General features: G+C 46.8%; 3 protein-coding genes across 3 annotated transcripts; all 3 read left to right on the top strand.

Moving 5' to 3' along the window:
• The first annotated feature begins 13,328 nt into the window (after positions 1-13,328).
• Positions 13,329-17,954, top strand: LOC143695528 (maestro heat-like repeat family member 5). Its single transcript, XM_077188500.1, has 5 exons — positions 13,329-13,495; positions 14,475-14,630; positions 15,515-15,616; positions 15,993-16,095; positions 17,950-17,954. The coding sequence occupies exons 1-5, from the start codon at positions 13,349-13,351 to the stop codon at positions 17,952-17,954; spliced, it is 513 nt and encodes a 170-aa protein (XP_077044615.1). The 5' UTR covers positions 13,329-13,348.
• Positions 17,955-36,170: 18,216 nt separating this feature from the next.
• On the top strand, positions 36,171-46,956 carry LOC129128161 (uncharacterized). The gene is made up of 6 exons (XM_054645286.2): positions 36,171-36,311; positions 40,378-40,531; positions 41,850-42,158; positions 43,466-43,609; positions 44,362-44,484; positions 45,589-46,956. Exons 2-6 carry the CDS (start codon positions 40,468-40,470, stop codon positions 45,639-45,641), a joined length of 693 nt encoding a protein of 230 aa, XP_054501261.2. The 5' UTR covers positions 36,171-36,311; positions 40,378-40,467; the 3' UTR covers positions 45,642-46,956.
• A 2,978-nt stretch (positions 46,957-49,934) lies between these two features.
• On the top strand, positions 49,935-57,125 carry CD7 (CD7 molecule). Its single transcript, XM_077188501.1, has 6 exons — positions 49,935-50,027; positions 50,391-50,394; positions 51,164-51,490; positions 52,971-53,312; positions 55,098-55,204; positions 56,227-57,125. The coding sequence occupies exons 1-6, from the start codon at positions 49,935-49,937 to the stop codon at positions 56,335-56,337; spliced, it is 984 nt and encodes a 327-aa protein (XP_077044616.1). The 3' UTR covers positions 56,338-57,125.
• Positions 57,126-70,043: the final 12,918 nt, after the last annotated feature.

The raw sequence follows: 70,043 nt of genomic DNA on the forward strand, positions 1-70,043 counted from the left end.
AGTTGTAACGTGAGGAAGTGATTTTGATCTCTAGTGACTAATGTGCTGAATAATTTTTATCTTTTTCCTTGTACATGACTCAGTACAGACATGGTGGTGCTCTGCTATAAAGAATTGCAAACACAGGTGGTTCCCCTGCATTTCAGGGTACTGGTATGATTAATATTAGAAAGGCTTGGCTTGGAAGGGACATTAAAGCCCATCCAGTTCCATGGGCAGGGACACCTTCCACTATCCAGAGTGCTCCAAGCCCTGTCCAACCTGGCCTTGGACACTGCCAGGGGTGGGACAGCCACAGCTTTTGGGGCTCATTTCCTCAGAGATGACCACAGCCCTGGTCATCCTGATGGTCCTTGGCATTCCCTCCTGGTGGCATTTACCTTGTCCTGCCTTGGCACAGGAAAGAACAAACTCTCCTTTCACTGCCCTTCTCGTGTGCTGTGCCCAGCAGAGCAGCTCTTTGCAGGCATGAGAGCTGCCTCCTTGGCCAGCTCCTCAAGAATTCTCCGTGATTGGAAGTGCTGTGTTTGGGAATCAGCAGCGTGGATTTCTCCTCTCCTTCCTGGCTCAGAGCAGTTAAAGGATGAGAACTCTAAATCTGATTCTGCCATGACTTTCTTTAGCGACCCAGGGCAAAAACATTATTTACACTCATCTGATGGCAGCCTGTGTGCAGCCAGCAGGAATTTGGGCTTGAGTTGCCCATGGGAGGACACCTCCTGAGGGAGAAGTCTTCTTGAGGCTGGTGGTCTTTGTGCTGAGCTGACAAATGCTGATGGGATGTCTTTAGTGAGGTTGTACTGCTTCTCCAGGAGCCAAGCTGTGCTCTGCAGGGACCTCACTGAAGGGTTTAACACACTCCTCTCATAACGGGGTCAGGAGCTGCAACAGACCCATTGTCCTGATTGTGCTCATGAGAGGGAGCACAGGCTGCAATAAATGCTGGGGGAGGCTGGGAAGGCCAAGAAACCTCTGTGAATCTCCCAGCTAGGATCCTCCCAGCTGAGCCCAGCTCCTGCAAAGTGGAGATGCTCCCCATGAGCTCTGGAAAGGCTCTGCTGTCCCAGAAAGGCAGTGCTGCCACAGAATGAGTGGCATCTTCCCTGGCTGAGCCAGGCTGATGCTCCATGGAGACAACCATTCCTTTTGTGTTAAATCCCTGCTAGGAGTCTGGGTTTTCTACCTGTGGCTGCCAAAATGTTGAGGGGAACAGGGGAAGTGAGGGAAATGTCTCAAGCTTTCAAAGCCCAAAGCAGCACATACTGAATCCCATTCAGCTCTGCTGGGAAGTGTTTACCAGGAAAACCTTTAGAAAGCACAAGAAGGCAACAAAACAATTGCACAAACACAGACTGTTTTCTTTCCAGCAATAATCTAATCATCAAAAAGGGAACTTTCAGTTCTGTGACTCCTCAGGCTTGGGAAGAGCAGATAAAGCCAAAGCTGGTTAGAGCAGCACAACTCATGTTTCCTCCAAGAGCTGCTTCTCATTTCACCTCCTGTTTTCCCTGGAAAGCAAGGAGACTCTTGTTTCTTTTGGACATAATAGGTCTGGGGGATGCCAAAACATTTTCATTTTTCAGTTTTCTATCCCACTTAAATGTGGAAGCAGCACTGTTGCATGGTGGGAGATGCTTCACCATCACAGTTGGTGACTGAAGCATGTGGGGCTGAATGTGCTTTGGCAAAATTTTTGGCTGAGCTGCTGGAGCAGGAGAGAGCTGTGGAGCTGGAGGGGTATTTGGTTTCAGTCCATATCACCCTGTCTTGGTTTGGACAGACAGGTGTCTGCTAAGGAAGTCAGGAACCTCCCCTGAAATGGAAAATGTAAACCTCCTCCCTCCAAATTGCTATAAATTTGAAATTAAGGGGCTCTCAGGCAAAAATATGGGAGCACAAAATAACAGTTCTTTATTAGGGAAGAAAATAAAAGGATAAAATAATCAATGCAGTGAACCAAACCAACAGTGCCAGAGTCAGAACCCAGCCTGACACCCTGTGGGTCAGGGTGCTGGCAGCAGAACCATTGGAATTGTGGCTCAGCCCTCCTGCAGTGTCAGGGGTGGCTCTGCTGGAGCAGGGATCCTGCAGAAAGGTGCAGTCTCTGCCTCTGAAGATCCAGGGCAAGAGGCAGCTGCTGTTCCTCTGGGGAATGCAGTGGAGAAGCTGTGCTGGTGTTCCAGAATCTCAGATTATATCCAGGTAGGAATGCTTGGCTCCTCCCTCTGGGCTCACATCTCCCAATGGGATGCTGTAGTTCTTATCAGCCATGCAGGGACATTCCATAGCTGTTATCAGCAGGTGTCTGCCCTGAGAGAGGAGTGGGTGTGGAAGAGATAAGGAAAACTGTCCAGTTAACAGAAGAGCTGCCACACAGATGGCAAATAGATACAATTTGCTTGGCCATCCAGGACACACCCCAGTGCACAAACTGTCATGGGTTGTGCTCTCACAGGTGTTGATGTGCTCCTCCTGAACCAAAAGCCTGCTGGTTTAAGGACAATCCCTCAAAACTCTCCCAGAGGCAGGCTGGCTGTGTTATAGCACCCTGGTATCTAGAAGTGGTTCTGGGGTTTAAGCTGCAGCCTCTCTCCCCCACCTGGCCTGTCCTGCTGGCATCCCTGAGGTCCCTGGATGGGGACATAGGACATAAGAGGCACAAGGCAAACTCTGGAGGAGCTGAAGGGCTTTGGGCTGTCCTTTGCAGGATGTCTGAGATGGAGGTGGGCCCCATGAGCCAGATGTCCCTCTGCCCTTGCTGGAGAGCAGAGCCCATGGAGACCCAAAGGTGATGGTTCTGGTGGTCAGCAGAGGTAGCAATTCCTCCCTGGAGCCCATTGATTTGGGAGTATGCTCCTATTTTAAAATTGCTTTTTTCCTGTGGAAATATCCCCCCTGCCTCTCACGCTGCCAAAGGAGTGATTGTATTACATGAACCTCTGCTGTGGAGCGAGGAAATGTTTGAGTTGATCTTCTGACACTCAGTGCACAAAGTGGAAGAGCAGCTTTAGCTGGGTGAGTGCTCTGTGTCAGCCCCTCACAGCAATGCTAGATACACCTGCTGCAGAAGATGTTTAAACAAACATCAGTGGCTCTGCAAGAAACCTGACACAGCCCTGCCACTGAGGTTTGGCTATATCAACACCAGGATGAAAAGGAAAGTTAAACAAACAACAAAAAAAGGATGTAGCTGAAATTCCTTCCTAGATGGGCTGCAGCCCAGTTAGCTGGAGCTTTGTGGAAAATGAGCTGAGCAGCAGAAGGCCATGGGAGGAAGTGCTGTGGTTTTAGGATCATGTTGCAGGAAGTCTTTAAGCAGATGAAGCTGCTTTGATGGTGCCTTTCCAGGGAAGAGCTGTTCTACCTCCTCCATCAGAGCTTGCAACCTCTATCCCTTCTTCATGCTGAGTTGCTGGCTTTTTTTTAGTCCCTTTTTCTCCCCCCACTGTCCTGTACACACAGGGGTGAAAGAATGGCTGGGCTTTATTCAGCTGCTCTCTGCTGGTCCTGAGAAACATGAAAAGATTCATTATACCACAAGGATCCTGGAGACCACAAACTATTTGATGAGTAGTTAAAAAACAAACTGTCAAGCAAAACTTCCGTTTTCCTTCCTTCCCCTTCTTTTTAGTGAGACTGCCTATGCCTGTAAGAAGAACTTCTGACCCTTCCAAAATTCAAAATGGCTTTTCAAGACCTGTATTTTCATGAGCAGGGGATATTTTTCAGAATGTGTGTGAATATTTCACCTTGACTCCTCAGCAGTTACTGGTGGCCACCTGCCAAGTTCCATTCCTCTGTTTCACCCACCTGCCAACATCTCCTCCCTGGGTGTTTCACACTCCAGGCAAGGAGAGCAGCCAGCACAGGAACTCTCAGGAGTTTAACATCTCTAATGTGCTACAGCACTCAACATGCTGCCCAGGTTTTTAATTACATCATGGTGATTAGCAGTCCAGAAAATCACTTGAAGCCAATTAAATCATGCTCACCTAACTGAAGGCTGCTGCAGGCTCTGGGGGCTGCTTCAGAGCAGCCACAGTTGATTGGGTTTTAAACAGCACCTCTCCCCCTCCCTGTAAATTATTTATCTACTTCATTATTCTACAACTCCACCAGTAATTGTTTTTTATGGGTTTAGTAAAGCTGCTATCATTAATGGTAGCAGTAAAATTTTCTCCTCTATGTAACCCCCATGTCTGGGTTGAGACCCTAAAGGGAGCTGTGGCTTTTCTGAGCCCTGAATCACTGCCTGTGATTTTAATGTTCTCATTCAGAGGTACCACAGGTTCTGCTGCCCAGAGTAAATCAGCCCTGCAGCCCAATCTGGCCTTGGAATGGAGCAGCAGCTGATGATGCACATGAGGCCACCACTATTAAACATCCAAACCTCTCCGGGAGCAGGCAATGGGATTGAGAAGGGCTGAGAGCAAAAGGTGCTTTTCTCCTCCAAGTTTTTTTTTAATATGTAAATACTTTTCCATGAAAAAGGTCCCTCCAGGGGCAGATGTCCCTGTCCCTGACCAAGGGGGCTGAGAGCAGCTGTAATGGCCAAGGGGGGCCTTTGCTCCCACCCTGCAGCTGCCCCATGAACTGCTGCTCCTGCAGCCTTGGGGCCCCCCAGCCCAGAGCAGCCAGAGAACCCTCCTGGGAGAGCCACCTGGAGCTGTGGCTTGTGCCAGGGCCTGCCTTTATTCTGCCACACATACAAGTGGTAGAGAAAATCAAGGTGAGGGGACCCCCCATGTTCTGGGGGGGATCTGCCCATCCCTTATGGGTCCCTGTCGGAACCCAGGAAATTCCTTTGGCTGCCCTGGAGGACTCGAGACCCTGCCCAGGGAGCTCAGAGACCCTGGCACAGAGCCCAAGACCCCTGTGCCTTTGATTTTGACCCATGGAAAAATTACCAACCTTTATATGAAGAATTACAAGTCAAGAGAGTTTAAGTAGAATAACAGTTAGTTTGTCACAGGGTGAAAAATAGATTTTTGGGGTTTTTAGAATGGGGGTCCAGGGGGCAAGATGGAGGGAACTGGGTGTGTCCAGCCTTTCTCCTTCTTCTTCTTGGCCTCCATCTTCTGCTGTGATGTTGGCACTTACAGATTGGTTTAGAGTAGAAGCTCACTGTCTAACATAGGTGATAGGTATTGGGAAGTTATGGTAAATATTGTACACGTAGTTTTTAGTATAAAAAGATAACACCACCCTGAGGGCGGGCACTGTGCCTCTGTCTGACCTGCTGAATGGACCTCAGCAGGCCAGAGAAAGAATTTTATAGATAAGAAACAATAAACAACATTGAGAACAAGAACCGAAGAACCCTGACTCCTTCTTCGACTGCTGGGCTGGGAAAGGGAGACTTTCTAACACATCTTGGGGTCACTGTGAGCAGCAGAAGTCCCTCATGGGTCCCCTGCACGAGGCCTTGGGGGCTGCTCCCAGCACCAGTGCCCAGCTGACCCTCCTCTGTCCTTGCAGCTTGGTGGAGAATGTGCTGGAGGGCAAAAACAAAAGCCTCCTGTCTGCCTGTTCCTCAAGTGTCCTCTTGCTCCCCTCAGAAAGGGAAATGCCATACCACAGCACTTCCCTCTACATCAAGGTAAGTGCTGGCTGAGCCCCAGGGGCCTCCAGCCTGAGGACCCTTGGAGCTTTATCCTGGTGCTTGCCTCCTCCCCATCCCTCCTGCAGAGAGGCTGGGCTCTGCAGGACCCTGAAAGGAAAGGGATGTTTTGTATTCCTGCCCTCATAGGGGTGTTGCATTTTGCCATTTGTACTTTTGCTAATTTGCTGTCCCGTCCTTAATCTCTTTTTCTGAATTTGGGATGAAACAAGTCTTTCAACTATTATATAGTGGTTAAGAAAATGAGCTGGTCTCCACAGATTCATCTGTTGTTATAAAGCCACAGCTTTGCTCCAGAGGACACATTCTGCTGATAAACAACTGCCTGTGGCACCCCAGGCTAGGCTGAGCAGGTCTCAGCTGCTGTCACCTCTGCACTGGCTGGGATTTTTATTTGTGAAGGCAACTCAGAGTGTCTGAACACGGGGCTCTGGGATGCACTGCAGGGCACCAGGGATGTCCTGAGGGTAAAGTGGGGTCTGGAAGCCCCCTGAGAGCACCCAGTGCCCAGGGCTATGCCAGGCCTGTGCCCTGGGGGACTGTTGCAGACAACTTTCATGAAAAATCCTTTCCTTAAGATTTTTCCTCCTGAGAGGCCTCAGGAACAAAATGTAAACAGTGGTTATCTGCTGCTGTGGAATGCAACAGGTGCATCTGGGATTGGTCTCATAGAGATGTTTCTAATTAATGGCCAATGACAGTCAGCTGGCTCGGACTCTCTGTCCGAGACAGAAGCTTTTGTTATCATTCTTGGCTATTCTATTCTTAGCCAGCCTTCTGATGAAACCTTTTCTTCTATTCTTTTAGTATAGTTTTAATGTAATATATATGATAAAATAATAAATCAAGCCTTCTGAAACATGGAGTCAGATCTTTGTCTCTTCCCTCATCCATGAACCCCTGTGAACACCATCACAGGGGACATCCTGCCCTGGGGAGTCACTGGGTCCCATTGCTGGGGACATCTCCCCTGATGTCACCAAGCCCTGGGAGCCAGAGCTGGCAGCAGGTGCTGTGTCACAGTGGGGCCCTTTGTGACGGCGCCCTGCAGCAGGCGTGGTGAGCACGGCTGCCGCCCACAGCGCAGGGTGACAGGCAGGAGCCTGGACCTGACACGGAGCCCCCGAGTGCAGCCCATGTCTTGCCGCAGCACCCCTGGCAGCCCTGTGGGGCTGAAGTGTTCTGCCAAGGCTTCCCAAGACACCACCCCAACACCTGGCCCAGGATCCCCCGTACTGCCTGTCCCACAGGATGGAGAAGAGCCCTCCTGCCACCCCCACGGAGGCCTGGGAGGGGGACAGTTCTTCCCAGGGGAGCAACTCCTCACGAGCAGTGTCCTTCTACGACACAACCACGATGCAGCCTCTGCAGCTTGGTGAGTGAGGGGTCCTGTGGGGCTGGGCAGGCCTGGGGGCCACCAGCACACCAGGAGCATGTTTTCCTGGCATGATGGCAGCAGCAGTCCTGGAGGACAGGCAGGATGTCACCTGAAGGCCAGGGTGGCGTGGGGCTGGATGCCAGCCCCAGCACAGCCTCTCCCAAGGATAATACAGAGCAGAGGGGCTCCAGGGTGTGGGCAGTGAGAAGCAGGGGCACTCTGGACCTTCCCTGCCCATATCCCAGTGTGTGCTCCACAGCCCAGGGCACTGAAACCTTCCCAGCTGCTCTGCCCATCACCTCCAGCCACCAGCTGCTCTGGAAAAAGGCTGTACCAGGGGTGTGAGCACAGGGCTGGCTGCAGGGTAGGTGTCCTTGGCTCTCTCCTGTGCCCAGAGCCCCTGCAGCCCCCCTCTGACCGTGTTCACAGGGGTCTGAGGATGAGGGAAGAGACGAGGATCTGACTCCATGTTTCAGAAGGCTTGATTTATTATTTTATGATGTATATTATATTAAAACTATACTAAAAGAATAGGAGAAAGGATTTCATCAGAAGGCTGGCTAAGAATAGAAAAAGAAGGAATGATAACAAAGGCTTGCGTCTCAGACAGACAGTCCAAGCCAGCTGGACTGTGATTGGCCATTAATTAGAAACAACCACATGAGCCCAATCCCAGATGCACCTGTTGCATTCCACAGCAGCAGATAATTATTATTTACATTTTGTTCCTGAGGCCTCTCAGCTTCTCAGGAGGAAAAATCTTAAGGAAAGAATTTTTCATAAAAGTTGTCTGTGACACCCCCCTGCTCTTCCCCTCTGGCAGATGCCAGCTGGTTGCCCATATATGAAGAATCAGAGGATGCAGTGGATTTCATCCTGGCCTTTGTCAGCAGCCTTGACAAGGTAACAGAGGCCAGCTGGACACTGGCTGTGCTGGCAGGGGCTTTGCTGGGCTGTGCAGTGCTGCTGGCTGGGCAGAGCTGCCTTTCTCTCAGGGCACTGCACTCCCAGGGCTCCAGCCCCACTCCCTGTCTGTGCCTCTGCCAGGACACCCACAAGTTCACTTTTCTGAAGAGCACCTATGTGGTGTGCAAAACTGCCTTGAAACGGGGCTTGACCAAGGGCCTGGATTTATTCTGCCAAACGTGTGAAGTGGTAGAGAATATCAAGGTAGAACCATCTGGTGTTTTGGGGGTGGGCACAAGCACCCCTGGCACTGGCACCCTGTGTGGACAGTGCTTGGGTGGGTCAGGATTGGGTGCTGCCAGGTCCCATCCTGGTTGTGCCCTGCAGGACCTCCTGGAAAAGGAGCCAAGGGACCGTCTGTCCTCCAAGATCCGCTACCTGGCCATGATTACCATCGAAGAATTAAGGTCAGCCCCCTGCCCAGAGCTCTGAGACCACCTGCACAAGGCCTTGGGGGCTGCTCCCAGCATCAGTGCCCAGCTGACCCTCCTCTGTCCTTGCAGCTTGGTGGAGAATGTGCTGGAGGGCAAAACCAAAAGCCTCCTGTCTGCATGTTTCTCAAGTGTCCTCTTGCTCCCCTCAGAAAGGGAAATGCCATACCACAGCACTTCCCTCTACATCAAGGTAAGTGCTGGCTGAGCCCCAGGAGCCTCCAGTCCCTCTGGGCTGCTCCCTGCTCACCCTGTGCTGCCCCATGAGCAGAGATCTGAGGCAGGCTGAGGTCTTGCTGTTGGTTTCCCACCCTGGTGGCTCTGTCCCCTTCCCATGGGCCTGGCTGCTCGGTCCCCAGCAGTTTGTGCATCCCTGTGTCTCTGCTGGGCAGTTCAGGTGTGCTCCTCAGGCACTGAGAGCTCAGATCAGTCTCCTGGGTGTGGGGGAAGAAGAGCAGCATGACAGGCACTGCTCTCTGTTGTGTCTGCAGACCCTGAAAGCCATGGACACAATGCTGAGGACAATGGTGCTCAGCTTTCCTGCTTCCAGTGTCAGCAAGGAGCTGCAGGACATCTTTGAGGTGTGGCACAAGCAGAGTGGGGGTCCCAGGGCTGTTCCTCACCCAGGGAGGGAGGAGCAGCCCAGTCCAGTGCTGAGCAGGCAGAGCACGGTGTGGGGAGGACGTTCAGCTCCCCTGAGGGAGCAGGGGCTGGCACCAGGCTCCTCTGAAGCACAGTGGCTGCAGAAGGTGCCACCTGCCTGGCAAAAAGTTGTTCTGGGACCTTTGTCCAGGCTTGTGAGGGACCTCAACACTGCAGGCTTTGTGGGAGGCCAGAGGAAGCCGTGAGGGATGGTACAAGTGTGGCCCAGGAGCAGAGCTGTGCTTGCTCTGGTGCTCACCAGCGGCTCCTCTCGCCCCAGATGCTGCTGGAGTACACCAGATCTGAGAGGGAAGCTGTGAGGGAGAGGGCTGTGGGGAGGATTGCTGTCCTGAGCAATGTGCTGTCCAACTATTCCACTCTGAAGGTAGGAACCATGCGCCCTGCAGCCAGCCCATGCCCCCCTCCCTGCCACTCTCCATGCCAGGGCTGCTGCCCAGCTGGTTGCTCCAAGAGATGGGGCCATGGAGCCCTGCAAAGCCCAGATTCACCAGGAATCCAGCCGTGGGCACACTCTTGGGTTCAGGTTCAGCACCAACCTCCTTCTCTTAGCCTTTCTTCTCATGCCTCCCTCATGCAGCTCTCTGTCAACTTTGGAAGAGACAGTTCTGGACCTGTGTGCCCTGGGGACATCTCATTCCCAGCCATGGGAAGGCTGGTGGGACGTCTCATTCTCTTCCGATATGGCGGGAAACAAGCAAGCTATCCAGCTTTCCACGCTCTCTTTTCCCTCGCTGAATTCCTCTGTAAGTAAAAAAGCAAGAGCAGCTCTGGCTTCATCCCTGTGCACACAGACCTCTCCTGACAGATCTGCTTCCTGACCTCCTCTGCCCCTCCCAGGTGCTTCCCATGGCATCACTTTGCTGCAGAACCTGAGTGCTCACCTCAGGTCCAGGATCTGTTTGTCATTGCTCTCATTCCTCCCCTTCCTTTCAGGACCTTGAACCCTGCTGGCTTGTGGCCCCCACAGCCAAAGCCCAATTGACTCCCAGGTCCTAAAGCCCACTTTTCCCCATTAGAGAAGAGCAAATCCACCACCCTGGCTTGTGCCTCTTGCCTAAGCAAGAAGCCATTCCTGATGCCCCCAGATATCCTGACTGATTCTGTCCTGCTGTCTTGCAAGCAGATCTCAGGGTGGTTTGATGGCCTTGCTGGCAAAGCAGCTCTCTCTCACTGACTCTTCTGTGTTCTCCCTGCTGTTTAGACAAGTCAAGGCCAAGGGATGGGTCAGATGAATTCTTGTGGGAAGCTATGACCACCTCCTCACTGTGTTACCTGAGCATTAGAGACTGTACCCAGGTAATGATTGGACCACCCCCTCACTGTGTTACCTGAGCATTAGAGATTGTACCCAGGTAATGATGGGACCACCTCCTCACTGTGTTACCTGAGCATTAGAGACTGTACCCAGGTAATGATGGGACCACCTCCTCACTGTGTTACCTGAGCATTAGAGACTGTACCCAGGTAATGGTGGGACCATCTCCTCACTGTGTTACCTGAGCATTAGAGATTGTACCCAGGTAATGATCCCCCTCCTGCTGGGACCATCCCCTCACTGTGTTACCTGAGCATTAGAGATTGTACCCAGGTAATGATGGGACCACCCCCTCACTGTGTTACCTGAGCATTAGAGACTGTACCCAGGTAATGATGGGACCACCTCCTCACTGTGTTACCTGAGCATTAGAGACTGTACCCAGGTAATGGTGGGACCATCTCCTCACTGTGTTACCTGAGCATTAGAGATTGTACCCAGGTAATGATGGGACCACCTCCTCACTGTGTTACCTGAGCATTAGAGACTGTACCCAGGTAATGGTGGGACCATCTCCTCACTGTTACCTGAGCATTAGAGATTGTACCCAGGTAATGATGGGACCACCTCCTCACTGTGTTACCTGAGCATTAGAGACTGTACCCAGGTAATGGTGGGACCATCTCCTCACTGTGTTACCTGAGCATTAGAGATTGTACCCAGGTAATGGTGGGACCATCTCCTCACTGTGTTACCTGAGCATTAGAGACTGTACCCAGGTAATGATCCCCCTCCTGGCTGGGACCATCTCCTCACTGTATTACCTGAGCATTAGAGATTGTACCCAGCCAGGTAAAACCCCTCCTGGCTGGGACTCTTGTCCGTGGCATCAGCAGGGCACTTGTGTGAGCAAAGGGACCCAGAATCAGTGGGCTGGTGGGGCCTCACTGCCCTGGCAAGAGGGTTCCTGCCATCCCTGAGCAGGGACAACACATGGGCTGCACTCTCCTGTCCTGGCAGCAGCTCCAGCCCCAGCAGGATCTCCAGCAAGCCCCTAATTCTCATGAGCCCTCCTCCCTGATGTGGAGGGCCCTGTCTCCTCACTCTGTCCCACCAAGGGACTGCAGGCACTGCTGCCAGCTTTCCTGGGGGTTCTGCTGCCAGCACTGCCAAGAACCTCTCTGCCCAGCCAAGCAGCACCATCAGGGCACTCAGTGGCACTTGTCTTCCTTCCTTCCTTCCTGCCATAGGCCTTTGGAAGATACCTCCACTCCAGTGAGAGGACAGATGTCATCCTCGAGGCCATCGAGGCCATGAGAGATGCCAGCATCCTTGACAAGGACGTGCCCAGCAGCATGCTGGATGTGGTCATGGAAGACAGGGACTTCTGGCTGACAGATGTGAGTGCCCTGGCGCTGGATTGCTCTGATCTTCAGCCCTGTCAGGCCTTGTTCCTCCCTCCACCCCTTCCTCACAAACCCAGGTGACTTCGGCACCTGAAGCCATCCAAAGGCGGCAGAGAGGAATAGGAAGGGCAGCTGAGGACATGGCTGCACTCCATGGCAGTGCCATCCTCACCTGTATCCTTTCCAGGTGCCCAAGATAGTGAAGTGCATTTTTGAGAACCTGCTATACATCACCACAGAGGCAGGCTGTGTGAAAGTGGAGGCACTGTTTCTCCTGATGACCAACCGGTACCCCTCAGCCGTGGTCATCAGCCTGTGTGAGATGGCTCTTCAAGGAGACAGGTACTGGCCCTGACAATCTGAGGGGCTTGTTCCACGTGGGGACAGGGACCCCGAGACTCTGTGGCTGCCAGGCCCAAGGAATGCTGCAGGATATCCCACAGAGCCAGGCTGTCCATCCCACAAACCTTCCTGGCTCTCTCACAGCAGCCAAAGCCAGCCAAGCCACTCCAGAGCCAGCTTGGTGCTCCCATCCCCACAGGGAACTCCCCCTCAGCCCTGTCCTGCCTCCTGCAGGGCCCCCCCAGCACAGAATCTGCTCTGTGGGGCTGGTCCTGGCCATGAGACCGTGGCTGAGACAGGCCCTGGCTTCCAGCACTTTGCAGGAGCTGTGTGACACTCTGTCCTCCAAGCCTGACATTCTGGACAAGTTCCTAGGAGAGTTTGCTACCTTGCACCGGAACCAGTGGTGCAACCCTACCAGAGAAGGCACCTGCGCCTCTCACAGAGCTGTGAGTTACCAGAAAAGGCCCCAGCCCTTTCTGTGAGCCCTCTGCCAGCACCTCATGGCTGTGTTTGCTCCTCCAGCCATCCTTGGGGCAGGTTGACTTGGAGGAGTTGGGTGAGGAGCCCAATATCTGGAGCAATCAGGGGCATCCTGATGTGATGACGGCGTTCCTGATGCTGGAAGTCCTCCTTGGGCTGTCAGAGAGAATTGAGATGGTGAGCAGGGGCAGCCAGGGCCTGGGGTTGAGTGCAAGGCAGTGGCTTGGCCTGGGGTGGGAGTCAGGATGTGGAAAGACTGCTCCAAAAACCCTCCTGCCATGGTGGGGCCTGGGCTGAGTGCTCCAAAAACCCTCCCTGCCATGGTGAGGCCTGGGCTGAGTGCTCCAAAAACCCTCCCTGCCATGGTGAGGCCTGGGCTGAGTGCTCCAAAAACCCTCCCTGCCATGGTGAGGCCTGGGCTGAGTGCTCCAAAAACCCTCCTGCCATGGTGGAGCTTGGGTTAGGAGTCAAGATATGGGCTGAGTGCTCCAAAAACCCTCCCTGCCATGGTGAGGTCTGGGTTAGGAGTCAGGATGTGGGCTGAGTGCTCCAAAAACCCTCCCTGCCATGGTGAGGCCTGGGCTGAGTGCTCCAAAAACCCTCCCTGCCATGGTGGGGCCTGGGCTGAGTGCTCCAAAAACCCTCCCTGCCATGGTGAGGCCTGGGCTGAGTGCTCCAAAAACCCTCCCTGCCATGGTGGGGCCTGGGGTGGCTGCCCTGGGAGGTGTCCAGACACAGCCTTTTCACAAAATGGAAACTCTCTTCTTCCTAAAGGGAAAAAAAATTGAAGCCTTCCTGCCAAGCATGATGAAGATACTGGAAGTTGGCAGTGAAGATGAGAAGCTGAAGATCATTGAGGTCTTTCGAAATGTCCTGGGGCAGCTGAAGAAGTCAAAGGCCAGCTCCATCGCTGTGGCACTGGTGGGGAGGATCCTGCCCCTCTTTGACTCGGTGAGGCTGACATGGGAGCCTGAGCCCCAGAGATGGGCACTGCCCCTCATGAAAGCAGCACTTGGAGCAGGCTCAGCCCTTCAGGAATGGATCCTGGGCTTTGCAGCCCAATGCTGCTTGTGCCTGCTCTGGAATGTGACAATGTGGCATGGCCCTCACCACAGGAAAGGGCAGGGAGCCCTGCTTCAAGGGTTACCTTTCCTCCCTTGTGCAAACCCAGGGCACAGGCAATATTTCTCTGTCTGCTCTGGGGTGCCCTGACCCCCAGGGGAGCACTGACTTTGACCCTCATTCATGGAGAAAGTTTCCTAAACTCCAGAATAGACTGAAATCCACAAAAGTGTGAAATAGATTATAGAGAGTAGTGTAGGTGTATCTCTTGGTGAAAAATTGAGGTTTTGGGATTTTTAGTGTGTTGTGGATGGCAGCAAGATGGAGGGCACAGGGTGTCATCCTGGGTTTCTTCTTCATGCTTCTTCTTCCTTCTTCTTCTTCATGGGTTTGGGTGGTATTTTGTAATTGGGCAGAAAAGTCTTCTGAAATGTCTGGTACATGAACTCTTCAGCCCTGCTCCTCCTCTTCATTATCTGCAGGGAGCACCAGGGATGTCTCCAGGCTTGTCACAGTTGGCTGGAGCAGTCTCTCCTGCCAGCACCCCTCACTGCTGAGGTTGCATTTTGCAATTGGGCAGAAAAGTCGAAAAGTCTGCATTGGGGGCTCTGTGAGATCAGTTATTGGGTTGAAAGGAAAATAATCCAGGTGTCAGTTCTTAATTGGATAGTTTAGTCTTAAAAGACCTTGTACCAAGAGATTGTTGGCCATTTTGTGCCTTCTGATGAAAAGCTGCTGAACTCACAGTAATGAGACTGTTTCAGTGATAAGAAACAATGAACACTTGAGTTTGAACATGAATTACTCGAGTGCCTTCAATCCAGACCCAGAAAAACCGATGACTGGAACCCACCCTCCCTCCTGACAGGAGAGCGGGCAGCTGCGAGAGCTCTCCCTGTGGCTCCTCAGGGACCTGCTGAGGTCCGTGGCCAGGAGGGATGAGAAGAAGATGAGGAGGCAGGTGCAGAGGGCCCTGATCCCGCTGCTCTTCCGTGTGAGTGACCAGGTCCCCAGCGTGGCCAAGGTAGGGATTTGAAGGCTGATGTGATATGGGGGGGCTGACACCTCCCAGGGTATTGCATTTGTGGGGTGCCCCATGGCAGGAATGATGAATCTGACTCCACGTTCTCAGAAGGCTAATTTCTTATTTTATGATACTATATTATATTAAAGAATACTATGCTACACTATACTAAAGAATACAGAAAGGATACTTACAAAAGGCTAAAAAGATAATAATGAAAACTTGTGACTCTTTCCAGAGTCCTGACACAGCTTAGCACTGATTGGCCAAAGAGTGAAAATAACTCACAGCAGAATCCAATGAAACAATCACCTGTGGGTAAACAATCTCCAAACACATTCCACATGAGCACAACACAGGAGAAGCAAATGAGATAAAATTGTTTTCCTTAGAGGCTTCTCAGCTTCCCAGGAGAAAAATCCTGGGCCAAGGGATTTTTCCAGAAAATATGAATGTGACACCAGGGGTTCTGGGCACTGGGGCAGGGGCTGCTGGCTTTGGGCAGGGCTCCCCCAGTGCAGCCCCTGGGAAGGGTCTCTGTGGAACCAGCACAAGCAGGGGTGGACAAGGTGGTGGCTCTGCCATTCTCATCACCTGTCCTGCCTGCTCCTGCAGCTTGGCAGCAGCCTGTGGCCACTGAGGCAGCACCCAAGGCCTGCACATGTGTGCTCCAGAAACCCAGAGGCTTCTCAGCTTTCCCACAAGTGTCAGGGGCCAGGGCTCCAAGCCTCAGTCAGTCACCCAGGGCTGGCCCCAAGAGACTCCAAGACATTCAGGCTAGGACAAGTCCCAGCTTCCTAAGGGTGGGATGACTGCAGGAATAAAGCCAAGAGGTCTCTTTCCCCTGGCCCTGGTGCCACCTCTGAGCTAATGCTGTTCTGCAGGCTTCCAGGGAAGCCCTTTTTGCTGCTGCAGAGCTTCTCAAATGGAAGCAGCTGAAGCACCTGCTGCAGAAAGAGCGGATGTGGGAGCTTGGAGAATGCTTGGTAAGGACAAGCCCCAGGGCCCAGGCTGGGTGAGAGCTGTCCCTGCCCTGTGTCTGTCCCCATGAGGGCCCAGGCTGGGTGAGAGCTGTCCCTGCCCTGTGTCTGTCCCCATGAGGGCCCAGGCTGGGTGAGAGCTGTCCCTGCCCTGTGTCTGTCCCCATGAGGGCACAGGGGAGCAGAGGCTGTTCTGAATGCTGCTTGCAGGTCTGGGCAAGACCTGGAGGACCTTGTTCCTCTAGAACAGAGCCCCAGAGCTCCTCTCCAGGCTCCTCTCCCCTCGGGAGGGCTCAGCAATGGGGTGCTGGCAGGAGGGACTGCTCCAGCCAGCTGGGGGGCTCTGTGACAAACCTGGAGACATCCCTGGTGCTCCCTGCAGATAATGAAGAGGAGGAGCAGGGCTGAAGAGTTCATGTACCAGAGCCTGCCCTACCTGAGGGACCCTCAGTCCTCCGTGCGCCTGGCGGCCGTCAGGTTCATTGGTGAGTCACAGCCCTGGCCCCTTTTGGGCCAGCCTGGCCACCTCCCTGCCCTGCCCTGGCAGCAGCCCTGTGGGACCACAACCACCCTGTGCAGAGCCTCAGCCTCCCTCTGCCCCCTGCCACCAGCTGGGCTTGGTGGCCACCTTGCCCTCTCCTTTTCTGGTGGCCCCTGGGTCATCCCTGTGGAGTGGGAGGGTGGCAGGGCTGGGGGTCACCCTGCTGGGAGCACCCTGGGAGCAGGGAGTGACAGAGCTCTGTGCCCAGGGTGTGCCACGAGGCACATGAGGGACCAGGACATGGAGTTCCAGGCTCACATCCTCACTGGTGAGTGGCACGTGGGGAATCCGGGGGGGCTCTGCAGACACACGGCTTCATCTTGGCTCTGTCTGTTTGGGTCACAGCCCTTCAGCCCTTGGAGAGAGACAGGGACATCTCAATCAGCTCCCTGGCAGCCCACACAGGCTTGATCCTGAGAGCTCCAAGGGTGCAGAGAAGATCGTGGGTCATTCTACACATGCTGTGCTGCTGGTGTCGGTGAGCTCAGCAGAGCTGCAGCTGTCTGTGCATTAATAAAGCTGGAGAAACACATCCATGCTATCCTTCAGATGTGTAGTGCTGAGCTGACTGTGTCCTCCTTGGCCTGTCCCACAGGCAGTGGGATGCTTCCTCCTCACACCCCTGCCATCCCCAAATGCCCCACTTGGCCCCAAATTGCAGGCACAAGGCCCCAAATGCAATTTCAAATTGCATCCCTGGTAGCCCAAAATGTTCGTGTGGACCTTGAATTGTACCTGCAGAGCCCCACAGCATCCTTGGCAGACTGAATTGTACCTGCAGAGCCCCACAGCATCCTTGGCAGGCTGAATTGTACCTGCAGAGCCCCACATCACCCTTGGCAGAGTGAATTGTACCTGCAGAGCCCCACAGCATCCCTGGCAGAGTGAATTGTACCTGCAGAGCCCCACAGCATCCTTGGCAGACTGAATTGTGCCTGCAGAGCCCCACAGTACCCTCGGCAGACTGAATTGTACCTGCAGAGCCCCACAGCATCCTTGACAGACTGAATTGTGCCTGCAGAGCCCCACAGTGCCCTTGGCAGAGTGAATTGTACCTGCAGAGCTCCACATCACCCTTGGCAGACTGAATTATACCTGCAGAGCCCCACAGCATCCTTGGCAGACTGAATTGTACCTGCAGAGCCCCACAGAACCCTTGGCAGACTGAATTGTACCTGCAGAGCCCCACAGCATCCTTGGCAGAGTGAATTGAACCTGCAGAGCCCCACAGCATCCTTGGCAGACTGAATTGTACCTGCAGAGCCCCACAGCATCCTTGGCAGACTCCAAATTCCGTTCCATGTATTTCAAAAAGCCCCACTGAGTGCTGGGGGGCAGCTGTGGGGCCCCAAATGGTCTCTGGCAGCCCCACCAGGTGTGGAATCATGAGGGAATGCTCAGCAGGTGCCAGAGCTCCCTGGGGAGTGCCAGGGGCTCGAAGCTGGAAAGGAGTGAAGCTCTCTGTTTTAAATGTGGCATGTCTTTGTTTTCCACCAAGAGAAGCCTCACCCACACACTCTGGGGAAAGCCTCCAGCTCCCACCACACACCCCGAACAACGAGCAGGTGATGCCATCCCCAGGCACTGGGGGAAACAGCAGAGGGTTTTTGGAGAGCCAGAAGGAATGGGCAGGGGGCAGCTGGGGGAGGAAGCAGCGTGCCCCTGCCCTGGTTTGTTCAGAGGGGCAGAACGTGTGCAGGATGTGGGGTTCGGGGTCTTTTCACCAGTGCTGCTCTTACCAAAACCCTCTGAAACTGTCGGGATTGATTCCCTCTAACCCTGTCTTTGGGTGTTACAGAGTAAGGCGTTGCTTCATTTTTGGCCAGCAGGGGTGGCTGGCAAGTTCTGGCCTCTGCACTGATGCAAATACAGATTTTTTTTACACTGATTTATACATTTTTAGCAAACAAACAAATAATGTTCATTGGTTCTAACCCACATAATTCACTTAATTAATTTGTATTTTATCCTTTCCTGGTTACTGATGTCTCACTCTTCATGCCACTTTTTGCAACACATTTTTTCATCCTTTTATGCTCTTTTCCTTGGCTGGGGAGACTCCAACTTTCCAGGCCTTCATCTCCTCTGTATCTTTTGTTGATTGTTTTCCCTTGCTGTGCCTCAGCTGTCCTGTAAGTTGTAGAGTTGTCATGCTTTGTAACTCAATATTAAATCTGACTTTAGCTCATACCCTTGCCAGTGATTTTTTTAAGTGATCTCAAATCTCTCTTTCATAGCACCCAGGTGAGGGGCAGCACCGTGGGGCAGCTGCTTGGGGGTGTCAGGGGACCCCTCTGCTCCCGGCTGACAGCCCAAGGGACCCCCCTGGCAGGTCCCCAGCCCCGAGATCCTGCTCTGTCCCTGGTGTCCCTCTCCTGCAGAGCAGGATGGCCATCAAGTGGCTGGTGCTGGGACTGGCACAGGAGCTTTGTATCCCGGGCTGCTCCAGGAGAGCATGCAAAATCCCATATAAATATAAATATAAATATAAATATAAATATAAATATAAATATAAATATAAATATAAATATAAATATAAATATAAATATCAGGAGGTGTATCTATAGAAGTATTATATATAATGTATAAAATATAAAAACATATATAATATTACATTATTATATATGATCTCATTATTTATATTATATATTATTAGATATAAATATTGTATACAATAATATTATATATTTTAATATATACATATATATTGTATATATATTATATATATGTATATATTATATGTGTGTATATATATATATTATATGTGTGTGTGTATATATATATATATTTATTTATTTATTTAGGGGAAAAAAACCCAAATATTTGCTTGATATTATTAGTTTCTTTCAGTGTCCTTTTGTCACTGTCACATTTTCTGAAAAATCCCTTCGCCAGGATTTCTTCTCCTGGGAAGCTGAGAAGCCTCAGAGAAAAAGGAAAACAATAATTATCTGATTTGCTTCTCCTGTGTTTTCCTGCTTTGGAATGTGGCTTGGACATTGTTTACCAACTGGTTATTGTTTGATTGGTTTCATGTGAATTGTTTTAACTTCATGACCAATCACAGCCAGCTGTGTCAGTGCTCTGGCAAGAGTCATGGGTTTTTCATTATTATCTTGTTAAGCCTTCTGTAAGTGTCCTTTCTCTATTCTTAAGTATAGTTTTAATATAATATAATATAATATAATATAATATAATATAATATAATATAATATAATATAATATAATATAATATAATATAATATATTATAATATAATATAATATAATATAATATAATATAATATAATATAATATAATATAATATCCTTCTAAGAACATGGAGTCAGATTCATAATTTCCTTTTTGCCACAGGGGCCCCTGAAAATACCACACCCTGTCCCATATCTTTCTGCTGGGATCTGTGCCCTGTTTGGGCATTGGCCTGACCAGTGAAACTTGTCATTCTCCTCTGTTTGCCTGCAAAAGTGTTTTTCATTTTAATGGCACTTTAAAGTTGAGCCTTGTCCACCATGCCCTGCAACAAGAACAGAATGACTTGTGTAAAGCTCTTATGCTGGACAGGTTTATTCTCCTCAATATTTTCACCAGAACAATTCAATAAATTTATTTTTTTTAAGCATTACCGTTTTCTCAGGCCAACCAAAAGCAGAACAGGAAGGAAGCTTCAAGAAGAGCTTAGGGCTGTTCCTAAGACAATCATGCTTCCAACAGCAGCCCACAAACACATCTGTCAGTGGCTTTGGAGCATATGCTGGGCTGCTACATGGAGCAGGCTGATGGCTGGCTGCCCCAGGGAAGGAGTATGCTGTGAGTATGCTGTTTACACAGGGTAGTAACATTACCTACAAACCTTGTTTCCACCTTCAAGTGCAGGATTTGTTAGTTTTGTGATGCTGCAGGTTGCAGGGATGGAAGGCACAAGTTGCTGGCTGGAGTTTGATTGCATTTGGGCACAGGGGAGATGCACAGAGCCTGGTGTAACCCTCTGGGCTGTGAAACATCTCAGTGAGTGCAGAGGGGAATGCAAGGCTGGGAGGGGGGAAAAGGCTGCAAACCAGCAGCTGGAGGAAGGAAATCCATTTATGGCATGACTTGGGAACACAGCTTCTCTCTGTTCCCTCCTGGAGGAGGAGGGAGAGCCCAGGGTCTGCTCTGTGCTCCGTGTGGGATGCTGTGGTACTCACATGCCCTCTGAACAGAGAGAAGCAGTGAGAGAAGCAGAGAAAACAATTCTTACCTCTGCTTGCTGCTCCTGTTCTGCACATGTGGAATGAGTTGGAAGATTATTTACCTGAATTTGGTAATTGGATTCTGCTAAGGATTGTTTTGTTTCCTTGGCCAGTCACAAAAAACTGTGTCCTGACTCTCAGAAGACAGTCACAAGTTTTCCTTAGTATTCTTTGTAATATAATTATAATATAATATAGTATAATAAAGTATAAAATTATATACTATATCGTTATATTATAATATAGTATAATAAAATAATTAATTAGCCTTCTGATATCATGGAGTTCTGTGCATCATTCTTCAAAGCAAAACTGCATACTGTAGGTTTTATTCTAGTTCTGTCTACAGCAGAAATATTAGATATTGTTTGTATCCAGTTTTCCAAAGTGATGGAAGTGTATACACCATTCTTTCCAATGGTAACTTTTTGAAGAAATAGGGATTTCAGCCCTATTTCTACATGTCTGGGTGGTTGCTGAACATCCAGATGCTTCAAGCGAGCAGATTGAAGAGCTACTCGAATCACAGTGGAACTTGGTCACTGAAAAACAGAAAGCTCACTGTGACACAAAGTTTGCCATAGTGACCTCTCCCAAATCTGAAGGAGACTCTGGTAAATGTAAAACTGTGCTAGGGTACTCTAAATAAATTTGATATACATAGTGGTGTTAAACTAAGCACATATTTGAGACCCTGTAGGGAAAACAGCTTTCACTTGTGACAGTGTTCACAGGGGTCTGAGGGTGAGGGCAGAGATGAGGATGACTCTATGTTTCAGAAGGCTTGATTTATTATTTTATCATATATATTACATTAAAACTATACTAAAAGAATAGAAGAAAAGGTTTCATCAGAAGGCTAGCTAAGAATAGAATAAGAAAGAATGATAACCAAGGCTTGTGTCTCAGACAAGAGAGTCTGAGCCAGCTGGGCTGTGATTGGCCACTAATTAGAAACAACCACATGAGACCAATCACAGATGCACCTGTTGCATTCCACAGCAGCAGATAATTATTATTTACATTTTGTTCCTGAGGCCTCTCAGCTTCTCAGGAGGAAAAATCCTAAAGAAAGGGTTTTCCATAAAAGATGTCTGTGACATTCACTGTTTTCAAGTTTTAATTCTTGGTGTTTGCACCAATAGCAAAGGGATGCCAATGGTTACAATGAATGCAACCCATGAGGTCAACATTTCTTGCTCATTGTGCTGAAAACTGTTATATGTAAACCTTCTGCTGTTTAGACATTGCTGATTTCTCATTCTTCTTCTGCCCATAAGCAGCTGCCATTGCATCCACTGCTTGTTAGAAATGGTGAGCATTGCAGCATCGAGAGGATGCTGGGCACTAAAGAGGCACAGAAGCACTGCAGGGACAGGGGTGAGGCTGGGAGGTGGGAGATGAGCTCAGGGACAGCCTTCAGGTGGGTTTGTAGCAGACAGCTGCTACTGCATTAGTCTGCACTGTATTAGTCCAATTAATGCCTCAAATTAGTACGTGCACTTACTGGAAATGCAGCACAGCATGCAAGCTGCAGAAGTGCAAGGGCAGTACATGTTTGTGTTGGGCAGTGCATGATTTGAGCCAGAAAAAGCCTTAATGGACATTTTCTGTGATTTCTTTTGTATTGACACTTCTTATCTGCTGAGTATTAGCCTCTCTCCCTGAGGAAATTGTGGTTTCCCTGGGGCTCACAGTCTCTGGCTCTGGAAGGATTGGTTCCTCATTTGAGGTCTCTGGCTCTGGAAGGATTGGTTCCTCATTTGAGGTTCAGAGAACAATTATCCCTTTCTACTGCTTTTGGTTTGTTTTAAGTAAGTTGTAGTGATTTAAGGGTTGCTAGATATAGAAAGAAAAGAGTGACCAAAGTAATTTTTGATTTGCACAGTTCTATTTATAATGTGATCCTGTGCTAGGACTGGGACTCTACACAGAGAGCAGTAGGAGCTTTCTCCCAAACCCTGCATGCAAACACCATTTCACCAAAATCCTTTTCATATTTTGGACCCTTTTGAAAAAAGGAAAAAAGGAATTGATCCCTTGCAAGCATATTTGTGGAAAAGGAATAAAAAACCCATCTTGTGTCCAGGTGTTTTCATCTATAAATGGTCTTACAGCTCACCTAGCCCTGCTTCCAAACATTCCTACAGCTGGAAGTGTGAGAAAATTTTCAGTGTCTGGATTTGTGTAAATGAAAGCACAAGCAGAGTGAGAGTGGTCTTCTGCCCTTCTGGAGTGAGGTAGAAAGGGGTCATGGAGAGCTGCAAAAGAGGAAAGGACAGCTCTACCTGGGAATAAGTTTCTGAGAATAAGCTGCTTTGGATCTGAGGTGGAAGTGGCTGCTGTATGTGGTTCCCAGTATGGTGTATATCTTAAATATTTCACATTGTAAATCCATGATCTGCAGGTTGGAGAACCAGCCTGGCACAATCTCCTGAGTTTTCCAGCTCTGTGTTTCTCTGACAGCAATACTGGTGCTGCTGGAATAAATGCTTTGTGGCTTGGGAGATGCTGCCTGACCTTGGGAAGGAGCTGGAGCAGCCCTGATGGCTTGGGTGAGGAAAAAGGGAGTGGGAGGGTTTGAAAGTGGTGATGGCTGAAGTCCAAAGGCACAGCTTTGCTCCTGCTCTGCCTGAATCAGGTTCTTGAATGTTATGATCCTTAGGCTCTGGGCTGTCTCTACAAAGAACAGAAATGGTCCTGTCTGGGGACTTGGTCAGCAGCTCTGATGTCTCAGGGCTCGGAGGTTTTATTTGAGTCCTTCAGCTAACTTGTTTCTCATCTTTGGAAATGTTGCTGCTTCTGTTTCCATTAAAGAAACTAGTGACAGAAGGGCACTTAGTTCCTGGGAAGGAAAACAGAAGTTTTGCTTTTCCTTTCTCTAAACCATTCAATTTACAGACTATCTCTGTGGGAATGTCAGGACTTGTACAGACACCCTAGGCTCTTGATTAAAGTTGATGGGTTTTTTTATGAGTTATATTATCTTACTCTGCAGGAAACAGACATTTGTCTATTTAATTTTGTTCTAGAAAAAAAGAAATAAGTGAGAAAACAGAAACAGCAGAATGTGGGTCCTGTTTTTCTCTGCTAGATGGATTTACCTGCTTTGCTTTTCCTTTCCCTGTTGCCACCTCATGTTATCAATCAGCAGGACAAATCTGACAGGGGTCTCACACTTGGTGAGTCAATTATTCCTGTGGGCAGGGTGAGGGTGCCCAGAAGCTGCAGACAACCACAGGCATTCTGCTGGTCCTGCAGGAGAGTCTGCTCCACACTGGTGACAATGACACCTTCTGGTGCCAGTCTGGGCTCAGGAGAAGCATTGTTTCCTGCCAGGATGAGAAACACAGACCCCCCAGGCTGTGATGCTTGGACTCTGAAGGAATTGTAGTGCTGCAGATGGTTCTCATTTACTAAGATGTTGAAATATGTGGATTTATTCTCTTCCAGCCCCTGGGAATATACATGTCCTGGGCCCCTGTCCCAGGCTGTGTGACCCATAAATGATCTCTGTGAGGTGGCAGAGCACCAGGCATGCATTTGGCAGGCAGGGGGTGCCCAGCAGCTCTGCCAAGGCCACCCCAGGGAGCTTCATGCCCTGTCTGTGCCAGCTGTGACACAGGGCCCAGCCATGCCAGTGGACACATGCCCAGACACAGAGCTGTGCTCCAAGTTTGCTCCAGTTTATTGTTTTCTAGGTGAAAAGAGAGCACATTTTAATCCTTAAAAAACCCCAAACCAAATCCCACACTAATGGAGAGTGATGCTTTGCCCTCCAGGCTTCTCCAGGCTTGCAGGAAAGCAGCTGTCAGAGAGCAGCACCAAAAAATAACCTGCAAGTGGGAACAAACACAGAGTTCTCAAAGGATCTCCTGTGTACCTGCTGCTGAGGGTGTGCCACCCTAAAGTGACTCTAAATTGGACAGAGATGGATTTGATGGGTGTAAGATGGATAAGAAAGTGGGTTTCCTATTTCATTGCTAGAACAACAATCATCTTCCTCAGCAGGGACCAGAGTTCTCCCAGGTGAAGCTATGTGCCTGAAAACAGGCATTGAACATTTTGGAGTTGATGGGGTTTTTTTGGCTGCTCGATTTTTTTTCTCCCCTAGCCTGGGGAAATTTTAAATTTTAAATTAAATTTTAATAATTTTAAAAAATTTATCATTTTGAAAGGATTTTTAAAAATTATTATTTTTGAAATAACAATGGAAATCTTTCAGCAAAAGAAAACAACGATATTTCTTGATTGCAATGGCCAGTTTGAGCTGCTGCAGAACAGTTCTGTGGCCACCTACAGTCACATGTAACTCGCTCAAGAGCCAGGCTGGTGGCTGAGACTTGAGTGCTTTTCATGCTGGGAGCTTTAATTCTCTGCACCTCTGTCCAGTTTGTGGTGCTCACCTCTGGATTGGTTCTCAGCAATTGTAAAGGGACAATTTCCTGATCAGCTGAGGCAGTGCTTGGTGCCACTGTCCACCCCTCCAGGTCTTCACAAGCTTGGTGACCTTTACAAGGGACAGTAGGTCAGAGAATGGTGAGAAAAAGTGGTATTATTCCTGGGTGGAGTAGGGGAGTATTTAGCATGGAAAAGGAAGAGAATGTCTTGTTATGAAATTATTTCCTAGATCTTTCTTTCCTTGGAGAATCTGTGTAAAAGCAGATCTTGTTTGGGAATGAGTGCTGCAAATCAGAGTTGTGCAAATGGAAGGGATGGTGTAAAGAAACCCTGAGGAGAACTGAGCATGGTCTGATAGAAAAACTCATCACCTTTCTGGGAATTAATCTAAAGGAATTAATCTAAAGGAACTGAGCATAATCTGATAGAAAAACTCATCACCTTTCTGGGAATTAATCTAAAGGAATTGTGGGGTGTGAGGTCCTGATGCAGCTCCTGACTGAATGTCTCTTGCCAGTGTTTTGCTGCAGTTTTGTGTCACAAGTTTTGATGATTTGGACTTGCACCAGTGTTGTGTTGAAATCAATATACTCTGCATGTGATTTGGATGTTTCACAAATATTTTTAATTGAGCAATTATTTTTACATGTGTTTATGGATGGAGAAGTCCAAATACAGTGCCTCCTGGCTAACCCCATTCTGTTCCATCCATAATCCCTTAGAAACTCAGAGCTGTTTGGATTCAGCACCTGCTGCCTCACCTGTTTCATCCCCTTTCCCCCCTGCTCTTCTGAGCAGAAAAAGGAACCAAGTTAAAACTCCAGTCCCAGCTGTGCTTATTTCAGAGGCAAAGATCATCTTGATATGACACTTGTGGAGGGCAAACCAGCTCTGCTGGCCTGGGCTGGATCCCAACATCCCATCTCTAAGGGTGACAGTGACCTGCTTGCAGCTGGTGCTCCCTTGGGATGGACCTGCTGAGCAGGAAGGTGCTGGGGACTCCCTGAGCTGGAGCTCACACCAGAGCCAAAGTGCTGAAGAGCCCTGGTTGCTGCACCTTCTTCCCATGGATCTGTCTAAGCCCAGATGTGCTGAGAGTTTCTGCACCTTGTCCTGCAGCAAAGGGCCCTTCTCTCAATCATTTTAAGCACAGACTACAATGATGGCTTTTGTGAACTCCACTTTCTTGTCCTGCAAGGTCAGGGGAGGTGACATTCCTTGTTTCTCAGGGTCATTTACATCTTCATGGCCACCTCTTGCACATCTTTGTTGTCTCCTGTTGTCCCTTGCTCCTGCAGCCCATATTTCCCATATTGCCCATTTCCTGCATTTGTGTATTTTTCAGATCTAGTTTATATTACTGGAATATGACTAATTGGATGTGGATATGCTGTGGTTTCAATTGTTCTGATCTGAGTTTCCTTCCTAACACTTTTTTATGTTTTCACTTTGATAGGGCAAGAGGAAATGGCCTCAAGCTGTACCAAGGCGCATTTAATTTGGACATCTGGAAGAATTTAATCATTGAAACCACTGTCATTAGGAGATGGTGGAGTCCCATCCCTGGAGGTGTCCAAGGAATTGCTCTGGGCTCAGAGACAAGGTGGGCACTGGGCACAGGTTGGACTGAATGATCCAGCTCTTTTCCAACTGAAATGATTTGGGGATTCCATGATAACTGCACTGAACTGATTTTGGCACATGTGCCATAATCTTGATGTCTCTGTCTTGAAGAGCTGATTGTGAGTTCACTGCTCTGGTGGTCAGACACTGAGCTGATTGACCACACTTCTGCTCTCCAGTTCCCTTAAAGCAAAACTCCCTCCCTGCTTGTGCCTTCACATTTGGATAATGAACTTACTGCCATGTTAATAGAAGGAAAAGCCCCAATAAAGATTGCTGTATTTCTATGTCTATTTCTAAAGGAGAATGAAAACATGAAAGGCTTCATTTGTCCCCCAATTTGGTTTGCACAGTCCCTGCTAGATAAGCATTCTTGGGGAATAAAAAGCTGTGAGTTACCAGGGTTGTAGCCCGAAGTCATGTTTCTCTCTGAAACAGATGTTTTCTATATTGTACAACTCACAAGGCTTCAACTGCAAAATGTTATCAGTAATGAGAAATATCTGTGGTGCATCAATAAATGAGTATTCTGTGGGACTGGCCTGTGGCCTGCCAGCATCTGGCTGTGCCTCATGGGACAAAAACACCACTAGAGAAGACTGAAAGTCAGTGTTGGAGGAAATGGTCCTCAGAGAGCACCAGTTACATCAAAAATAGAGTTGGAAAATGTAATAAAACTGTGCCAAAGGGAAGAGTCAGACTTTGGTATGAAAGAGTTAGTTTAGAACAACTAGAATTTATTTGGATAAATAATTTCAAGTCATCTTTGTGTTGGGTGGGAAAAAGAAGCTTTTCTCAGATAAGGAAGTCCTTGCTTGCAAACCAAAAAAACCCCACTGATGTTGCAGAAATGATGTTGCCATCTGCAAGATCCTGGTACACCACGAGTTGAAATTGCTCCATAGCTGGAATGGAGACCCCAACAGCAGCGTGGGCCAGGTGGGAGGACCAGGGATGAGCACAGCAGAGAGGGAAACACAGAGCTGCAAAGGGAATTTCCTCTTGGTTTTATTGCCTTGCCTCAAGCAGTAAAACCACTCTGCAGAGTGTCTGTAGGGGACCTGCACTGCAGAAAACTCACAAAATCTCTGCATTGTTCCCCACCTGATTCCCATCTGCAACAGCCACCAAAAGCCTTGGGCTGCAGTGAGGTTAACACCTTCTATCTCATCAGTGTGCAGGAAATATAATAAAGTCACAGGCCTTCTCCTTTTGGAGAAGGAAAAAGGGCTCAAAATCTCCAGATTCCTGGTCCAGTGCAATCTGTACAGTAGGGGAGCACAAGGCAGGCCCAGTGGTGTCAAGGTGTCAGATGTCAATAGCATTAAAACCCATGTATGTTTAACCTTTGGGAGACACACATGAAAAGTGAAACACTGGTTCTTCCTTTCCAGCTGAAGCATCATCTCAGGCCAGTATGAAAGCCCCTGTGTCAAAGAGCTCTCATGTGAGATAGGAAGTAGATGTGAATTCCCTGATCTCTCGTGCCAGGACTGAAATAATCTCCTCTGAGAACAACATCTACATCATGAGTCCACCTTGCTATAAATGGCTGAATTAAGGGCAGAAGAGTTACATGCAAAGCCTGAATCATACAAGGAAGTATACTGAAGGAGGAAACGTCACTGCTATTTTTTTTTCCCTCTACCCTGACCATCTGTGTGTATTCTTCTCTGGTTTTGCACAGGGCAGTAGACTGCAGCATTTGAAAAATCTGTTTCAGTCTCATGAGATCTTGCAAACTTCTTCTCTCCTGTCTGTGATGTTGTGATTGCCTTCTACTGCTCCTGCTTAATTTTGCAGACTTTAATTCCCACTGGCAGGTTTGCTTGGTGCTGCTGAGCAGCATGCTTGGCTTTTTGCTGGCCTGCAGCAGGACACCTGCAAGGGAGTAGGGGTGGAAAAACTCCTGGGTTTTGTGTTGGGAGAAATGGTTTAACAACTTATTTCACACTCAGCTCCTGGGGGGAGTGGCTTTGGCCTCTGAGCTCTTGCTGGCAGGTCTGTGGTGCTGGGACTAAGACTGAATATCAGGGACAGCAGGATTAAAACTCTGAATGGGCTTTGGAGCTGGTTTTCCTGGTTTGCTGTTTGAGCAGTGCTCCCTCCCCTCAGTGATCAATCTGCTCCCTAGATTGTACCAGATGTGTCTGGGAAAGATGTCTCCTACCATGTTTTTGTTGCCTTTTGGATTTTGTTATTCTATGGGCAACCCCTGGATTTAAATTCCTCAGAGGGCATATGAGGTGCCCTGAGATACCAAGGAAAACATCAGGTAAGTCATTAATTGTCTTTTGATTTTTCAGCTGTGCTCTTTGCTTTAGGGCAATAACACAACTGCTTGTGTCTGCATCAGTGAACGTGCTCTGCAATTCCTTTGGTTCCCTTTTGAGACAGGAATGCCCAAATCCATAGAATCTGCATCCTACAGATGGAGACATGAATGTGAACAAGTTGCTTGGCTTCTAGAAAGAAGGTGGCTGAGGAGGCAGTGAAGTGCCTGTCAGGCACACTGACCTAGGAGCAGGCTGGAGCACTTAGCAACTATGCTGGTGGCAGCTTTCCCCTCTGAATCCCAAAGCTGGTTTTGCTTTAGCAGAGGATAAACTGGAATGCAGGAAGAGCAGGATGCTCCAGATCCCACTGGGAGCTGGGATGTGCTGCTGGGTGACCTTGGCTTTTAGGCTTCCAGGCCTCTTGGGTGTTGCAGACTCAGAAAAAGGACACACAACCAGAGGTAAATATACAAATTTCCCAGTCCACCAACCTTCAGTGTCCAATAAATGGTCCCAAGGGAACTTGTAGCTGGTTGTTTCCAGGGTCTGGACTGGCTGAAGGGAATAAGACTAAAATAAGTGGCCTGGGAGCCAGCAGAGCTGTTGCTGTTCCTCTTCTGAGTCACGTTCTTTGCCTAATGAAAGACAAATGGGAAGAGTTTGACATCTTAAAGCTGATTTTGCTCTACTTGAGTATTTCCCCTTGCAAAAGGAAGACCCCATCCTGCTGCTGCAGGCAGCTGTGTGTTTGCTTGGCCTCTGGAAGGGCAGGGATGTGCAGAAAAGCAGTGATTTTCAGCTGGCAGAGGCTGAGTGAATCCCTTTGTGCTGGGGTTGAAAGGACTGAAGCACTGTTTCCTCAGACCTGTGAATCTTTCAGTGAGATCCAGTCCCCTACAGGAGCCAGATGATGGGGTTCTAAAAACAAATCTAAAGTTGGGGTATCAGTCATTGAGAGCTGCCCCACCCTGTCTCACACTGGAGAGCTGAAAGGATTTGCTCATTGCTGTTTCTCCCACTCAGCTGCTCGTAACTCACTTCAAGCTGGAAGTGCTTTTGCTTATGGTCCCAAATATGCAACCCCAACTTTCCCAGAGATTGAAAAATTATCTCTAGGCCATTTTTGTGTGAGACATCACTACATCAGCAGTTTTTATGAGCTGGGGCAGGTCATGGCAGCAAGACACTTACTTGTATTTGGATTTTTCCTGTATTAGCTGGCTGGGTTCAGCTTTGTTATGGCTGCATTTATCACACTCACTCAGGGGACAGTGGTAAAGCAAAGAGAACAAATACTCTGCACTAAACCTTGGCTATGCAGCTCAGAATACAACAAATAGGTGAAGGAGGATGAGGCTGGTGGCAAATATTCCTCAGTAGAGACTTTTCCAAGGAGTGCTCAAATGAGGCTATTGACTGTCACAGGCTCTAAGAAAAACTAGAGAGATTGAATTTTCCTCTTGTCAGAGCGAGCAGACTCATAGAAGTAGGAACAATTGCTGTCATTTCCAACAACAATTTGTTTGGAAATAAAATCACAGAACTGAGTGGGCAAGGTGTGTTGGAAAGGGGTGAGTCAGGATGGCCAAGACACAGCTCCTGGTGCTGGGCACGAGGAGAGAGCTGTGTCCTCACAATCAGATGATGTGGCAATAACCCAGGCTGTAAATCTCCCCTGCAGCCATAAACTCAAAGATAAACTTGTGCTTATGTTGCAACAGAAAGCAAACACTGAGAAGGAAAACAACTGAAGTGCTTGATGAGGAAGACAAAATTAATTGGGTTTTTTTCCTGGATCTCCTTGGCCATGAAGGAGTCAGAGACCCCCCCAGTGGTGCCATTTATCAGCAGCCTTGTGCCACCTCTGCCTGGCAGGGTGTCAGTCCTGGCCTTGTCCTTGTGATTTCCAACGAGCCCATGGGTAGGCTGCCTCTCTGTCTGTGTGTCTGTCCGTGAGTCTGTCTGACTGCACTGCAGGATCTCTGCTTTGGGCTCCAGCATAAACCCTTGTGGACTTGCTGGCTGTAGGGCAAATCTGCAAGTAGGAGTAGATTATCCCAAAGGGCATTAAGCCCCCTCTACACATCCCTGTGTCTTAGGACAAGCTGGCCAGGGAAATATCAAATTTCTTTAAGATTATTTTGAAGGAAGCTGCTTGTCTCCTTTTACAGGATGCTCAGAGGACTCTTTTTAAAGATCACATACACAGAATTCACAGAATCACTGGGCTGGAAAAGACCTTCAAGATAATTGAGTCCAACCCAGCCCCAACACCTCAACCAAACCCTGGCACCCAGTGCCACATCCAGGCTTTGTTAAACACACCCAGGGATGGGGACTCCACCACCTCCCCGGGCACTTTATCACCCTTTCTGTAAAAAAATTTTCCTAATATGGAGCCCTTGGTGCAGCTTAAGACTGTAGATGATTAGTTAATGCATGACAAGGCATGCCATTGTGTTGTTATAAAGAAGTCAGAGTGCTGGCAGCTGAAAAATTTAATAGAGCACCAGTTTTTCAGCTGAGGAGGTGTTTTACAGCCCACTGTAGATCTCAGTATGCTACTGGGGTTTAGGAGATGTTAAACCACAGCTTTTTTAAGGGTTAGAGGAAAGGCCAGGGAAATGATCCATTAAAACTTATAAATTTATGTCACCACTGAAGAACATTTATAAGAACATCAAGCTGCTACCTTAAAGGAAACTTAGAGAAGGGTTAGACATTTGTCTGTCAGTCAGAAATCCTGGGTACCACATCTGCCACACAGTGGGGATCCCTGGCAGGGGAGGCTGGGGGAGGATGCAGTGTGCTCTGCCTATCCATGAGATGCTGCAGAGAATTTCAGACTTTCTGTGCTGACAGACTCTGACCCCCAAGAGAACACTGCATTGAACTGAGGCTGTGGAGAAGCTTCCAAAATGGAATGATAGAACTGGGATTGTGGATGTGTAGAAATGTGTGATATCAGCTCAGAGGTGGGGAAAAGCTCCTGTGTGAGCAGCTTTGATGGGGCTCATCTCCCAGGCAAGCAGACACATTTCTGTGCCCTGCCATGGAATCATGGCATGGTGGGGATGGAAGGGACCTTTGAAGGCCATCTAGTCCAACTCTCTGCACCAAACAGGCTGCTCTTCATCTAGATGGTCTCCAGCATTGCTCAGTGATCTGTACAGCCCATCCAGGGGTCACATCTGTGCCCTGTGGCCTCACAGGCAGAAAGGTTGGGCTGCTGGAACCCTGGTCAGTGAGAATTTCAGACTTTCTGTGCTGCCAGGCACTGACCCCCAGGAGAACACTGCATTGACCTGAGGCTGTGGAGAAGCTTCCAAAATGGAATGACAGAACTGGGATTGTGGGTGTGGAGTTTGAATAGAAGTGTGTGATACCACAGGGTGGAAAACTTTGAGTTTAAGATTTTAGAATATAGTAGTACATATAAAACAAAGATGAAGGTTTTAGGGCAGAGGCTGGTCCTTCATCTTCTCCTTCTTCTCCATAGGTTTGGGTAATTAGATTAAAAAGTCCTCATTGCAGGACATGAGGAATTAGTTATTGGGTTAAAAGTAAAAATAATCGAGGTGTCATTTCTTAATTGGACAGTTTATCCTTTAAAGGCCTTGTAGAGAGATAGATATGGCTCATTTTTAGTTTGTTAGAGTGAAGTGCTGTAGAACTCATGGTCTGTGAGACTGTGACATAGATAACAACTAATAAACATCTGAGTCCAAACAAGAAATTCCATCCTGGCAGAAAGAGGAAAAAATTCAAGAGCTACTCTATAAAGTTTATAATTATCCAGTATCCATTTGCAGAAGGCAGTTTCCTCCACTTGTCCTTGGGTTGTGCTTGGCTGCTTTTTGATCTGAAGGGAGAGGGGATGGGGTAGAAAGTAGAAAAGCCTGAGCCAAAACCTTCAGGGATGTTAGAAAGGAGGCAGCACCTGGAGTAAAGCTCAGGGAAGGTGGGGGGAAGTCAATGTGAGAATGTACTGGGGAGTGATGTTAATTCACCTCTGAAGGTGAATATTGCCTGGGGTCTCAACCAATCTGTTTTTGATGCCCTGAGCCTGGCACATGAGTGTAATGGCAGCCAAATGTCCTGATGTTGGCTGGAGCTTCTCTCCTTCTCTCAGAGGCTCTCTGAGGCCAAATTGCTGCTCTGGTGATGCAGAAACCTCAGGGAACTGCACTGGTGCATCTGAGAAAACCATGCCTGACAACAGCTGCCTTGTGTGAGCAGCTATTGGGTGGCACACAGGTACTTGACTGGGGAATTATTTGATCAGTTGAATGATAAAAATCACTTTCGTGATCCTGCCTTCATTGCCATAATGGCCCTAGTTATATTTCAACCACAAATTACTCCATGCACATGATTAGCAAGGCAATCCCTTGCAAACGTGATAGTGGAGGTTCTGAAGGTAAGTGAGATTTGGAAAGCAAATACTACATAACCTGTTTGCTTTGTCTCATGGGCTCAAACACCTGGTATTTCAGGAGAACAGAAATTCCCTTATGTCCTCTTTAGCTGTAGGGTAACGAAGATTTGTTAAGGTCACCACGGGGGTTTTTTCCAGGGATGATCAAAGAAAATGTGGATCCCAGCCTGGATTTAATTTACAGCTTTCTCTTTGATGATCCTTCTTCTCTTTTATTAAAGGAACAGTTGTAACAGCTGGCTTTGGTATTATGTAGTAAGTAAACAATTTATTCTGATAAGTTGTTTTAGTTTCCTATCACAGAAGGCTTTGAATCTTGTTTGGAACTGTGATGGGACTGCTTTGTCCAAAACACTCTTGGTTCACAGAATCACAGAATAGTCAGAGTTGGAAGGGTCTCTTAAGAGCCCATTTGGGATCAAACCCAAAATCTTGGCATTATTGTCACCTGCTCTGACAACTCAGGTTGTGTCTCTGCAAAACCAGAGGGATTTTGGATCTTTGCTTCTGTGCATTCTGATCTCTGGGATGCTGCTGGCTACTGACTGTGCCATAGCAATCAAAAGCAGCTCCTTTGGGCATGCACAGTGGGTGCCCAAATGCTTGGAAAAGGGGGCTGCTTCTCCTAAAAAGGCATCAAAGCATTTTGAGGTCAGGGGGTCACAACAGCAGATGCAATTCTGGTTTGGCACTCTTGGAAGAGTTTCTAGTAACTGCTTGCCTTTTAGAGGAAGCTAATTTCCAGCTTTTGCTGAGACTTTGGAGCATTGCCACAGCCCCTGTGTATTTCTTGCAAAACAATTGTTGGTTGCATTCTATACAATAATTTTCCAAACTCTGGTATCGGAGTTTGGAAAAACAAAAATAATACTCAGCTATGGAAGGAAGGAAGAGAGGTGCTTTATTCACACTTGCTGTGTCTCCAGACTTTCATATCTTCTGGTTCATTTGTCATGTTTGAGTTTCTGGTAAAATTCTGGTTAAAGTTAACACTGGTATTCTGGGCTGATAATTCTGGATTCAGCTAGAAGGGATTTTGTGCTGTCAGGATGGATCAAAATATAAAATTCTTTGGCCATAGGATAAAGTTCTTGTTGGGGATTCTCTCTTTTGGAAATTGAAATGAAGCCTTGTTCAGGAGTGGAGTTTGTGGGATTATTGCAATATAAATACAATTTAATTAACAAGAAGGCAAAGCTCCTTACTGAAGACATGAATTATTAATATTTTTTTCTATTTATCACACAGTTTATAGTCAAAGGATGCAGTGCAAACTCCATACAATGTAAAACTTCTCCAAAAAGCTTTTGGGTACACATGATCTTTGCCTGTTCCTGATAATTCTAAATTAGGCAGCATATATCACCCCTGAATTTCTGCCCTATGCTTGCAGAAAGCAGATGGTTGAGGGACTTGGTATCACTCAGAGGGAACAGTGAAAATGGAAAAATCACATTATGGCCAGAGGAACTCATAGAGCCAGAGGAAGTCAATGTTGTATCTCTGAGGAAGAGGTGAATCTGAAACAATTCCTGTTTCAGATTACCAAATCCTGCTCTTGGAAACCAACCCTTTCTGTGAAAATGAATCAAGACAAAAGAAAAATGAAAGTTTTGAGTCATATTCCCAGAATATTGCTCTCTTCAGTGGTGCCAGCTTGCACTAGAGCAGCTGCTATTTAGCTTGGCTGGGTTTGAATGAAGGCTTCAGTCCTTTTAGCATTTCCTCAAACCAAGCAATCTTCTGGGAGCCTCAAAACCCCCCAAATTGTGGGTTAACTGCTACATTTCATAACTGCAGCTCGTTTCCTCGTGGTAATGCACATCTCATGTTACAACACACTATGGCAGGCCTGGCTGAGCAGCCCAGCCCAGCCTGTGGCACCCAGGGAGACTCTGGGGCAGGGGTTGTTTTAGGGTGAGGATTTGGTGCCAGGGGGCACTGGGGGCTGGTGTCAGTTTGTCTGTCACGCTCCAAACAGACACACTGGACATTGTGTTTGTTTGGAGTGTGACCCTGCTGTGAAATCACTGCCAGACTGTGCTGGGCGCCAGGGCAGGGGAAAATACTGCAGCCCTGGGGTTAGTGCAAGAGTGACCACATCACCTTGTGGGGGTCACTCCTGGGTAATGATTACCCACCTCAGGAGCTACCTTTGCCAATATTCCATTTCTCTAGAGATTTAGAAACCTCATCTGTATGCTGGTGTTCCTTCTGGGCCAGGGCAGGGTAACAAGGGCACAGGTAATAGGGAAACCAAGGGATTTGTTGTGGGTTTTGTTGTTGGCTTGTTTGGTTTTGGCTGTGTTTGTTGTAGTGGTAGTTTGGATTTCTCTTCGAGGAAATGCTCCAGTTTAATGTCCTGAACCTGAAACATGAAAGTAAAATGATAGATAGATTTGAATGATAGACAAAATGTCCCACTTTTGGAGCATTTTTTAACACACAGCTGCTGCCCTGAGCTGGAACTGTGAGAGCAAAGCCCAAATTCACTGGAGGGGCAGTGTGGGTGTGCAGCACAGTGGTTAAATGGAAGGCTGATCAGTTCTGTATGATGTCTGCTAAATAAACCCCTGAAACTGAGTTTCCCTAAGGGTCAGCCTCCACATCTTCCACTACAAGGGCACGGGTGCTGCAGTGCTCAGCACAAACCAAGCACGTGAATCCTTGCAGAAACTCTCCTTTTCTGAGGAATAAATTTTACAAGCAAAAACTCCTTGTTTGGACTTTCTGGGTGGTACATCATGAGATAAAAATAGGGACAAAGTGCAAGGGGAGTGTCATGAAAGAGTGAACTGTGGCCTGGAGAGAAAGCATTGGTATTATTAGATTCAGCTAAGTTCCTGCAGATATAGCAATTCCTGAAAATTCCACCCGTTCCTGCACATTCCAGCAATTCCTAGAAGTTCCATCAAGCCCTGCACTCACAGCAGTGTGGACTTACACCTGGTTTGCATTGCTCTGTGATTCTGCTAACTGCATTTCGGAACCGAAAGTGAAAATGCAGTTTATTGCAATGTGAGTTGTATTTAAAGGTGGGAGGAGCCAGGAGAGTGGCTTTTTCTTGGGATCCTGTTGACTTCTGCTTTCCTCTGGAAAAGGAGCTGAATGAATTGAGATCTGGAAAGGCTGCACAGGCACTGGGAGAGGGGAAGAGGATGAAGGCTCCCTTGGACACAAACATCTTCTGAGGTACTGTCTTCTCCTTTAGAGGGTCCTGTCTTCCACCCTATTCTCTTACAAATTCTTGCTTTCTTGTTTTGAAGTAGACATTCAGAAACAGGCACTGAAATGTCTGTGGCAGGAGGGAAATTCTCAGTGTGCTGCACATTTTCTGCATAGGGAAGAACATGTGTTGCTGGTGATCTTTTTGACTAAATAATACCACAGCTGTAACCCAGATTGGCAACTTCCAGAGAGCTCTGTGTGAACTCACACTGATTGTGGGAATGCAGAAACCCAACAGCTTCCTCTTGGTGCATTTATATAAAAGTGTGAGTGACCTCAGAAATATTAACAACATTTTCCCATTCATGTAATTTCTGAATAGTTTTTCCCATGTCCATTAACCTTCTTTTTTTTCCTCATAGCTCCTTAGCATTAGTCTTGCTAATATCTTCTCTTCCAAAAGTTCCATCCTGTCATGTTTGCAAATAAGGGAGAATTTGTCAGAAGGGTTGCAGGAGAAATCCCTGCAGCTCTTCTTTTCAAGGAGCTGACTGTGCATTTCCACAACCAGCCTGACTAATGAACAATCCAGCCTGGCAGCTCTGAATTCAGAATGAAACAAGACAGAACCAAAATACAAAGCATTAGTGGTTTTAAAATAGGAGAAGTTAAACCAGTGAAACACTTCATTCTACTTAATGTACTGCAGGCAGTAAAAAAAAAAAGTTACCAATGTTTTATAATGCTGTGGAAAATTTTTTTCAGAGCAGGCAGAGGAAAGCCAAAGTGTGCTTTACACTTAATATTTTCTGAGATTTCTCAGCTCAACCACAATGTCCTGCTGGTTGCTCTCTCTGCAATGGCTTGTTGGAGCTGTGGTTACAAACTACAATCATACACTCACTCAGGAAAGAGCTGCTTTATCTCCTCACATGATTTTGTATTGTCTTGTTTCTTTGTCTTTATTGCAAAGGCTTGTTGATAGTGGAATATGACAGACTGGTAAGGGAAATGTGATAAGGAAAGTGATACCAAAATTCTCTTATGTAAACACTTCTCCTTTTCTGGGAAACAACTTAGAGTAGAGAATAAAATGTGTAGGATCTTCTGAAGTTCCTTGAGTTTTATTCTGTTGCTCCTTACTTCCTTTAATAGTACTGTTTTCTCCAAGTGACTGCAACTTAAGCCTTCCCCACAAGACCCTTAGGGTGCCACATAAATATTTTAGAAATCATGCTGTCTTGTTCCACCAAGCTGGTTCTGAGCATAAAACCCATAGACTAAATTGCTCCTAAAGCTGTAGAGCCCAGGGGATGTGGCTGGAAGAGGGAATGCAGCGTTTACAGCTGGAGAACAGCACTGGATTTTGTGTGCCCATGAAGGTGCTTAATGGCTGTTTGGAGAGGGGATGTCAAACGTGCACCCTGGGGCAGCAGCTCTGCTCTGCTGGCTCCTGGGGATGTTGTGGGGATTCTGCTTTGGTCCCTTTGGGGGTCCCCACTGAACTGTGCCAGAGGCAGAAAGCCTGAGGACACACTGGAGAGGCAGTGACCTGGTCTAATTTGTGCTGGAGTGGGAGGAAACATGGCTCAGAGTGTTCCAGGTCATCAGATTTTAACTTTGAGAGAGAACTTTTGCTCTGCTGAAAGTGATGTTATTGCATTGGAGACTGAATTTCATCCTTCTCTTGGCAAACACTGGAGTTATTTATTGCCTTGTGTTTGTTATGATGCTATGAGGAGAAGGAAAATCCTGAGAGTTTCAGGTAATGCTGTTCCCTCAAATAGATCCTCTCAAAAACAAAACCAAAGGACCTTGTTAGGGCTCTTCAGATTTCCTGTCAAATCCTCTTTCTCCTGCTGGTGATCTCAGCTGGGTCAGGTCTGCCCTGGGGGGAGGCTGGGTGTGAGTGGCTGGTGTTTGCTGAATGAAATCCAGCTCTTCCTGTTTGTTCCTTTACTCACCTACTGCTTGCTCCTGATCTGCTTTTAGGGTCAGGCTTTACTTTGCTACAGCTCTGTAGAAAGCCTCAGAGGCTCTGATAAGTGAAAGTTTGTATTGTTTGGAAAAAGAAAGGGAAACAGGCAAAGAAAAACTGGATGGAAAATATTTTGTACTGTCCACAGGATGTGTTTCACTTTAGATTTGAGTGTTTTATTCAAGTAAGCTTAAAACTGCTGGCAGGAGTTGGCCAAGACAGCTGGAGAGTCCCCAGATTTTAAGACAGATCAGTTGGGGCAAACAGAGATTTGGTGGATGGTGTTTTGGCTGTTGGAACTGAAGAGAAGAGGGGGAGAAGGAGGGAATGTCACCAGAGAGAAGAGGAAGGGACATGTCCTTGACCAGAACGAGGAGAGGGGCAAGACACAAATAGAGAGAGGACCAAATAAATGAGGATACAAGATACAGACCTCACACTGAAAACTACTGGGGAAAACCCAAATCTTAACCTCTTGGCAAATAACTCTGCCAGATGTGCTGCAGCTGTTCTGGGCAACAAACATGCCCTGGGGTATAAATCCTCTGGAGGCATTGAACAGACAGGAAGAGGTGGCACTTAGGGACATGATCTAAGTGATGGATTTGGCAGTGCTGGGCTCGAGGGTCTTTTCCAAACCCATGATTCTGTGATTCCAAGATTGATGTCAATCCCTTGGAACTCTGCTCGTCTGCAGGGAAGGAGGGCCAGGCATTGTTAACTGCGCTTTGCAAAGCAGGAAATGGGATAAAGGAATGTGTGAAATATGAATGATGAGAAAAAAAAATTAAAAAGGATGAATTTTTTATGGATGGGAAGAGGAAGATGAATTTTTTATGTATGAATTTTTTATGTAAGAGAAGAGATTGTTGTTAATACTTGGTGGGGCCAGAGGAAATCCTTGCAGGACTGTCCAGGTGAGCAGGAGCTCTGTGCATGAAGTGCAAAGGTGGTGGTGGAAGAGGATGGATGACTCCTTGGAGGGTGCAGTGCCAGGGGCCCAGCTCTGGCCAGCATTCCCTGGGTTTGCATCCTGCTCAGGGCCGAGGTGAGAGCCTGAGGTGTCCCAGGTTTTATTCCACAGGAGATTTTGCAGCTGGTCCCAAGGACGGGGTCAGCACCTGCAGGAAGCTGAAGGACATATCCTTGGGTTGTGTTGCTCCTGGCTCACCTGTTTCTGGGAAATGGGGTAGAATTCTCAGCAGATCTAGATCAGCACAGACCATAAGAAATGAGCATGTATTAACTTCTGTTGAATGTATAATTAAGAATTAATGTATAACTAATTTGGAAATTTCCTCACGGTTCTTCTCAGGTTGTGGCAACAAAAAAAGTTGTTTTAAAGAAAGCTTTAGATGAAAAGCTCCCAGGAACAAAGCACTTTATGTTTCCCAGAGCTAGTCTGGTGAGGAAATTTAGGTGAATTTTCTATATATTTTTTCTTATTTGGTGAGTATTTTGCTAAAACATACATCACAAAGTTGTGTTATTTAAATGAAAACTAGCTTCTCACTAAATCCAAGGATGTTTTGAAAAGAAATACCAAGTTACTGTTTTTTTGTTCATTTGACTTGAACAGATATTTCCCATCAGATCTCCTAAATCAAAAATATAATTCGATTTGACGATAAATATTTCATCTTAGGCCAAGTGAAACATTCAGTCAGCATAATCCATCTTCCTTAGTTATCTGGTGGGTTTTGGACAACTTGAGCAAACTTTGGAGCTTGGAAACTCAACTTTGGAAAATCTGGCAGCAAATCAAGCTGTCATTTACTGCTGCTGCTGAGGGGTGTGTGCAGGGTCACTGCCTGGAGGAGGACGTGGACGCGGAGCCTCCTGCCCAGCAGGCTCAGGAGGGATTTCCCTCTCCCTGCAGAAGGACCTCGTGTCTCCTGCTGCTGTGGATGTACAGAGGTGGGAAGGGCTGTGAGTTTGGCCCTTGTGGAGTGCAGTAGCAGCTGTGTGAGCAGTGTGAGGGTTCCTCTGCCTTGCCCCCATCCCATGACCTGGGCTGGAAGTTGCTGTCTGACATTTGGTCTGGTTATCTTTTTGTCTGGACAAAGAGAGCAGAGACACTGGGTGCTAAGCACTGCCTTTAATTCCCCACAGGGAGAAGAGTGAGGGAGGAGCCTGCCCTGGCGCTGTGGAGGATCTGGGAGAGCTCCAGCCCTGCTGGAGCCAACCTCCCCAGGCAGCCCCATGGACTCTCCCCACCTCCTGCACTTGGGTTTCCTGCTCCTGGCTCTTGCTGCTCCCCATCCAAGTGAGTCTCTGTGTTTGACCTCAGTGCTTTTCCCTGCTCTTCCATAGCTGAAAACCTCTGAACTGTTAGGATAAATTCAACTGTGCCCAGTTAAACCCAAGACCACAAAACCTCTAAGGTGAGAAGAGAAATTAAGGAAGTGAAGGTTGATGTGTTTGACCTGTCCCTGTGGGAACCCAGCACATCCCTTTGCCTGTCCAGAACAGCCAGGACCCCTGCCAGGGGGCTCAGAGACCCTGGCACAGAGCCCAAAACACCTGGGGGTTTGATTATGACCTGTGGAGCAAATTATATATACCTTATATGAAGATCAGCAAGCCACAACAGTTTAAGTAGAATAATAGTGAAGTTATCACGGGGTGGAAAAGTAGATTTTGGGGTTTCTGGAATGGGGGTCCAGGAGGTAAGATGGAGGGATCTGGGTGTGTCCTGCCTTTCTCCTTCTTCTTCTTGGCCTCCATCTTCTGCAGTGATGTTGGCACTTTTGGATTGGTTTAGAGTAGAAGCTCCCTGTCTAACATAGGTGATGGGTATTGGGAAGTAATTGTAAACATTGCACACGTAGTTTTTAGTATAAAGACATAACCCTGCCCTGGGGGCAGGCAGAGTGCCTGGAACTGTCCTGCTGGATGGACCTGGGCAGGACAGGAGAAAATTTTTTGTAGATAAAAAACAATAAACAACCTTGAGACTGAGAACTGAAGAGCTCCGACTCATTCTTCAAGCGCCAGGCTGGGAAAAGAGACTTTTAACATTCTCGGGGTCACAGCAACCGAAAGACCCCAAGATGTCCCAGTCTCCTCTTTTGGGAGGGGTGACTGTTTGGGTCTGTCTGATGTCAGATGAGGTGAGTCCTTTCCCAAAGGACTGACTCTTTCCTGGGAGGGTCTGAGGGAGGCAACCTGGGACACTGCACCCAGGGTGGGCAGTGTGGCAGCTCAGCTCCGAGCTTCAGTGGTCCTGGGATCTGGCAGTGTGTTGGAGGGACACCTGGTGGGATTGTGCCAAGGAGTTTGGGAAGGAAAGAGGACAGGAACAGAGGAGCTCAGCAAGAGAAACATCTTTCAACTCACCTCCCAAGCTGCCAGCTTCCCAGTTAAAAAAAACAGTGGAAGTAGTGGGGGAATTCCATCATGTTTCTACGCCAAAAGTTATCCTGGGAACTGGCTCCAGTACTGTACAAAATTTGCCCACTGGCAGACAGTGTTTCCAAAGCCATGACTAAGCTTGTCCACCAAGACCCATCTTGTTCTCTAACAGTAAACATCCAGGGAGAAAACTGATGGAAATTTCTTTTCTTTGTTTTTTTCTGATTTAGGTGTTGCCGTGTCCACTTCTGGCCCTGCTAGGTGGACACGAGGCAGCACAACTATGACAGTCTACCGCTGTAAGGACTGTGAAAGCTGCAAATGCAAGGATGGGAGAATCGATTTTAAAAACTTTACAAGAATCGCTGAAATACAAAACAAGAAGAACATTATTCCAGGTGTAACAGTTGAGTTGGTGACCAATGAATCACACATCACTGTTTGCTTTGAGCAAGCAAATTTCTGTCCTGAAGAAGTTTATGGCATCTTGGACGAAACTGAGCCACCAAAATTGTGGTGTGGCATCCTGAATTCTGGAGGTATGCTTGTTGGGAACCTGGTTATTAACTGATGGAAAACATATTTCTGGGAGGAAACGGAACTGTTCTCTATGTGGGCAGACAGCAAGGCTTATGAATGACTAAACTGGAATTATTTGGTTTCTTCTGTGAGAAAAAGTCATAAAGTAATTCACAAAAGTAAATTCAGCTCTTTCAGGTCAAACGCTGCTTTAAACAACACTAGGAGAGATTCAGATAAACATGTTATTGTGATTTATAAAGATACGTTTTTATTTTAGTTTTTTTTTGGCAACAGCAATTCCCATGGTGAAATTCTGTGCCACATTGCAATGTGTGAATCCCACCTGCTTCAGCCAGAACACACCCAGAGCCAGCTCCAGCCTCAAGAGCTACTCTGTGCTGTTCTTCTGTCCAATTCAATAAACACCCAGGAGCATCTTTCCAGCTTCCTCACAAAACTGCCAAAATCAGGAATTCAAACACCTGTCAGTACATGAAGCAAATGGCTCCACGAGGGCAAAACTTCATGGTGGCTCAGGTTGCAGGGCTTTTATTTAGCTTAATCTAATAGGCTTTTATTGAGCCTAACCATTCCTCCTGTATTTAATTTCTGGCCACCATAAGCCATTTCTCTCCTGTATTTATGCTCACCGCTGCAAAATATCTGCGTGCTGTCACTAAAATGTTAAACTTTGGTGACACTGCAACATTCACAGTGAAATCTGGAAATTGCTGTAGACAGGGATGCCTGTATCCCCTAAGAGGGGAAGGAGTGGATGTGTAGGTGACAGGAGGGAGTTTTCCAAATTCTCTTTGAAGAAGAATAAACTCTACAATGGCACAGTGGGATGCAGGGTTTGTAGGAGATGCATTCCAGGATCTTAGAGATTTACTCGGCTACTACTAGAGATTTACAACAAGCTGCTTGCTTGTTCCTCTTCTTTGGTTCCTCTGGGTAAAAGGCAGCTGCAAAATTTTTAGTAGATTTTTATTGCATAAAGGTAATGATAAGATTTTTACAGATGTTTTGTTATTCTTAACGGCCTGTGAAAACGTCCTACCTTCTTCAAATATTTCCATTTTTGATTCCCAGAACAAATCCTCAGCTTTGGTGAGAAGGAATTCTAATGACAATGGTTGATTTAGACCGCTAGGGAATGAAACATCTCCAGCTCGTAGCAATCATAGCAATCTCCAACATTTTGTGCAACATGATCCACTTTTTAAATCTATTAACCTCTTCAACATCTTTAGCCCTTCACTGAAGATCTTCTACATGATCCATATTTATAATCAAAACTTTTTTTACCTTTCATCTTTCTCAGAAAATGGAGGAGGTAACATCAATACTGAGGACAAGACTGTTTGCTGTGAAGCAGAGGCAGATCCCTGGCGACACAACCCTGACCTGAAGTGCCACGTTCAAAAGTCAGGTCCAAAACACACTGCACTGCCAGTTGCCATTCCTGGTGAGGGAATTCTAGATTAATCTCTTCTTGTGTTTGCCTTTTGCTTTGAGAGGGGCTTGTCCAGACAGCTTGATGTGAACAGAATTTACATGGGCAGGGAGATGTCCTGTACATTGGTAATTTGAATCCACACGTGCTGCAGCCAGCCAGTCTCAGAGACTTTGCCTTGGCAAATGGACATGGCCAGTCCTGGACAGAGATGTCCACAAGCTCAAGTTCCTGTAATTACATAGTGACAGACACAGGGGTGCTGAGGGAAGCGGGTACATGATGGGTGTGCAACAAGTTCCCAAGGATTGAGCTTACCTGTAAGTGCTAAATGAGGATATTTGTCAACTAAAGGTGACATTTATATATTCAAATTTCTTTCATGGTAGAAACCTATGTCATCTTCCTTAGGTCATGGACAAAAATGTTTTTAAAAACCAGTCAAAGTGGATTTCCTTATTTGAACACTTCATCAAGGATAGGTCTCACCATTTCTTGTTGGTTATTTCATATAAGATTGATATTCAAAAGTATCTGTTGTGGTGGGGTGACAAGAATTTGCTTTGAATGTTGATAAAGTGAGCATTATGCCAGGTACCTTCTGTAAAACATGATGAGCCAGAGGCTCTTTGATCTCTCATTCATCAGTTCCTTCTCTCTTTATCAGATGGGGCCAGTTCCTTTGTGTGGTGCTTACGAGGCAGCTCATGGCTTAGCACCCCTGCTTGCTTCACTTGGATGCTCTGTTTTCTTCTGCTCTGCAGGTAATCCTGAATTTCTCACCAGCAAAAAGAGCAGCCTTGGCATCTTGCTGGCATTCCTGTTTGTTGGGGTTTGCACAGGATGGGGCACCATGTTTTACTTCTTGCGGCTGCGGCGTCGCCAAGGTACAGTCTGACAAATTGTGTGTTGCCTGTGGCTCCCACACCTGGAAGTGGGAAAAGCATAAAGGGTTTTCCTCCTGGATCTCATCTCCATTGTGTTGTTCCTGCAGTTCTTAATGATGCTCACTGGGCTGACAGCTGGGATGAACTCTCCTCCCATGGCTGCCGTGACAGTGCCCATCAAGTGGCTTTGTTGTGAAAAATGAGCACAGAAGGAATTTCCTCACTGCTTCCTCCTGAAACAAGGGGGAAGCACTGGCAGGGCCAAGTAATCACAGGGCTCAGCCTTCCCTCCTTGGAGCAGCCCCAGTCTGCAGCATTGCTGTGCAGCTTCCCTGGCAGGGATGTGTCCCAGCCAGGACATCTGGGCATGGGCTGACAGGGCCTTCAGGAGAGTGGGTCCCTCTCCCAGCCCTGCCCACTCCAGAGCCAGCTGGAATTTAAGAACAAATAATTCCCTAATTAATCCAAGAGGGAAGTTTGGATCTCCAATATGAAAGGAGAGATGGGATGAGCTCTGTGGACACTTCTTGAACCTGCCATAATGGCTTTCCCCCTCCATCCTGTGTCCACCTGGCTCCAGGGTTTTTGGCACCTTGTGTATGCCTGAGGCTGAGCCTCCTCTCAGTTACTGAACTAGTGCATCCCCTGGTGCTGGTTGTTTCTTTCTTTGAGAGCCAAAGGAATCAATTTCCAAGTCTGAATTTGTTTCAGGAGGAGTTGCACAAGTGCTTGCACAGCCCAGCAAAGGCAGCACAAAACCAGTCTCGCTGTTGTTACATCAATAGATTAATGGATATATTGGTGTGAGGGGTAAAAAATTTACCAGTAATGACTGCCCTGAGGTCCAATGTCCAGTGATGACTCAGGTCTGTCCTAGAGCCCCTCTAAGGCAGAAGTTGATGGGTCACAGCACCAGGGCAGGGTCACAGCAGAGCCTTGAAAGTGCCCCCTTGGTGGAGAAAGGGGTGGCTCAGAAGCAGATGGGAGTGGGGAGGTGCCTGGAGGACTTCACAAATTCAGGCATTTTGTTTATAATTCTAACTGGAATCTACCAGTTTCTTTGGTGGCCTCACATATTTTTTATTTTTTTTTTCAATTCTGCAGCTTCTAGGCAAGACGGAGAGGCTTCTGATACAGAAAGGCTCACACGTTCTTGATAACCATCTACAAGGGAGAAAACTTCTCTGCCAGCAGCATCCTCCTCCTCTCCCACGATGTACAGCAACCATCTAAACACAGACTGGTTTTCCTGGAACTGCTGCCCTTGTAATCCCAAATAGTCCTGTTTTCACAAAGGTACCTTCACCATATCCACACCTTCCCCAAGCACTGTGACTCTTCTCCAGCTCCTTTTGAGCAGCACAGGCAGCACCAGGAGCCTCCATCCTCTCCTTGCATTGGCTGCAGACAGCAGGCACCCCAGGGTGTGTGGCTGACTCAGCAGCACTGAAACCAGCTGAATTCTCTCTATGACAAAGTGGGAACAGCTCTGAAATGCTTCCCATGCCCTCTGCATGGCTGTGTCACTTGGTAATGCCACAGCAGCACCCAGGTGTCTCTGTTGTTTGAATTCTCAGGTCATCCCTGCATTCACCAAGGCCTTTTGCACCACAAGCTGGCTGGTAGGTTGAACTGAAAGGGTTTGGAAGAGATTTTTGATGTTGTCCCCACCTGCAGGCTGAGGACATGTCTGAGTGTTTGCTCCTGTGCAGGGCTGGGTGGGAGCCTGTGTCCAGCTCCCTCAGGAATGGCACTGGGTCACAGAGGTCCCCCAGGCTGAGCAGAACTCTGGTATCAATCTTCCTGACAAATTAGGCAAGTTTAGACAGTGTGAGATGAGTACAGCTCCTCAGGAATCACTTTGGGTATTTGGTATCCTCAAATCATTCCCCATTCCCACCTGATTTGAATAAATCCTCAGCTTTTGCATTGGATCTAAGTTACTGTCAGGACTAATGAGCAAAAATCATTGGCAGCCCAAGGGGAGAAGCAAATCCCTAAAGCAATGTGAATGTTTGCTGAATCACTGTCCTTTTGCCACACAGCTAAACACAAGCACACACACAGTTCTTGGTTCATTTCTGCTTTGATTGACTCAGTTTTGTTTGTTGCTGGTTTTTTCCTCAATGTGTTTTAACCATCCAGTCAGTAGGAGAGAGAACCTTGCCAACAAACTCTGTTGTGCTGGTGCTTAATATCAGATCTGGATTTTACTGATCCCCTTGCTGGTGATGTTTTAAGAGATCACCAACACTTGGAACAGGTGATTCTCATTTGATCCCTCAATAGTTCATTGCTATTCATTGTACAAATGCTTCTCGTTCAGTATCTTTGGTTATTGGGGTCACTGGAGAGCTCTAAGGGTCTAATTATACATTTGTATACCTTTGTTTCTCAATATAGACTGGATTTACACCTTCTGCAGTCATCTTTCAGAGAATCTGTATTTTCGTTCATGTTATTAAATTCTTCTTAAAAAAAAAAAAAAGTGTATTTTCTTCTATTCTCTGCCACTTTTTCTTACCTTTGCATTCCTGATTTAGATCTGACACCAGCTCCAGTTATCAGGCTCAGTTTACTGCAGCTTGTATTTTGAGAACTAATAGGATTTTCCTGGGAATCTACAGAGAGAACTACATTTTCTGGGTGACAGAAACCACTCCTGCCAAGGCCTTTGAAGCTTGGGAAGGTGCTGAGCTGCTCAGGTTACTGGGCATGAAAGGCACTACAGGTGCCAGAGCAGCCAAGAAATGACATGTCCAGCACAGGGACACTGAGGTGCAGTCTTACAGAGCAGTTCTGTGGGTGGAGGAGTTGGTTTTGAAACCCTTGATATGATCAGACCAAGAGGAACTCTGATACTACAATTTCAGTTGCAATTCTTATTTTTAGGTGAAGCAAGTGAATAGTTAAGAGAACATCTATCAGTGCTTGGGAGGGAAACTCCATCAGCATAACTTGCTCAATGCTTCAGAAAATGAGCATTTAATTGCTGGGCAACTCTTTTTCTCAGTGGTTCATTTGGCAAAGATGTGGAGCTAGTAAATACCTATCACTGTTTCCATGAAATACTTGGATTCTTGTCTAGTAAGTCCAAGGGTTCCTGCTGAGTTCCTCAGAGATGCCAAGGGACTGCTCTTGCTCAGAGCAGCAAAGCTGCAGAAAGCTCTGCCAGCATCAGCACAGGCACTTCCAGTCTGCATGAGGAGATCCCTGAGATGGGAGTGCAACAGTGCATGCACAGGGCTCCCTCCTTGTCCTGCAAAAGTAGAGGTTCAGCTCACAAACAGGGGGTTTGTGGGTTCCTTTCCCCACTTTCTGGCTGTTCTTTGAAACCACTTTGAGACTTCCTTTGGGACCACTTGCAGTGAAGAAGCAGGACCAGCAGATGTTGCCCCAGAGAAAAAGGGCTGGTGTGGATTGCCAGGGGCAAGGGGCTGTAATTCCTGCCCAGGGTGCTGTGTGCTGAGGTACCTTGGGCTGGGGCTGTGTGACTCCTGTCACTGCCACAGCCCTCTGTGCCTGCTGGGATGGGGAGTGGCACGGGTATTTTCCCCTTTATCTGCATGTCAGAGGATATCTAGTGCCATGCACTCAGAGATGACATCATGCACTGGACTTGGGTTTCTTTATGACCTGACTGACATAAGACAGAAGACTGCCCTGTAGGTGTGTTTTTCTTGTCTAACAGCAAGGTGATTTTCCAGGAGGAACCCCAGGCTGTTTCAGATGGCAGGGAAGGGTGGGCTCAGCAGCAGCAGTGAGATTTCTGCTCCCACAGGGGGCTTTCAGTCCCTGTGAATCTGCAGAAGCCCCAGCTGGCTGTGACCGGCACAGGATTGTTTGGAACAGAATCTCCCTGTGAAATCCCTGCTAAAAAGGCTGTGCTGAGAGCCAGGGTGGAAGAGAGCAGCATGGTGAAAGGGTGAGCTGTGGGCTGGGAGGAAGCATTGCTGCTCACAAATCCAGCTGCACTCATTGGCAGGGCTGGGACTGCTGCTTGTCACTGCCTGGAGGACAGCTTGCACAGGCTGACAACAAATAAAAAAAGCTTGTTCTATGTGTCAAAGGCAGGGGCCAAGTCAAGGCAAAGATCTCCTGGATCGGTGGATATCTCTGGGGTAGTAGGGAAGAGGGGAAAGAGGAGGGTCCGGCACTCTCCAGATCGCTTCCCTGTTGTAACCATGTGTTGCATTTGCTGAGAGTTAAAACCTACTTTGATCGTTTGCTTTACCCTACACCACCCCAAAAAACCCCACCCAAAAGAGAGAGAAGAAAGCAGCAGATCTTGCCCTCATCTGTACACTGTGCTTACAGACCCTGAGCTTACAGCACACCTGGGAGCCCTTGCATGGCCAGGCAGTGCCAGGCTGGGGAGCAGATCTCAAATCCAGTCACTCACAGCCCTGCTGCAGTACCCAGAGGGACAGGGTGACTGCCCAGGCATTTCTCAGCAGGTTCCTGAGGAGTTTTGGGGAGTGTGTTTGGCTTTTTGCCTGTTTTCTCCACTGCACTGTACCACACATCAGCACAGACTTGCCTGGTGTCAATGCTCAGTGACACTGCTGACCTTCACTCTAAAAGTGAAAGTAAAAATTGCCCAATTACCCTTGACGTAATTGCAGGTAATTAGGCAATAATACATCTAGTTACCTTTTAAAGAAGGGAGGAGCTAGTATCCTGCTTTTTCTCCAGGATCCAAGGTACTTTCTGATCTCCTGGTCAGGGCTCTAGAAGAGGGGATGGATGAGCTGGGGCTGGAAAGGCTCCACAGGCACTGGGAGAAGGAAAGAAAGAGCCAGGAAGGCTTCCTTGGTCACAAACAACGTGTGAGGGTCTCACACTGTCTTCTTTAAGTGCTCCTGTCTTAAAGCCAATCTCTTCTCTTAGAAAGCGTTGCTCCTTTTACTTGTTCAGAATATAATTGGCCGAGTTGCAAGTTTAATTCTCACTTTGAGAGAGTACTTTGTTAGGTGGAAAAGGCTTTATTGTCCTGGTAAAGATTGAAATTGTTTATTGTCTTGGCTTTGCAATGAAGTTAAGGGAGAAGAAAAAGCCTGAAAGTTCCAGGTAATGATGTTTCCTCGAATAGATCCTTCTAGCAACAAGACCAAAAGACCTTGTTAGGTCCTACAAATTTCCTGTCAAATCCTCTTTCTCCTGCTGGTGAGCTGGTTTGTGGGTCAGGTCTGTCCTGAGGGGAAGCTGGGTGTGAGTGCTGGTGTTTGCTGAAGGAACTCCACAGCTCCTCCTGCTTGGCAATTATTCACATTGTCACTATGCAGATCAGATCTGCTGGTTTGTGAGTAGGACTTGTATAATAATTGAGGGTTTTCCTGAAGTAATGGAGCATTTCTCATCTCCTTTCTCCTTACAAAGCCAAGACTTTTGCATCCACAGCCACCAATCTAAACCTGTGAGAGTCCTGACAAACTGAACTGATGTTTCAGATGGTTCTGCATTTCTGGGACGGGAGACAACTGCCCGATTTTGGCACTGTGAAGAGCAAATTTGAGCCTCCCTTTTCTCAGTTGTCTTCAGAGGTGAGGTAGGTGCTCCCCACAGGCAACTCCTTACTCGTGCCCTGGTGGCTGGGGGTTGCTCAGCAGCAGAAAAACAGGGTGTGGTTTAAGTGTGAAGGAACCCAAGGTGCACTTCACAGAGAAATGTTTTTTCTCTTACAACCATTGTGATACAAAAGCAAAACTCTGCTGACTTCTTTCAGTAGGCAGCTCAAGTAACTCAGACAACAGCCCAACCCGGGGCTCTTGGGACTCTTTACTCAGGACTTGAACTCATTGTTCAGACTGAGGGGGCAACTAAAAACACCTTTGAAAATGCTGTGGATGTTGTTTCTCCCAAATGCATCCCTCTTTCTCCTGCTTCTCCCGTGCTTCCCTGCCCAGGACGGTACGTACAACATCAGTGCTCTTACATTTCTTACATTTCAGTCTTTTCTTTCCTTTTTTTCCCAACCTTTTCTAAACTATTTTTGCCTTAGACATGCAACACTCTCATTTTTCTTCCCTTGCTTCTGATGTAGCTTCTTTCAGGCGTTTCCCATTTGATCTCTCTATTCCTTTCTATTCATTGCACAAATACTCCCCCTTCGGTTTCTTTGGATATTGGGGTCACTGGAGAACTCCAAGGATTTCATTCTACATTTGCCTTTGTTTCTTAAATCGATTGGATTTACACCTTCTCTAGCCCTTTTCCTGTATTGAATCTGAGAATCTGTATTATCCAGTTCCCTGATGTTATTAAAAGCCTCTTTAAAAAGACGAGTGTATTTTCTTCTATTCTCTGCCTCTTTTTCTTACCTTTAAATTCCTGATTCAGATCTGAAACTAATTATCAGGGTAATCTTAGTGAAGCTTGTATTTTGAGAACTAATAGGATTATCCAGGGAATCTAAAGAGAGAACTAAATTTTCTGTGTGAGTGACAGCAGCCCCTTCTTTGCCAAGGCCTTTGAAGCTTGGGAAGGTGCTGAGCTGCTCAGGTCACTGGGCATGAAAGGCACCACAGGTGCCAGAGCAGCCAAGAAATGACACAGGGAGACTGAGGTGCAGTCTCACAGAGCAGTTCTGTTGGTGGAGCTGGTTTTGAAAAGTACTTTGATATGATCAGATCAAGAGGAGTTCTGATATTACAATTTCAATTGCATTTCTTATTTTTAGGTGGAGGAAAAGAACGGTCCAAAGACGTTATCAGTGCTTGGGAAGGAGACTCCATCAGCATAACTTGCCCAATGAATCGTTCAGAATATCAATTGGGAATGTACCTGAGAGCTGTCAGACAGAATGTCAATATGATATATTGTCCCAAGGACAATTCTCCACAGATCAATCCTGCCTTTGCTAATCGTGTTGAGTCTTCAAAGGAAGGGGAGAACCTCAGGATAACCCTGCACAGGTTACAGGAGTCTGATTCTGAAATCTACAAATGCATAGAGACGTTAAGAATCAAGGAGATACATAGGAAGACAATCATAGTACTGGTCAAAGGTATTGCAATTCCACCTTTTATGTCAAGAATTAGTAAATACAGATCTTTATTTTAAATCAAAGATTGGAAGGAGACACAATGGGAGGTTGAGTCTGATAGAACCTCCTCCGTGTCTGCCCAGGTAGAGATTTGAAGGAATGTGTGGGTTTGCTCCCTGAAACAATGAAGAAAACACATGAGATAGTATGGTACCAAAAAAACCCAAACCATTTTAGAAGATTAATTTGTGACTCATTAATTCCAGCTACAGATTTTCACGAGTCACAGGTTGCTGCAGCAGTTTGGAAACCGTGAGGTCCCACAGCTCTTTCTAAAACAACCCGTCAAACCTTTTTAAACATCTAGCAGAGCAAACAGGGGTTTTTTTGGTAGCAGTTGTTTTTGCAAATCTCTTTTGTTTTTACTAATTCGTCTTAAATGACAAATTGGTAATAATCGGGAGGCTGGTCTTACGCAAGTTGAGCATGAGTGAGTAAAGGGTTTTTCCTCTTGTTAGTGAGGAGTTGCTGAATGGGAAGAAGTGTTTCTTTTGGCAGGTGTTTCTGGTTGGGGGAACAATTTTTCTGTCTTTATTATTTTTTTTTTTTTTCATTAGAAGAGGGTTGAGTCTATACTATTCTTTGGCAGTTTATTCCTCCATGTACCTGTCCTTCCAATGAGACCTTCTAACCTGAGACATCTTTCCCAAAGCTTACAGGGTTTTCTTCCTTTCCTGTCCCCCAGGCATGTGAGATCTAATTGATTGCTGGTCAGCAGTAGTCATTTATATCCATTAAGGATTATCATCTCCTCCCTTGGGCTTCTCCTTTCAAACTTCTTGGCTGTGTTTTCTCTAATGAATCACATCTTGCTTATTATGTATTGTCTCTCCAAATTATTTTATTAAGTTGCTTTATATCTCTGTTTGATTCTGATCCTCTTCTCTGAAATGCTTACAGCCTTCCCTTTACAAACCTGATAAATTCTATCCTCACTCCCTTATCCACTTCAATGATAATATTAAAAGGAACAAGTCCTGTCCTCAGAGGAACTCAGTGGAATGTCTTCCAGCTGGACAGTGAGTCATTAATGACCACTCCATTCCCACAGACCATTTTCACATTGATGGGACACACACTGTGTGATTTGATCCAGACCAACAGCCCCCAGATCTTTCTCTGCTTGAGAAAGCAGGCAATGATGCATGGCTCCAGGACGTGCTGGTCAGGCTGTGTTCCCTTAGAGGAGGTCAGTATTTATAATTTTTTAGGTAGTGCAGACCCTGTACAAACAGCTAAACCTGTTGGTCAGTCCTACTTTCAGATCCTGAGCCAGGCTATACTAAAATATATCCCTCTTAAAGCCTGTGTAAAGCACGTTTAAAACTTCATTTTATCTACATTTCCATGGTCTGTTCTTTCTGCCTGCTCTGTCCCCTTGCTCCCCAGTTAAAATGCACTGTGTTAAGCACTTGATAACCACTGATCTCTCTGTTTTTAGCAAAATCCAGAAGGTCTCTGGAGCAGTCACCACTCCATGCCAACCCTGGGCGAGGCCAGTCTGTCAGCATCACCTGTGTGTTGAGCAGCTCACGTGCAGATGATAAGTTCCACCTGCTCAGGACTCACGTGCAGCCTGGCACAGTTCTGTCTGTGTCAAATCCCAACGGCTCAGAGGTTTCTCCTGCCTTTGGGAATCGCTTGGAGTATTCGAGGGAAGGAAATAGAATTGTGTTGATTCTACACAAGCTCCAGGAAAAGGACAGTGATAACTACATCTGTGCCCAGGAGGTGAAGGGGTCCCCTCTGCTCTTTGCAAGTGGCACCATGGTGCTGGTTAAAGGTACCACCTTTTTGCTTGTTTAATCATAAATATCTGTTGTTGAGCTGTGGACAGAAAGCATTTGGAATTTTAGTCAGGACAGGCAAACCTAGGAAAGTTTGGAGAGTGGGCTCAGGCTCCTTTGTGTCCTGTTGAGCTCAGACACAGAAACGGACGCTGTGTTTCCACCTGCCTTGTACAACCAGAGGGGAATTCAGACCTTGCCATGATCCTGAAGCTTAGAAAAAGAAAAAAAGGCCAAAACAAGGTGACAAACCCTTCACTGTGTGCAATCTGTCACTTTTAGGGTATGATTAAATACTTTCAGCACCAATTCTTTGACCTTATAATGACATAAATGGCTTTTAGAAACCATTCCCTCTAGCAAGTCTTGTGTTAAAAAAAAAAAAATCACACTGGGGAGCACAAAACAAGTCCTTAGGCTTTTGCTTCAAGCACCACAGACCACAGCAGAGATGTTCTCACATACCTTTGTTAAACACTGAGCACTCTGTGAGCGTGTGGTGCAAAGAGGGGTTTTGATTTTGCTGTGTTCCAAGTGGGGGTTTCATTTTTCTATGCTCCAAGGTTGAGTTTTCTATTTTTGTGCAGGATTGTGCTGTACTCATTTGCTAAACTGAAGTCAGAACCAGCAAGCAAGTGCTTGATTTTGGTCTTACAAAAATTTAACCCTGTGCATTGGGATTTGCTGAGGCTTTTCTAAAATAAGGTTTACAAAGGCCCTAAGAGTTGCAAAGGATTTTCCTGCAGTCTGCAAAAGTACCTGTGGTGCTGTTCTGTGGCACCACCCACAGCTGGGGCAACGACTCAATAAAGTGAGGTGGGGGAAATGACAGTAGCCCAACAAAGCAGGGGTGTGATTATTAATTAGTGTGTTATTCATATATGGATTAATTGAGGTTTTAGAGAGTTGAAACCCTTTCCACCAGCATTATTCTGCTCAGTGCATTTTATACCACAGCATGAACATGAACATACTCCTGCTTCTGTCTGCACCTCTCACCAGCCTGGCTCTTGGATAATTCAGAGCCCTCAGGGTTGCAGCAACACTGCAGGAAATAATTTTTTGCTCCCATTAGGAGTGTGTGGTCCTGCCAGTGGTGTGGGAGGCGCCTTTGTGGAGTGCTCCTTGCTGACCCACCTGCAGCCACCCCCAGCCTCTGGAAGAGCACAGGGAATGTCACTGTGAATACTAATGGCATCAGAAACCTGGCTCTGTAGCTATCAATATCTGAATTTTTGGCTAAACTGTAAAATTATATTTTTCAGAATAAAAATAAAATTCCGTGGGAAATAGATTTGTAGAAAATCCTCAAAACTCGACAGAAGGCTCACACAGTGTGCATCTGCATGCAAACCTTGAGATAAATGCTGACTTGGACATGCCATGGAATAGGACAGACATTGCTGGGAGAGAAATGGAACTAGAAACAACTTTCAAAGGATGACCTTGCAAAAGACTGGATACTTTGGAGGAATAGAACTATGAAAGATGCATTGGAGTAGGACTCATGAGGGGTAATTTTAGATGATTTGGCTTTTAGGCATATACAGCATGGTGTGGCAAAAGCTGATAGAAACACTTATAATGTATTGTAATTAAGAAATGGTTTGCTTCTGATTGTGATGGCGTGAATTAAAACATCGTATTGCCTCACCCTTCACGTGAGACTGAAAATGGAATAAAAGTTTTTAAAACTTTAAAACTGGGTCAGGAAAGAACTTAATCCGACAAAATTCGTTATTTTTGTATTTATAACCATGCTGCTGTGATTTTAAATGCAGAAGTGGAGCAGGCATGTGAGAAGAGCTCCTGGGATTTGTATGCCCTTCTCATGGTGGTGGCTGTGCTGTTCTGTGCCCTGGTGTGCTGCACCTTGTACCGTGTTGATGTAAGTACAGTCACCACAGCAAAACTGGGGCAGTCTGGTGGGACAAAGTGATATTCTTTTGAAATAGTGCTGAGTCAAGCAAACATCTGATAAACCTAAGGAACTGTGACTGCCTATTGCTCTCCTATTTGCCCTCAATTAATATCTTCCAGCTGTAAATTCTTGGCAGCTAACACAGTGTCTTATGCTTCTGTGAGCCTTTGTAAATGAGACATTTATTGTCCTTTGATAACAAACCTCAAGTGAGCTGTGTGGTTGACACAGCCATGTGTTGTGTGTGTATCCCTGAACAAGGCTCCTCACTGTTCTGCTTTCCTTGCTTTTTTTAAAGATTTTTGTGAATTGGGACTGGAGCTGTACATAGCAAGCTTGTAAGAGATGTAACTTGGAGGGGGACACAAGGGCAACAAAAACTCATAAAATACCCTGATGTCTGAAAGTTGTGCTGGGAGAAAAAAATGGCCCCTGTCCAGAAAAAAAAAACATTATTACATTTTTTTCGTTCACTGGGATTATTTCTATAAATATACCGCAGAAAGTGCCCAGAAATTGTCTTTGATAGATCCTTCTGATGCATAAATATTATTGAAAATTAAGTGCATGATTCACAGGCTCCTGTCTCATCCTTTCAAATGTGGATCCAGCACTGCTAAAAACCGGTAGTGTAACATCATTCTGTCAAAGCCCAGTGGGACCTCATGTCCTGTGTTACCAGTAACAGCCTAAGAATGAGCCTTATTTATTATTATTGTCATTCATTATTTATGTCAAAGCTACAGTTACATCCAACTCTTGAAGGAACTTTCCATGAAATTGCATCAGACTCATAAAAGAAAGTAAAATAAATGGGCTGATAATTTCCACGTGGTCCTCTAAGACCTCACTGGATCATGAGAGGAATTTTAAAAGTATGTTTTCCTCCTCCAACAGATGATGCAGATGGACTCCTAAGATGGAAAATTACTCCTTGGTTGGGGTCTTTCCAGGCTCTGGTTTGAATGGCTGTTTTCTTTGTTTGGCAGGTGAAGAAATATTTCCAGAAGAAAAAGCACAATGAGGTATATGAAGACATGTCCTACAACTCCAGACGGAGCACCCTGGTCAGAACCAACACCTATTCCAGAGGTGAATAAACTTCTGCCAGCTGGGACCATCCCCTCACAGGCAGCTCTGAGAGCTGCTTTAACCTCCTGAACTGAAATCACTATCACACTATCACCTACCTTCTTCAGTGGAGGGAAAAACCTCATTTCCTAGGTTGTGTCAACTTTTTTTAATGTGTTTTTTTTTGTAATGTACAGAAAATCAAGCAAAATGCAGGTGCCCTGGACACGTGTATGCAGTTCAGTGTGAAAAAGCAGCATTTTGGGGCTAAATGCAACATATGGGCTCATTCCTTTGCTAAATAACCCATTCTGGGGTGGATGGGGAGGTCTGGTTCTGGGCTTTTCTCAGTCTCAGGAAGACCACACATGTCTGATCAATAATTTGCCATGGATCCACACAGGCATGGATTCCAGTTCTCTCATGGATCCTTGCCCAAGAGCTCAGGCAGCTAAAACCACTCAAGAGGTACAGCAGGGAAATCTATTTTACAGAAACTTGAGAAACGTGGCAGGGTGAAATGCTGGATCCATGTGGGCTCACCTGCTCCAAGGTCATGATGGTCCCACAAAAACACAATCAAGTCTAAATTTTAGTTTACTGCCTCTGTCAGAGCCACTCATGTGACTGATAGGGTCTTGATGTGGCTGAGTGTTGATACTATTAAAATAGCTCAGGAGCAAATTGACTAAACTCGGGTCCTGGTGGCATCTTGGGTGTCTTGGTTTGAACAGCCAGGTGTCTGCTAAAGAAGGCAGGAGCCTCCCTTGAAATGGAAAATGTAAACCCCCTCCCTCTGAATTATTATAATTTTGAAATTAAGGGGCTCTCAGGAAAAGACATGGGAGTAGGAATAACAAGTCTTTATTAGGAAATTTAAAAAAAATACAAATGCAATAATACAAAAAGAAGAAACCAAACCCCTGCCAGAGTCAGAGCAGTCCCTGTCCCCTGTGTGTCAGGGGTGGCACAGCCCCATCCCATGGGGGCTCAGCCCTCCTGCAGTGCCAGCTGTGGCTCTGCTGGAGCAGGGATCCTGCACAAGGGGGGAGTTTTCCTCTGCAGCTCCAGGGCTGCTGCAGATGGGCCTGGGCTCCCTCTGGCCATGCAGGGCAGCAGAAGCTGCTCCTCTGGCAATGCACTGGGCAAAGGCTGCTGTGCTGTGCCAGGCTCACATTGGATCCAGGTAGGAATGCTTGGCTCCTGCCCTGGGCAATGCAGCATCTCCCCATGGGATGCTGGAATTGGATCAGCCCTGCAGGGACACTCAGTGGCCATGGACAGCAGAGATCTCCTGCAGGGAGGGTTGGCTGTAGAAGAGATAAATAAAATTGCCCCATGAACAGCAGAGAACTGCCCCAGCTCTGACAGATGGGAATAGAATCCCCCTATTTCCAACCTAAGACCCTGGGACAGCAGAAATGTTTGTGATGTGCTGGATGAGTTTCTCCACAGTGACTCCCCACTGTACAACACAAGGTGAAATAATCCAGGGTAAAGTGAAGCCAATGTCTGCATTCCAACCCGGGCATGATCTAAAACCCCTTCTTATCAAAGGGATTTATCAAAACTCACCTCAGGCAAGAAGAGGCTAAAATTGGTTTTGTAACAGCTTCTAGAGCAGGTGGCTGCGGGTGCAGGGCTGAGGAAGGGCTCAGCCTCCTCCAGGGCTGTTTTGGTTTTGCAGGGTTGGGGCCACTGTGAAAAGTCAAAAATCTTCCACAAAGGAATGCTGAAAATTGCCTTGGTACAGGGCAGGGCTGATGGGGGTGGCCTCTGGTTGCTGAGGACAGGCTGAGACTGGAGGTTCTCGTCATTGATGTGATTGTTTATTTTGTTTTGAGGGATTAGGGTCAGTTTATCTTTGATGAGTGCGTAGCTGGAGCAGAGCCAGGCACAAAGGATCATTCCTCTTCAGAGCTGAGCTCTGATAAGATCCCAGCTTGCCAAGGCAGTCCTGCCCCTCAGGAGAGCCCATTTCCCTCCAGATATTGCTCATGAAATGCTGTGCACCAGACCTGAGGGAGAAATCCCCTCACTGTGAGGAGTGGGTGGTGCAGGTTTGCCTCAAGAGCAAGTGGGGGCTGTCTTCACATGGCCAGACCTGGATTAATTGTGTTTGTGTTGGGGTTGTGTACAGTTCCTCAATATTTTCATACATATATTAAAACCTTTTTCATGTATCTTGCAAATAAATTGATGTTTCTTTTAGTGGTTTTTCTTTTTTTTGTGTTTTTTTTTTAAATAGGGATTCAAGGCTTTTTGAAAATTCTGTATAAACTGCCCCTAACAGCATCCCACTAGACAGCATATTAACTGTTTTCCACTTTAATTACAAAATCTTCAGGTGAGGTTTTTCTTTTTAAAACCAATCGCTGAAGAAAACAGAAAAGAACCCTTCAGACCCTGTGCATTCCATGTCTCATTGCCCAAACTTTTCTTGAATTCTGCTAGACTTGGTGCTGGGACCAATTCTGGCTTTGTCCCCAGAAAAGCTCAGCTCAGAGGTGGGTGAAGAGCTGAGGAAGAACCAACAAATCAGGTGCCAACCTAGGAACTGAGGTGCCCATAGTCAAGCACCTTTCATCACATTTTCATTCTTGGAACAAGGTGCAGGTTTAGTCGAAAAGGGGCAAAAGCCCTGAGAGCCAGCACAGAGAGGTTCACAATGAGCAAAGTGGCATTTGAGATCAGCTTTCTGTAGAAACACTGTTGTGCCAATGTGACCACAAAGGTGAAGAAAAAAGCGCTGTGAAAGGAAACAGTAGTGGAGGTGTTTTTTTGATTTTGTGTAAACAAATTAAAAAAAAAAAAAAAGAAGTAACACCTTTCTGTGGAAAATGACCCACACTGAATTGTTTCATGGGCAGCACAATTAACCCAAGCAGTGGTAAATAAACTGCTGGGGAATTTAGCTCCAGAGTGTCAGGGAATAATTGGGAATTTAATAAAATTAATTTTATTTTAAATAAAGGGGGCTGGAGCATTCTGAAGATGCAGAGTTGTCTCAGATCTTCCCTGGAGAGCAGAAAAACTGAAATTTTTACCCCCAGAGTTGCAGACAGAATTGCTCTGGGCTAATTCTGTTGCCTTTATTTCTTTTTCTGTCTTGTCTCAGCCTCTGGAGAGGGAAATGGTTTTCAGGGAGAGGTGGGAAGTGCAGTTCTGAGGCAGTGAGAACAGTATCAGGCTATTGGTGATGCCCCAGCCCCATCCATGGGATAAAAAACAGGAATTGCAGGCTCAGGTGGGAAGCAGGGCTGCAGCTCCAGTGTCACACACAGTCTGTGGGATGGGGCTGGGCAAGGACAGCAGGTCAGAAGCAGAGAAATTCCAAGAGGGAAGGTGCAAAGAGTGTCTGAAGTGACTCAGGGGTCTGCAGGGAGTACCTGGGCTGAGTGCCTGGGGAAGGCTCATCGTGAATACTCTTGGTTATTTGCAGAACTGAAGAAATCAGCCAGCACATGTGCATTAGAGCCTATGGAGCCAGGGAAATTTAGCTGGAAGAAGCATTTTAACCCCTTGACTCAGGTGTGTGTGGCAAGGATGTGCCTGAACTCAGGTGCCAGGCAGGCTGATAAGCCCAGCTGAGCCACAAAATGTTCAGCAGGAGACAGGAGAGAAGCAGGTTCTGCTCTGGTGGTTTGTGACATATTGCAGGACACGGGGATGTCTCCAGTGGCAATCCAGTGTTTATGTGCTCCAGCAGCTGTGAGTGCTGCATCATCCATGTCTGGGTTTGTGGTCTGGAGCCAGTTTCTCCCACCTGTCTCTTGCTGGGGACTCTTTTTCCATCCAAAAACTCCTTCTTCTGCTGCAGAATTCAGAGGATCTGACCAAAATATGTCCAGCACTTCTGGCTCTGCTGAAGCCAAGCTGCTGACTGCTGAATTCTCAAGGTCCCTGTATCAGTAAAAAGCCTATTTCCACTCATGGTGTGCAAGCTTTTGTAAGCACTTGTTTTCCAAAGCATTTAGTTTCTTTTTGAATGCTTTGTAACCCTCAGCTTGTGTTATATTAGCAGTAAGCTTACAGTCAATTTGAAAACATGCAGGGGTTTTTTCTGGTTCATAGATTTGGTTTTCTCACAGCTTTGAGGTGGTGAAAATGCTTCATTGGTGCTATTTCTTAAATCTGATATATTTGGTTAATAAGCTCCTGCACTAGGTAATGAGTTCTTTTGTTGCTTGTATAAATTTAACAGTATTTATGTTGTTTTGCATGGTTTTCAACACTATTTCAATTCCTTCAGGAATGACTGGTTACTGGCTTTGTGCAACATGCAAGAAATCTTTCCAATTTCATTTGGAGTCTCAACAAGTTTTAACCTTCTTTTTAGAAAATCAATACATTACTCATCACACATTACTCTCTCATCCAGCCAGAGCACTCTGCCTTGTCTACAAGAATCTCACATATTTTTTTTTCATTTAAGAAATGAAAATAGAGCAACCAGCCTAAATACTGGCTAAAGAGAATCAACCATTTTGTCCTCACACTAAAGTTTTACAGCGTTGCCACAATCTGTGTGGTACAAGTAGCTTGCCTGTCCAATTGTGGATGGGAGGTGACTCCACTCTGTGCAATTAACTGCTGGTAGGGCTGGATGAACTCTCTGGATGCTGCCAATTCCTGTGTAACTACTTCACAAGAACCATTATTTGGCTTTTGGCTGATATTTGACTGCACCAACTGACTGGCATGTGTCTGACACTCTCCCTGGAGAACATGGCCCCAGAGATTTCCAGCTGAGATAGAAAAGCTCTGCTCCACTCCTGTGCTTTCTGTCTGTAATGGGAATAATGTCTAAACACTGCACATGCCAAGTGGAAGATGATCTCTCATTCCTTCCTACGGAATTAGTATCAGTAATTAGTAATTAATAACTCTCTAGAAAAGCCTTTAAGTTCATCCCTCTCTGCAGTTCATGACACCCTGAGACATTTGGTCCTTCTGCTCTTAGCAGAATCACACAAGTTGTAAAAGCTTATTCTGGGGGCTGTTGTACAAGTGATGCTTTACCAATGGTAGTAATAATTTCATCCTCAGATGGTGGAATTTATCACTCTGCTCTGGTAGGACAGAAAAAAGGAGATATTTGGTTTGTGGGGTCCCTTTCACCACACATTGTTGCCTTACAGCTCAGGGCAAGCCTTCAAAGAAGTCACCAAGGCCAGTTTACTACTTGTGGTTTCCACTGGTGTAGTATTAGCTCTGCTCAGAGACAGTTGGCTGAAGCTTGTGGGTGAGTGACATTTAAAGTCCCAATGCAGAGATGACATTTTGCATAAATGCTCGTGATTTCTGAGAAAACATATTATAGAAGAAGCTCTTTAATATTGTTGTAGATTTCTCTGTTACCCCCACTCTCATACTTTCTAATGCTCACAGTGGAAGCTTCTCTAGGAAGTCTCCTCAAAGTGATGGCAGTTGCTGTCTAAACTTTTGGACTCAAAACTCTTTATTTAATTAAAAAAAAAAAAATCCCTGAACAGTTCAAGGTTTCACAAAAGAAATCAAGCATGTGTGTGTACACACTGCAGATAAAAAAAATCGCAGTTCCTAATGGCTTTCAAGGCTAAAATTAGAAACACTCCTTTCACACAGAGCACACACAGAGACCAATGTGCTCCTTCTTGCAGGGAAGAAAATAAAGTTGTAGCATGGATAAATAGATCCTTATATTTCTGTCCTAGCCAAAAGAGGAAACAGAGAATTCCTGGTGGGTTTAGAGCTCACAGAGGAACCTAAATGAACAGCCTGAACTGAGGCCTTGCAACTTTTAGACTTGTCCAGGATTAGGTGAACCAGGAGGGATCCATCACTGAAAGGATGGCTGTTGTCCTCCTGGTGCTTTTGTGAATAAATCTCACTGTGGTGGTCATGGTGAGCTTACAAATTGTCTGAGTGGGCTTGGCTGGAGGCAGAGAAGAGCACTTCTTCCAGTGCCTCTTATTCCATGGCAAGCCCGAATGCTCAGACCTGGGGACACCACTTGGGTGGAACAAAAAGAGAGGCAGAAATATCCATAATAAAAATAATTACATTCCCTAGTAACATGCTTTGTGCAGCTGGCTTCTCTCAGGCTGCTCTCACACCTCAGTGACAGCTGAGAGAGACACAAATGGTTTTGTGGTGGAGACAGCAAAGCCTGCCTGCTGCAGGGGGCTTGGGGTGTTATTTGTGTTCAGAGGTGCTGAGGGGGCTGCTCTGTGGTCTGCCTGTCCCCATGCTGTGACAGGGACCCGTGAGCACGCTCTGGCAGGAACCTGTGGTTGCTCTTGCTCGGCAGGGCTGGGGCAGCTCTTCTGCACAGCATCACCTGCAAAAGCAGCCTGGCTGTCCTCCTTGGAGCTGCCACCTGCCCCGCGTCCCTCACTGTCACTGCCACTGTCACTGCCACTGTCACACCGTGCTCCGTGTTACAGCTGTGGCCCCTCGGTTCCCTCACTGTCAATGTCACACCATGCCTCTGTGTTACTGATGCCTTTTTCAGGCTCACATACACACAAAGGATAGACAAAGTTATAGAATAAAAGCAGATTTATTTACTGAGGGGCCTTCTGGTACTCTGAGGGCAGATGAAGCCTCCCCAAGGGGCTGCACCCAATAGGGACAATGGTCATGAGGTTTTCACACTGTCAATGTCACACCATGCTCTGTGTTACCGATGCCTTTTTCAGGCTCACATAGACACAAAGGATAGACAAAGTTAGGAGAATAAAAGCAGATTTATTTACTGAAAGGCCTTCTGGTACTCTGAGGGCAGACGAAGCCTCCCCAGGGGGCTGCACCCAATATGGACAATGGTCATGAGGTTTTCACACAGATATAAGCTTGGTCATTCACACATTGAGGTTAATTGTCCAATTACAGCTTCAGGAAATGAAGTCACATTCCCCCAGTTTGCTCTCCCCCTGACTCACTTTTCTTTGTATTTTTCTGGGCCTGAGGCTGTAGGGTGTCCTTGGATCTCAGGCCTAGGGGAATTGTTCTGTCTGACCAAAATGTGAGGGCAGTAGCTGACACTTCATATGGAGTTTAGCATTATGCACCAATGCAGTGCAGGATCTGAAAAATATAAAGGCTAAAATCTTACCAGCACATTACCTGAGGGGGGTACCTGAGGCCTGTGGCCCCTCGGTTCCCTCACTGTCACTGTCACACCATGCTCTGTGTTACTGATGCCTTTTTCAGGCTTACCTAGAGACAGAGGCCAGACAAAGTTATAGAATAAAAGCAGATTTATTTACTGAGGGGCCTTCTGGTACACTGAGGGCAGACAAAGCCTCCCCAAGGGGCTGTACCCAATAGGGACAATGGTCATGAGGTTTTCACACTGTCAATGTCACACCATGCTCTGTGTTACCGATGCCTTTTTCAGGCTTACCTAGAGACAGAGGCCAGACAAAGTTATAGAATAAAAGCAGATTTATTTACTGAGGGGCCTTCTGGTACACTGAGGGCAGATGAAGCCGCCCCAAGGGGCTACACCCAATATGGATGATGGTCATGAGATTTTCAGACAGATATAAGTTAGTTCATTTACATATTGAGGTTAATTGTCCAATTACAGCTTCAGGAAATTAAGTCCTTCCCAGTTTGCTTCTCCCCAATTCACTTTTGTTTGTACTTTTCTGGGCCTGAGGCTGTAGAGTGTCCTTGGACTTCAGGCCTAAAGGGATTTTTTGTCTGACCAAAATGTGAAGGCAGTAGCTGACACTTCATATGGAGTTTAGAATTATGCACCAATGCAGTGCAGGATCTGAAAAATATAAAGGCTAAAATCTTAAGGCATCATTACAGCTGTCTGTGGCCACTCTGTCACTCAGTGGAGTCAGGTCCCTGCTGTTCCCAGGGCAGCTGGCCTTGGCATGGGGGTTGTTAGCAGGTAGAAGTCAGGCCCTTTGTCAGACACAATAAGGGACTGCATGGACACACGGGTGCCACCATTGAGTCAGGAACAGACAATATATGACACAGACTCTAGGTCAGAGGGCTAAGGGGCTAGAAGCCCCACATTATAAAAGAAGAAACCCCTTATTTTAGACCCTGGTCCAATTCAGGTGGACCTGATTGGTCCTTTAATCAACACATTTCACATGATTGGCTAATTAAGAACAACATCCTTTGGTAAACACCTTATGGGAAAAACAACTTATTCAAAATACCACCTGCAGATCATTTACCATTTGTTTACCATTCTTTCTCTCTGCCTCCCTAAAACTTCCCAGACCAATTCATGGGAAAGCTTATCTGGCTTTCTCTTTCTCTGACCAGACTGTGATATCCACACATGGATGTATCTCCCAGGCCATGCCAGGATGTGTCTCCAGGCTTTCCACAGCCACACTCAGCCCCCAGGGCTCCTGCAGCCAGGGCAGAGCTGCAGTCCTGTGGCCAGCATGTGAGCAGGGTTTGGTCTGCTCCAAGCAGAATTCACTGATTAACTCCATCTTCTGCTTTTCCCAGTTTAAGAAGAGAAGCTGAGGCACTGGGTAGCTGATGGCCCTGGACTGAGGCCACAGTCAGGCAGTAAAGCAGTTTTCATTCAATCCCACCAACATAAACACATCCCTCATATTCCTACCATGTTGCATGGTAGAAGAGGATAACGTGACAATCAAACCTGTTCAGTGATGAGCTGGCACCACAGTCATTACTTCACCTTTTAAAAATTTGATTTTTGGATGAGCAAACCTCATCTACTTCCTAACACAAAGACGTAAGAGAAAGTCCTTCCTGATTGTGCTTGTTTTTTTCTAGTAGGATGTTTGGTGTGTGCCAGTGACATGTTGTGTTTGGTGATTGCAACATCTCTTCACAAGAAGGCATGATCAGTGAACCTCGCTCTGACAGTCACAGATAACACTATATGAGATTTTATCTTTGTTGTGGTTTATTTATCACACATCAGATCTTGACACTGGAGGGGCAAGCGGATGTGTGATATTTATGGCCACTGACATCCCCTGTGAGCCCCTCAGCTCCAGCACTGCATCACTTTATTTGCCCATCTCCCCATCAGCCTTTGCACCTCTCTGTGCACTGCTAGCTCTGACAGCAGCAGCAGTCTGGCTCCTGCAGACCCAGCTTCTTCTGGGCTCAGAAACTCTGCCCACCATTAGATCCCTGCTGATAGCTCTGCTAGAGCTTGTCTGGCTCTCTCAGGGATCCCAGAGTGGGGGCCATGCAGAAATGCAGTTAACAATGCTCAGCTCCCTATGCAGCAGTGCTGCCTGCTGCAAAGCTTGGCCTTTGTACAGGTCCTGAATCAATCCAGTGGCACCTGGGATGGTCTGAGCTCCAGCTCAGAGCTGTGCCTGAGCCTGCTGGGTACAGCCATGAGCCTCAGCTGCTCTGTGGGTGCATTTGGCACCTTGTGGAATCATCAACTCCTGTCTGGCAGGGACAAAACGAGGAGAGGGGACCACCAGTCTGTGGCATTAACAAAGAACCTGCCTAAGAGACAGAGTAAACAAAAAATTATGTGTTGGAGGGTTGTTGGTTTCTGATTTTCAGGTTTTCTGTTGTTGTGGGGGAGTTTTGTTTCATTTTTGTTTTTTTTTTTTTTTCTGTTTCTTTGCATTTTCTCAAATTATTATTTGAGATTTATTTGCTCTTTTAGCTATTGACTGCTTGCTGTCTGGGAAAAACCATGCTCACTCATACAGAGCTGTCTGTCTGCTAGGCTCAGAGATGTTTAGCAGCCACACATGAAGGGTTAGAGGGAAAGTAGGGACATTCCTTGCAGGACTAGGCATTTCAGGCATAAACCCAAGGCTCAAAAGATCAGTAATTGGAGACAGAAAATGTTACCCACTACTCAGCTCATGTAAGAGCTGAGCAATGACTTTTCTGCAGCATTGATCTGCTGCCCCCAGTCCCCCTGACATGGGACATGACATGAGCTGCCATGAACCCTGTCAGCTCTTGGTCCATACCAAGGTTCCTCCTAAATGCTGATATATTCTTGAAATGCTCTTCACTTTGAGTCACATATGAACCAACCCACAGGGTATTTGTATCTGCTTGGACAACATATTATCCGTTCTGCAATGTCCTTTGCTGGTTGAAAGATTCCTTGCTGTTGGGAGTAAGTTTTCCCTGGTAAATTTTAAGGCTGTTCAACTGTACATATAATCCTCTTTAAGTGACTCTGATGTTCTCACAGCTGGGTATAGAGGCAGGGGGCAGGAAATTAATTCCCCAATTCAGGTTCCTTGCAGTTTAGATAGCCAGGTGCAGCTGAGGTTTCCTAAGGCACTGAGGAAGCCACAATGTAAAACAGAGGAGCAGAAGAGAGGAGGTTGCTTTGGCTGAGCCACTTGCCAGGATTTTTAGATAAGTGCTGTTTTAGTCTTGTTGAAGGTACAGCTGTGTTAGAAAAGCTGTGCAAAGTCTGTGTCTAGTTCTGTACTAGAATTTATTAGGGCTTAACAGCCAGGCCACAGATATGCATCAATTACAGAGCCACAATATCTGCAATAAATGTTTTTCACCCATAATCAAATATGGCTTAATTAGGCAATGCTGAGAGAACAGTCATAATAAATAGAGTGGGTAAGACTTGCCTTTATAATTGAGATTTAATCAGCCAACTCTTGTATGTTCATTGAATAATTGATTATTGGTTGGGTTTGTGTGTTCTGGGAACTGCAGGTTCTACAGCTCTAGGTTAGAAATATTGATATACAGAAATACAGATATGATACTCTCTAGGTTAGAGAGAACAGCTGGGTTTTTGAGCAGTCCCTGCTGATATGGGTGCATGGAGCACCACTGCTGTCCTCCAGTAGAAGCGTGGTGTCAGGAAAACAACCCAACTCTGTGTGGTTAATGTGTGAAACAAGTCCTTTGAGCAGGTGAATCTGTGAATCTGAATTACTTGTCATGATCAGACATCTTGGAGGGAGTGGGAGATGTTCACAGCTACATCCTCGGGCTGCCTGCAAGAGGCAGCGAGTGCAGGGTTCCCTGCTCTGAGGAGGGGCAGTGGTTTGGGGAAGGAGGTGCTGGATGTTCCCAGTGTCCCCAGGACACCCAGCAGTCCTGAGCTGGCCTTGTGCTCACTCAGGATCATGCCTCAGGTTTTAGCTTTTATATTTTATATTTTTCACATTCTGTGCTGCTTTAGTGTGTGGGTCTGAGCTTCATATGAGGGGATGGTGAGCTCTGTGCACAGAGCAGGGAAACAAAGCAATTCCTTCTCTAGCTGGGGACCAAAGACAAATGATCCAGATCTTGGGCCCAAGAGCATAAACAATGTGGAATAAAGAGAGAAAAACAAGAAGGATGGGACTGCATGGGCTAAAGCTGGAATTGGACAATTAACTCTAATATGCAAATGGAGCAGAACTGATCAAAATGAGAGACCCCGTGCCCGGCCGTGCATTTTGGGGCCATTTTGGTTCATCTTGGGTGCAGGCCTGGCTGGGCTCTTGTGCTGCCCAAGGGGGATCCATGGAGGAGATCCTTTGAATAAATCCCTGCTTTATTCTTTAACTCTGTCCAGCCTCTGTTCTAGGCCAGCCTTCCCAAGGCATCATGGAAGTGCTCTCAGCCAGGCCAGCAGGTGAAGGAGGAGGTGTCACAACCTTTTGCAGCTCTGCTGTGGTTTAGATGCACCTTGTACATCACCTGGCATCCACCCCCAGGCAGCACTTTCTGTCTCTGTGGCTGCCCTTTGTCTAACAGGGGCCTAAATCAAGCCCCCAGGATAAGTGTGGTCTGTTCATCTACATTGAAAGACTTTAAATTGAAAGGCAGGCACATGCAATGCCTGAAAAACTCAACTCTTCATTGTGAGGTTTTTCTTGATATTTGTGTTGGCAGTGTATTTCCTCAGAAGCAAGTTTAGTTTGAAGCTGCCTTTATGTCTTTTTTTGTCTCCTTTGCATCACTGACGGGATGTGTCTTCAAACACCACAAATGCAAAAAGTGGTTGCTCTGAGGTGCTTCAATTTACATCAGATTGTGGTTAAATCTTCCTTTAGCTCTGCCAAACAACCTGACCAATTGAGGGGAAAGGAGGAGGAGAGTTGTGAGTCTGACACTCTTTTCAGCTAAAAAAAAAAGAAATACCTGTCTAAAAAAAGGAGATGCATACTTAATGGTCTGTGGCCTCAAATATCTTTTTTTTTTTTTTTTCCATCTGTGAAAGCACATTTAAATGATTTTTTATGGTGAATACTGCAGCAGAAGTTGGCATCAATGCTTAACAGGCAAACACGTGATCACAGAGTGGTGTTTAATTCTGTAATAGTTCAAAGGCTTTTATTATTTTATTAATATCTGTTCCTATGCTTAGATTGGACACCACCTGCCACACCTCCAGGCATACCCATTAATGAGGGAGGGAACTCCCTGGATTGTTAAAAATGGGCCATTTTAGGAGAATGAAGGAAGACACAGACTGTTCCTAAAGGGTGGGAAGAAGCACCAGGAGGGATGTAAAAGCAAAGTCATGGGCTGTTGGAACCCTGGTCACTGAGAATTTCAGACTTTCTGTGCTGCCAGACTCTGACCCCCAAGAGAACACTGCATTGACCTGAGGCTGTGGAGAAGCTTCCAAAATGGAATGACAGAACTGGGATTGTGGGTGTGGAGTTTGAATAGAAGTGTGTGATATCACAGGGTGGAAAGCTTAGAGTTTAAGGGTTTAGAATATAGTAATAGATATAAAGCAAGATGGAGGGTTTAGGGCAGAGGCTGCTCCTTCTCCTTCTCCTTCTCCTTCTCCTTCTCCTTCTCCTTCTCCTTCTCCTTCTCCTTCTCCTTCTCCTTCTCCTTCTCCTTCTCCTCGTTCTTCTCCATGGGTTTGGGTGGTTTTGTGTAATTGGATAAAAAAGTCCACATTGTGGGCCACAGGTGGTTGGTTATTGAGTTAAAAGTAAAAATAATTGAGGTGTCATTTCTTTATTGGACAGTTTATCCTTCAAAGGCCTTGTAGAGAGGGCTCCATTTCTTACCTTGTTTGTGAAGTGCTACCTCAGTTTGTAAGAATTAATAAACATCTGAGTCCAAACAAGAAATACCATCTCGTGCATTTAATCCCAACTCTGGCAGAAAAGAAGCAAAAGAACCAGCAATGGGCTAGGGCCAGCAAGGTCTAGAAAAGATTTGCACAACTCCAGCTCACAAAATAATTCCGTGTCTGAGTCCAGCCCATCCCAGGAGTGAAGTGTGTGCCTGATCTGTCCCTGAAGCCTTCTGCTGGTGGCATCATTCACAGTCTGTGCTCCAGTTTAATTCCCTTGTCACTTGCCTGAGCTGATGCTGAGCTGTGCTCACACCTCAGCCTGTCCCCAGGAGTGCCAGGAAACAAAGCTGCTCCCTTTCCTTGGCTCATCTCAGCCCTGGGGTTTGGCCAGCTCAGGGACCTTGAGGAGAGGGACTGGCAATGAATCTGGTGTGGAGCTGATACAGCCACACACAAGAGTTGTTGTGAGAGGGATACTCTTGATGTCAGTTTGTGCTGAATGCTTTAGGGATGGTGTTTTATGCTAGAACCTGGAAATGCTGCATGTGGAGGGGCTTGAAAGGGGAGCAGGGTGAAGGGAGAGGCTGATGAGCATCACAGTGAGGAGGAGTTTGTGCTCCCTTTGTGCTCCTGGTGATGAGAGAGGCTGATGAGCATCACGGTGAGGAGGAGTTTGTGCTCCCTGGCTGGCAAAGGAGCACAGAAGCTGATGGTTGTGCTTTTGCATGGCAAAATCTCTTAATTTCAGACTCT

Source organism: Agelaius phoeniceus, chromosome 19, assembly GCF_051311805.1.
Source record: "Agelaius phoeniceus isolate bAgePho1 chromosome 19, bAgePho1.hap1, whole genome shotgun sequence".
Classification (NCBI taxonomy): Eukaryota; Metazoa; Chordata; class Aves; order Passeriformes; family Icteridae; genus Agelaius; species Agelaius phoeniceus.

Excerpts from the sequence above, each read along its gene's own strand:
- LOC143695528 (XM_077188500.1), top strand. The coding sequence starts at position 13,349 with ATGATGAAGATACTGGAAGTTGGCAGTGAAGATGAGAAGCTGAAGATC. Across the intron at positions 13,496-14,474 it reads TCCTGCCCCTCTTTGACTCG|GAGAGCGGGCAGCTGCGAGA; the intron begins GTGAGGCTGACA and ends CCCTCCTGACAG. Across the intron at positions 14,631-15,514 it reads AGGTCCCCAGCGTGGCCAAG|GCTTCCAGGGAAGCCCTTTT; the intron begins GTAGGGATTTGA and ends GCTGTTCTGCAG.
- LOC129128161 (XM_054645286.2), top strand. The coding sequence starts at position 40,468 with ATGGACTCTCCCCACCTCCTGCACTTGGGTTTCCTGCTCCTGGCTCTT. Across the intron at positions 42,159-43,465 it reads TGGCATCCTGAATTCTGGAG|AAAATGGAGGAGGTAACATC; the intron begins GTATGCTTGTTG and ends CATCTTTCTCAG. Across the intron at positions 44,485-45,588 it reads GCGGCTGCGGCGTCGCCAAG|CTTCTAGGCAAGACGGAGAG; the intron begins GTACAGTCTGAC and ends TCAATTCTGCAG.
- CD7 (XM_077188501.1), top strand. The coding sequence starts at position 49,935 with ATGGTTCTGCATTTCTGGGACGGGAGACAACTGCCCGATTTTGGCACT. Across the intron at positions 51,491-52,970 it reads AATCATAGTACTGGTCAAAG|CAAAATCCAGAAGGTCTCTG; the intron begins GTATTGCAATTC and ends CTCTGTTTTTAG. Across the intron at positions 53,313-55,097 it reads CACCATGGTGCTGGTTAAAG|AAGTGGAGCAGGCATGTGAG; the intron begins GTACCACCTTTT and ends TTTTAAATGCAG.